This window comes from Carcharhinus amblyrhynchos, chromosome 9 (genome assembly GCF_965287045.1).
Source record: "Carcharhinus amblyrhynchos chromosome 9, sCarAmb.v2.hapA, whole genome shotgun sequence".
Taxonomy (NCBI): Eukaryota; Metazoa; Chordata; class Chondrichthyes; order Carcharhiniformes; family Carcharhinidae; genus Carcharhinus; species Carcharhinus amblyrhynchos.
The window spans coordinates 100,277,763-100,349,851 of record NC_137332.1 but is presented as its reverse complement, the minus strand read 5'-3'; the positions used below and the strand labels follow the sequence as shown (position 1 = coordinate 100,349,851).

At 43.0% G+C, this 72,089-nt stretch overlaps 2 protein-coding genes across 2 annotated transcripts; both read right to left on the bottom strand.

Annotated features, from left to right (window-relative positions):
• Positions 1 to 19,898: 19,898 nt before the first annotated feature.
• Positions 19,899 to 22,125, bottom strand: LOC145348654 (putative G-protein coupled receptor 139). Its single transcript, XM_080196820.1, has 2 exons — positions 22,062 to 22,125; positions 19,899 to 20,797 (listed from the first exon to the last, which is right to left on the bottom strand). Exons 1-2 carry the CDS (start codon positions 22,123 to 22,125, stop codon positions 19,899 to 19,901), a joined length of 963 nt encoding a protein of 320 aa, XP_080052946.1.
• Positions 22,126 to 35,755: 13,630 nt separating this feature from the next.
• On the bottom strand, positions 35,756 to 60,086 carry LOC145348653 (G-protein coupled receptor 15-like). Its single transcript, XM_080196819.1, has 3 exons — positions 59,990 to 60,086; positions 55,947 to 56,054; positions 35,756 to 36,666 (listed from the first exon to the last, which is right to left on the bottom strand). Exons 1-3 carry the CDS (start codon positions 60,084 to 60,086, stop codon positions 35,756 to 35,758), a joined length of 1,116 nt encoding a protein of 371 aa, XP_080052945.1.
• Between the last annotated feature and the right edge of the window lie 12,003 nt (positions 60,087 to 72,089).

Sequence of the window (72,089 nt, the reverse complement as noted above, 5' to 3'; positions counted from 1 at the left end):
CAGTGAATGCCAGGAGCCTGACACTGCGCTCTGGCCAGCAGCGTCGGGAAAATATGTACAACCTTCTTCGAGCAGCAAGGCTGAGTGAGCATCCCATTTGGAACCCCGCACATCCTTAGCAAGGATCTCAAACTCTGCTTAGACACCTGAAGGACATGCAACAAGTTACCCTTCCGCCAGGAACAGAACCTAACCCCTTCTCCTCACCCCTCAACGAGCAACCCTCAGTGGTGACAGTTTTCTCCGAAACTGCAAGCACAGTTCCCGAGGCACAGGCACACATTGCGCACCGGGCACTGTGATATGTTAATGCTTGCTTATGTTCCCAGAGGAAAAGAACACTCACAATGCATGTGAGACTACACAGAGTGGCGGTGATGTGCCTGACCTGCAGCAGCTGACCAGCAGCGAGGAGTGTGCCATGGAGTTGGCATGGGGTGGTGTGCCTTCCCGATTGGTCACCGACAGCCAGGTCGGTGTCCAGCATGCAAGGTGGCAGAAGCGTGCCCTCAACCTAGGTCCTCCTCGAACAACGTGCGATGCTGCACAGAATGCTTTACCTCCCTTCCCCTAATGTGTGTTCTTTATTGCAGCTCTGCACCCAGAGGAAGCTGACCCTACAGGTTTTGACACCACCTCTGTTGCTCTGGACCAAACTGCCCACAATCCCTGGATGACACCTAAGAGGGAAGCACTGAGGAATCCTCCGAGGGCAGCACCACTGAAATGGCGCCAGCACATGCCACACAACCCACCAAACACAGAGACTATCACCACGATGGGTACCCTCAGTGTTGAGGCTTCTGGGTCATGAACTGGTGAGCACATCACAGACACTGATGCACATTGGGTGGAGGTGGGCACATCGCAGGCTCGGGCACACAAGCCAACTACTGGGTCTCTGGGTGTGTTCATCCAACGGCTGATAGAGATGCATCAGGAAACCCAGGGAGTTGGCTGTCAGCAACCATGCTGCGAATGCAAGGTTGTTTAGGGGAGTCCAACAATGCGCTGTTGTAGGAGGTGGTGCCGACATAGTGTGTGAACCAGGCCAACACTGCAAGCGTGGTGACCACAGTGAAAAGTCAGAGTCAGGGGTTTGTCTCATGGCTGACAGGGTCCAGCCCAATCCCTGAGACACAATGGGCCACACGCAATTGTGTTTCTGTCTTCCAGGAGGCACAGCGTTCAATGGCCATGGCTGTTGGGGGCATGTGGGAGATACTGCTGGACATGGCTGGCATTCTCGCTGCCTGTGAGCCTTGACAACTTAACCCCGGCTCAGAAGACTTCTGATGAGGGGTTCCAGAACCTGGCTCGCTCTCAGAATGCTGTAGCGGAGGGCCTCCAGAGCTTGGCCCAGTCTCAGAGAGTCAAAGCTGAGGGTATTACAGATCAAGGGACAGATGCATCTAGGCCTCCAGGGCCGACAGAGCCAGGTGACGCTGGGGCTTCTGGAGCTCAGCCCAGCTAACCTGGTGTACCATGGAGTGTCCTCAGGCCTCTGGGCAGCCCCAAGGAGGAGGAAGGGCCTGAGTCCATGCCGGGGCCTTCCACTCAAGAGATTCCAGTCGTCCTGAGACCTTCCAACTCCCCCCTTCCTCACATCGGGGCATCTCAGGGCCAGCAAGAAGAACAGGGTAACATTGAAACAGTGCCATCCGCAAGTCAGCCTGGGCCCTCCAAGTCCCGGTCATCCAGGGGATCTCCACCAAAGGCATCACAGTCAACAGGACGTGCATTATAGCTGGACACCTCCATCTCCGATGTGCATCCTTGGGTAGCACCTAGAAAAAGCAGCAGACTGCACAAAGTAAGAAGGTCACCAGTAGTTAGTGTTTATTAATCAATAACATTAAGAACACAATTAACTGTAAATTACACCTCAAAGATGTGACCAATGTGTCTTTGATTCTCCCCTTCCCCCATAGGGCTGAGTGGACCCGATTCTCAAGCTTCGAGGTGCTGTCTGTTGTGCCTTGTGTAACTCAGCCACGTGTTACAGAGTGCCTGCCCTACCTTCCCCAACATCCACCAGACCCACCAATGCCCCTCTCACCCACAACCATCGGCCAAAAAGCATGGTGTCCCCAACCCTTACAGCTACCTGGGCCAGGGTGGCAGCGTGCATTCGGAGTATCGGTAGGAGTTAGACTTGAGTGACACCAGGGGCAGGTCACAGTGTGATTGCAACCCCCTCATGCACAGCACCAGCTTGGCGAAACAGGCTGCAATCAAGGTGTCCCTCCCTATCCTTCCCTGCCGTCGCCACCCGTCCTCAGACACCCACCTCGCTCCTTCATTGCTCCTTCTCCTCCTCCTCATGCTCCAGCTGGTCTCCCCACTGCTGGGCAATGTTGTGCAGAGCGCAGCAAACAATAGTGACGCGTGAAGCATACACAGGGTCATATTGGAGCCCTCACCACCTCCCCCTCTCCCCTCCCCTACCCCAGAGCAGCCCAAGCAGAGGAACCACATCTTTTGATGGACCAAATGGCTGTATGGGCCTTGTTTTAGTGGGTCTCCATCTCGGTCTCGGGCCTGTGCACAGGCATCATCAGCCATGACCTTAACAGGTATCCTTTTTCACCCAGTAGCCTTCCGTGCAGCTTCTCAGGAGCCTATTCTCCCACTTCCTGGTCCTCAGCTGCAGCCCCCTGCCCTCCTCCATGTGGGACTTGTAGTGGCTGTTCCTGCAGAGGTCTCTCCACACTTGTCACGTCCTGGGCCACCTCTTCCTCCTGCTCTGCCTCTGCTGCCACCATAATGCCCAGTGCCTAGTTGAGCAGACCGACATCCATCTACACACTGGGGTTTAGAAAGAGCATAGAATGATGGATTATTGTCACTGGCTGCATAGACCCAGCAGCACCCCAATCCCTCACTTGGGCCAATACTCCCCCTTAAGGTAACACAATCCATGATGTGAGACAATTACTTTACATTGAGTAGCTTCCCTTTCAACAACATTGCTTAGAGCATAATTTCTGACTGCTGTTCTACTCTTTCCCCTTTTTTTTCTCTTTATTGTTTCCTGTATATTTAAAGCTATATATTTGTTCATGGGATTTGGCAAAGGCTGTTTAAACCATCTTGGCCATCACTAATTGTCATCGAATTGTCATCGCTCTGGCCATTTCAGAGGACAGTTAAGGGTCAATCACGTTGGCGTAAACCTGGATTCATGTCTCAGATATAAGGATGGCACATTCCCTCACCTAAAAGGGCATTAGTGAATCTGATGGGTTTTTGTGACAACTCATGACAGTTCAATAGGCAGTATTACTCATACAAGCTTCCAATTCCAGATTTTGTAATTAATTGAATTCTATTTCCACCAGCAGTCGTGGTTGGACTTCAGTAGATTTCACCAGAGCTGTTGAATTCATAGGCCATTAGGTCACCATCTCCTCCCATATTTTCCGTTCTAACTGTTTCGCCTGAGCTCTCTCTCCCACTTGCTGCTTTAGTCTCCTTGTAACGACCTTATTTACCCTTTCTACTCCCAATCCCATTCAAGTGGATACTCTTTAATGGTGCAGTCCCCGGCTGTAAAAATCTGAATGCCTTTTCCCCATGAAATAATCATTTCCCAAACTATTCCTTCAGTGGCACTTTTGCCTGGATGACCTACTGATCACTTTGATATGTTTCACGAGACTCGACTAATAATCAAGATATAATAACTCTTGACCTCCTGTTTTGATTTAGCTCCTACCTTGTTATAGTCTTCAAACAGCATCGTTCTCCAATACTTTTTCTTGATGGAACAAAGAAAATCCACTTTGTTCTCCAGCCATGATGGAACCCTCTGAAACCCAACAAGCCTTCTGCTCCCAACTGCATTTGCTGAAATTGATTAGTTTTAGTGGCTCTATTAATTTGTTGGTTTGTGTTAGTTTGTGGGATTGTATTAGTTTGAGGGTCTGTATTAGTTTGAGCATCTATATTACTGCATTAATTTGCGGGACTGTTTTGGTTTGAGGATATTTATTCATTTGATGTTCTTTATTAGTTTTCAATACTGTAGTAACAGAGGGACTGCATTTGTTTGAAGGGTTATATTTATTTGAGGACCTTTATTAGTTTCAGGGATTGTATCAGATTGAGGATTTGTGTTGGTTTGAGGAGGTATATCAGATTGAAGGTTTGTCTCAGTTTGTTGGACTGCATTGGTTGAAAGGTTGTCCTGATTTGATGGGCATGTGTAATCGTGGGGTGTTGTATAATTTGAGTTGCAGCATCAGTTAGCACTGTTCGGTTAATGTGAAGCAATATTAGCTGGAGTTGCTGCATTACATTCAACTACTGTGCTAGTGAATCTCTGAGAACCAACAACTAAAATTCACACTCTAAATCTAGAATTTATTAGCTGAATGAGCACGTCAGAATGGAATAAATCGCAGGAACAATATAAATTTTAGATATGGGATTGATGGACTTTGATGATATGCAATCACTTTCAAATTGCAGCGTCCATTTACTTTAGCCAGTTAATGTTACCAAAATTCTCTGGATTATGTGATTCTCCAAAGGGATCTCAGTAATAAATACATTCAGCTATAACAGAAGTGTGACTCAGCTGATAAATCTGCTCTTTTCTGTCACTTAAAAACAAATGAAAACAACTTGCAGAATGTTGTAATATTATTCATCCCGTGGGGATGCCATGGGGGTATAAATGAAAGGTTCCGAGGATGTATCACGCATTGTTTAATTGAAAGGATAGATCACATCATCATAAAGAATGGGAACATTTGAGATTATCAGGAAAATATACTACATGATTATTGCTGTCATCGGTGTCCCAGGTAAGTGAGTGTGACATTTGAAGTTGTGTTTCTCCATGTGCATCAGTTCATCTCGGGTTTTAAGCTGATTTACTGGTCACCAGTATACAAGCACAAAGTCATTGCTATTTTAAATCAAGTGTCCTGAACTATCTCTCTGGTTTTATTATTTTACCTCTATTGAAAGTAAGACATCAAGTCATTTCTTATAGTGGAAAAGTTTGTACAACACAATAGTTATTAGCATCATGAACTAGCAACAAGGAGTATCTGTACTGAGTGTGGCTCTTAACCAAAATGGACCACTTGATCCCCAGTGGTCATGAATTACTGGGTATCTTTCACAATCAAATTGTACTGAGTGTTGAGCACTAATTGGTGTGGAACACACGATTCCAATGATTATGTATTACTGGGGTGTCTGTCACTGAAGAATTGTAATGCGTAGGATCAGTAACTAGACTGTAACACCTGCTCCCAACCATGTATTACTGTGAGTTTCTGTCTCAGTGTGTGGGCCTTAACTGGAATGGAATATTGACCCCAGTGACCATGTAATGTTGGGAGTATCTTTCACTGTGGAAGTGTAGTGAGTGTGAGTCTCTAACTGGATTGGAACTCCTGATGACAGAGACCATGCATTTGTGGGGGCATTTGTCATTGTGGAATTGTACTGACTGGGTTACCAATCTGAGGGGAACTAGCTGGTTCCTCTTCTGCAACTGCTGTTTCAGGTGAATAATCTTTCCAATCCAAAGAGCTGTTCCTGTGATTCACAAATGTAATTGATGGCATCAGAGGGAACCTTCACAGATGGGTGATATTTTCTAATATTTGTATAAAATAGAGCAAATTGATATTGCTGAAAGAAGAGACATATGGAGTGTTTTTGTTTTGCAGTCCTCAGGACACTTTGCATCAACATCCTGATCAGGACTATGTCCTGATGTCTGTGAGAAAAAAAGCATCATCATCTGACTTTGTGGAAGATCACTTTAGTTCTGTACTGTCAGATGACGATGTATATTTGTGCTGCTCTGTTCCATTCATGGACAGAAGCTCATGGTTATTGTTTATTGACAGGTACACAGCAGGGCACCACTGCGCAATTCCCTTTCCTGATGATTTTAATGAGCAGACTTTTGAGCATCGAAATGAAATGTTGTATAGAGACATTTAGAAACATCAAAGATATGAGGAGGAGGAGCCAATTTGGACTTTCCATCCTGCTCTGCCATTCATTGGCATCATGTCTGATCATGCAACTCAATAGCCTCATCCTGCTTTTTCCCCATAACATTTGATCCCATTCGCCCCAAGTGTGATATCCAGCCACCTCCTGAATACCTTCTCGTTATCAGCTTATCAAATATTTCCTCCTATTACCAAGATCTAATTATTATTAAGAATTTTCCTTCAATAAATTCAATATTGTTTAACATTATATTGGAGAAGTTCATAAATTTCAATTTTCCTTCCATGTCATCTCTGACTACATGTGTTCACTACCAACTTTCAAAGGATTGCTACCCACCCTTCAGCCTGCCCCATTAGTGAGGGGAAAAGGATGTTTTTGTGATACAAGACCTGGCAAGCATTCCAATCAAGGCAGATCAGGTACAACCATTGTGACGAACACATTGGCGGCTGGCAGGGGATGCAATTGCAAAGTACAGGCTTCCCAAATGTATCACTAACCCAGGAAGGTGGGATTATTGTCAGGGTGTTCCACTGCAAGGCCTGGAAAAATTAACAGTTACCCCCACAGACGTTGAAGTTACATTAGACCCCACAGTCTTGCCCCGACCCACTCCAATCACGGATGATGTTCACTCAGGGGGCACTGAGTACAACTTAATATTAAAATTGTCAGATCTTGGGTGATCCAATTGTGCTCACAGGCCATGAAGGAATCCAATCGCAATGAGGATTAACTGCGCTACGACAGTGGAGGCATGGGGGTCATAATTCAGAAGATCTGATTGGCATCTTACCCCAGATTTGGAGGAGTTCAAACTTAAAGGTCCGGGGATTGCTGAGGTTGGTTTATTCAAGGAGAATCGAAGAGGTGAAAATGCGCCTGGTGAGAGAAGCATTTGTAAACCACACTAACTCCGACACTTCCCTCATCCTTAAATACAGTGCTTTATAATTATCACAGTGCTTTATAATTAACAATTATCACATTATACCGCTATAATGTGATAATTGGGGTCTATGAAGTGTTATCACGAGAAAAGTGGGATTGCACTATTCGAAGTTCAAGAAAATCAGCGTTCAAACTGAGCCAATGTTGACCTAACATCTTAAAACACCCCTATTATCACCCTATTTGACCCACTTTTTGCACGTTTACCATCTGGCAAGTAAATTACCTTTCAATTTAATAATTCCACAAATAACTCTTTGTTGTTACAGTAGAAATTAAAACACAAATTAATTTTGAGACAAGCTTTTTAATAAACTAAACAAAACAACTAGTTTATTTCTTAAAAAAAGTGATCGAGTATTCCTTGTTGAATGTAACATTTTGCTGACTGCAAGCAAAATTTGGAATCTTCTGAGTTCTAAGAAAACACAAAATTAACTCACCAAAAACTTTTCAGTTCCCCGGAAAGAGCAGAAAAAAGGGTCCAATGATTCATCGCGTTATATCTGAATTCGTGCTAAATTGGGGTGAGTAAAATCGGGGGTTCACTGTAATTAAAATTTCAACTCGTCTCCAGCTAGTGGCTGTTTGTCCTTTCTTTCTAACCCAATCTCCTTGAAGATGAGATTCAGATTTCTTAAACATTATCACCTGAGTACCATGCACTCTTACACATACATACACACACACTCACACGTGCACACACACATACACACACACTCACACGTGCACACACACATACACACACACTCACATGTACACACACACACACACACACAAATAATTTACTTTTGAGTTGTGAAATGGTGCACTCACTGAATGAGTTCATACACAAAGAATGTTTCATTTATAATTTCTTACCTATTTCACATTACATCTCTTGCAGTCAATTTACTGACAACTGTGGTCCTGTCCTGGAGAATGTGTGGCCTCTCCATCTGCACCACCCGTTACTTGGTTGCCATGGCATTGTCGGATCTAATATTCACTTTCATTCAGGTGGTACTGTATCGGATCAGTTCTTGTTATTTCCCAGGATCTTTTCTGGACATCACTCCTGTGTGTACTATTATATTTATTGTGCTTTATGCAGCTGCAAACTGCTCAACCTGGTTTACTGTCATGTTCTCCTTTGATCGCTTTATGGCCATTTGTTGTCAGAAACTGAAAATAAAATATTGCACCGAGAAAACTGCCACCGTGGTTCTGTCAATAATCTGTATCCTGAACTGTTTAAAATACATTCCCATTTACTTTACATTTCAACCTGGTGCGATAATTGACAATGTTCCAATGTTCTGTAATACTAATCCAAACTATTATACTGATCCTGCTTGGGTGGCATTTGACTGGTTTGATAGGATTTCAACCCCTTTTCTCCCATATATTTTAATTCTGTTGTTCAATGCTCTGACAGTCAGATACATTTTAGTGACCAGTCGAGTCCGTAAAGGGCTGATGGCTCAAAACAATGGAGAGAAACACTGTGACCCAGAGATGGAGAGCAGAAGGAAGTCTATGATTTTACTCTTCACCATTTCTGGCAGCTTCATACTTCTGTGGCTGTTATATATTATACACTTCTTATATTATACAATTGGAGGAATTAGTCCTGAAGACTATAATGAATCTTTATATATCTTGAAAGAAGTTGGAAATATGCTGGTGGAATTAAACTGCTGCACTAACACATTTATTTATGGAGTCACTCAGTCCAAGTTCAGGGAGCAGTTCCAGAGTTTAGTGAAACATCCAGTTAAATCAATTATTCAATTTATGAATAAACAAAGCAAAGGAGAGAAGCCCCTCCAGACTTCAATCAATTGAATGGTACCAAGAATCATTTTGAAACAAAAAGTGCCCCGAGTAACAGTTGTGGGCTATGGGAACCAGACAACTTAATTCAGTTTGAAGCCATATGGTAAAGTATGGAACTAGATGATATTCTTTCAATCAATAGTACAGTTGTTGACAAAATGGAACGTTACATTTCTGTATGTCCTCTTTAATAAACAACCAATGTCCAAAACATCTCTCTTTATGTAATTTATATTAACTAAACTAATTGACTTATGAACTACCCCTCAAAGAGGAAATATTTCTTTGTAATCTTTTGAGTTGAGCAATTAAACAAGAAAACTGATAGGCAAATCAAGCAATGTCAGGAAATTGTGATAGTATGAAAATCAAGGCAATGTAATAATTGCAAATATGGTCTGTAAGTCTTTACCTCTTTTGAAATGGAAATTGTGCAGTTGTAGAGGTGACTATATTGATGGAACCAGTGTTTCTGAAATGTCGATAAGTCGAACAATACACCTATTTCCAGAGAACTTGGAGAATAGAAAGCCAATGTGTGAGTTAACCCTGTAGAAGATTAAAAGGACGAGATGAGGTTTAAACTTCACAATTGCATTCTACATGATGAACTCATGACATGAAGTTAATTAGGAGTGAATTTTGAGGAGGTTAGTTCAGATAATGGGTGATCAAAATGGGAAACAGTATTCTGGGACCTATGCAATTTGTCTGTCGGGAAAACTCAGTCCACAAGAGGAAAAGCTGTGTGAACTCCCATCAAAATCATTCTGCAGGAAAGCCTGTTTGGCAAATTGTTTCTTCTGCCCTGCTTCAGGGAAACTCCCAAAAATTATAACTGCCTGGTGTGGGAACTATAACTGTATTTTGCCAACAGAAATAGCTCTGAAGTTAAGGAAAATAGAACAATTTGGAAGTAGGCACACTTAAAAATTCTGTGCATCGCTACTAAGCTAGTTAAGTGAGTTTCCAGTGTAGTTTTTTTTGTGTGTTGTGTTGTTAAGTGCACAGTCATTTTATTTCATTTAAAATCACCACAAAGCCTTTAAAGGACAGCCTTCTTTGATTTTCACATCCTTCCTCACATTATACCAAATATCAAAATATGGTTTGGAGCAGGAATTTGAAGCTGCCAATCTGGAATTTGGAGTATCACTAGTGTCTAAAATCAGCTGTGCCATAAAAATGAACTAATTAACAAATTATCTAAAAACCAGCTCTCAGCCTTTGTGGCGAACCACAACAAAACAACTGTAAGTAACATATATAAAAGTAATATTCCTGACTCTGATGATGCACTTATAGTCTCTGTTAGGGTCATAAGCAGAAATCCCAGGGTATATTATGAAGTTAGACTAGACTCAAAGTATTTGATATTTTGACATAAATGTGAGGATAAGATGGTTTCTCACCAGGTCTGCTTCCATTGATGCTAAGAAGCTATGATCAAAACAACCTTTATTTAGCAAATGAATCAGTTGTCATTTCACATTTAAGCAATACTTAAACATGGCAGGATAGACTGTATACTCGTTCCAATTCATGAAAGTTTATTAGTCACAAGGAAGGCTTACATTAACATTGCAATGAAGTTACTGCAAAAATCCCCTCGTCGTCACACGCTGGTGCCTATTCGAGTAAATGCACCAAAACAGCATGTTTTTCAGGCTGTGGAAGGGAACCAGGGAACCCGGAGGCAACCCAGACAGACAAGGGGAGAACGTGCAATTTTCCTACAGACATTGACCCAAACCGGGAATTGAACTCTGAATCCTCGCACTGTGAGACAGCAATGCTAACCACTGTGCCACTGTGCTGCAATATTCCTCTTACAGATGTAAAATCACCATTACACTCAATTAACAAGCAAAATACACAGAAATACGTTAGTAGCCTGAGAGCTTTTGGGACACCTTTGGAGAGAAAGAGAGATACATAATTTCAGATAGAGAGAGAGAGAGAGAGGCTTCTGAGATTTGGTCATCAATTTATCTCAATGTTTTGTAAAAACAAGTAAAACACTGGCTTTGCAGCAAGCATAGCTCCTCTTATTAATTACATGACTGCCAATAAACGGAATCAAAACCCTGCTCTGAAACTCCAAGTGAATTCTAAGTAAACAAAAATACATTAACTTTATTTAGACAAAACATAACACCAGCTAAAATTTGTCATTATCCTACATCGGGCCTCTTAGGGACAAAGGAGGGAAACTGCATCGAGCCTGAGGGAATGGGGGAGATCCTGAATGAATACTTTGCGTCGGTCTTCACGAAGGAGCGGGGCTTGGTGTCTTGTAATGTCTTGGAGGGAGCTGTAGACCAGTTGAAGGGAATATCCATTACGAGGGAGGAAGTGTTAGGGTTTTTAGGCAGCATAAAAACTGATAAAGCTCCGGGGCCTGATGGCATTTATCCCAGGCTGCTTAGGGAGGTGAAAGATGAAATTGCTGGGCCTCTGACGCAAATCTTTGTCTCTTCTTTGGACATAGGTGAGGTCCCAGAGGACTGGAGGATAGTTAATGTGGTACCGCTGTTTAAAAAGGGCAGTAGGGATAACCCTGGTAATTATAGACCAGTGGGTTTGACGTCAGTGGTAGGAAGGTTGTAGGAAAAAATTCTTAGGGATAGGATGTATAAGCATTTGGAGCGTTGCGATCTGATTAGGGATACGCAACATGGCTTTGTTCAGGGGAGGTCTTGCCTTACGAATCTGGTAGAATTTTTTGAGGAGGTGACAAAAACGGTTGACGAAGGATGAGCCGTTGATGTCATCTATACGGATTTCAGTAAGGCATTTGACAAAGTCCCTCACGGTAGGCTGGTAGAAAAGGTTAAGGCTCATGGGATACAGGGACAGGTATCTAGATGGATTGAAAACTGGCTAGGCAACAGGAGACAGAGGGTAGTAGTGGAAGGTCCTTTTCTAGCTGTAGGTCAGTCACCAGTGGTGTGCTGCTGGGCTCAGTACTGGGACCTCTTCTATTCGTAACATATATAAATGACTTGGAAGAGGGCGCACGTGGTGTGATCAGCAAGTTTGCAGATGACACAAAGATGGCAGGATTGGCGGATAGTGAGGAAGAGTGTCAGGTGACACAGCAGGGTATAGATAGGCTGGTATATTGGGCAGATAAATGGCAGATGGAATTTAATCCTGATAAATGCGAGGTGATGCATTTTGGAAGGAATAATGTAGGGAGGAGTTACATGATAAAGGGGAGACCTAATTATAGAGACCTATTTATATGCAGAGGGACCTGGGAGTGCAAGTGCACAAGTCTCTGAAGGTGGCAACTCAGGTGGAGAAGGTTGCAAAGAAAGCTTACAGTATGCTAGCCTTTATAGGAAGGGATATAGAGTATAAGAGCTGGCGTCTAATGCTACAGTTGTACAGAACGTTGGTTAGACCGCATTTAGAGTACTGCATCCAGTTCTGGTCACCTTACTATCGGAAGGACGTGGAGACCCTGGAGAGAGTGCAGAGGAGGTTTACCAGGATGCTGCCTGGTATGGAAGGACTGGGTTATGAGGAAAGATTGGGTAAACTGGGGCTCTTTTCCTTAGAACGACGGAGATTAAGGGGGGATCTGATAGAGGTGTATAAAATAATGTAGGGTATAGATAGAGTAAACAGTGGCAGGCTTTTTCTTAGATTGGAGACAAGTATCACGAGGGGACACGAGCTTGGGGTGAGGGGGGAGTGGTATAATTTGGATGCTAGAGGGAGGTTTTTCACACAGAGGTTCATGGGGCTATGGAATGCGCTACCAAGTAAGGTGGTGGAGGCAGGCATGCTGGACTTGTTTACGGTTTACTTAGATAGACACATGAGCAAAACAGGGATGGAGGGTTATAGGAGACGGTTTTAAATAAGGGTCAGAGCCTCGGGACGTTCCTAGAAATCTAATGCTACATGAGTTGATATTTTGTCTCTTTTACTCCGCAGGTGTGTTGGTCCACCTTGTTGTCTAACGAGGGGCATGCACACGGTGGGTCGTGCGTGGGCTGCTCTTGGATGTTTCAAGAGTGGCCTAGTACTTCGCGTTGTTTGAGTACGCTTAAAACTGGACCTGCAGATGGGCACCACAACAGCTCAGTGAATATCACTGTTTGCTGTGCAAATGCATGGATTTGGGCCAGTGTCTGTGGGAGTTTGCGCATTCTCCCTGTGGTTGCGTGGGTTTCCTCCGGGTGCTCTGGTTTCCTCCCACACCCCAAAGATGTGCTCTTAGACTGATTGGTGTAACAAATTGTCCCTAAATTATTCACCCCTGAATCTGGTTTCCAATGGGGGTACCATACGCATAGACGTGGATCAAGGGTAGAGGAGGAAAACACATTGTTAAGATGGTGGCGCGGGCTCGTTGGGCCGAAGGGCCTGTTTCCCGTGCTGTGTTGTTCTTTGTTCTTTGTACATTTTCAACACTTAAGCTGCCTGTTGCCCAGAGAATTTGACAGTGTATAAAAAGACTGAACTTTTAAACATAGTTTCAAGAAACATGATGAAACTGAAATTCTTAAAGATTCAGTATCATCAAACCTTCCTCTTTAAAAATATGAAATATGAAAATATGTCTTCATTTTGCAAAACCTATAGTTTTTACACTGATTGTACTCTATGGATGGAGAAAGAATGACCAGGGTGCTGTTAAAAATAATAATGGCAATATTGGATTTAGAGAGCAACCGTGCGTAAGAGTTAACCATGCTAGGATTTTTGTGAAGCTATAATCAAACAGATGCAAGCTGTAACACTGTCGTTGCTGTGGTCTGGTCTATGAGCTATGCCCTGACGCCTCCTGTGTTGACCAAATATGGGGAATGTTTGGATTAGGCTAGACTCTGGTGCCCATATATGGATTATGGCAATGTGACCTACATGACATTTGAACTAAGCACTGTGGCGTGTTTTGTGAGCAACTCCATTGGCCCAGTCGAGAAAGGTGATCGGTTTCTGCGTGCAACATTGGCTGAGTGCCACAGAACTTAGTGGAAGGTTAGGGCAGTTTAAGGATAAAGACATATGTTTAGCCCTTTGTCTCCAGCGATAACTCACATCAACTGTCACAATGGGCGTTGAAGAGCATCTCCAGCGAAGATCCACAGGGACAGATTCTATACTGGGAATGGACCTGGCCATTCTGATCTAAACTGTGTAGTATCTGCTTTATGTAAAATGATTAGAGTACTTATTTTCAGTTAAAGAATTAATGTTCAATTAAGTGTGAACATTCAATAAAATAATTCAAGTGTTGAAACCATTGGAAGTTTGAGTATGATATCCAAAACATTAAATAAACGGACATTTGCTTCAGAGAATCTGAGATGACTCCTGTCTTTGGTTTATGACTCCCTCCTACCTCTGCAGAACTCCTTTTCCATCCCCCATCAAAGATCCAAGCCCACTCTGGCTGCAACCCCACTCAGGCCCAATCACATTGGCACTGCCCCTCATACAGTTATGGTGCCCATTGGGCAACAGCATGGTGCCTGGTGGGCAACGTCATGGTGCCTGGTGGGACTATCAGAGCACCTGCTAGGCACTACCAGGGGATGTATGAGGGTGCCAGCTGGGCAGTGCCAAGCTGGTACTGGCCATCTATGACTCTTAGCAGCTGGTGTTTCCATATTCTCTCATCCCCCCAGGCAAGGCTATCACATCTCGTCTCCCACCGCCTGTGATCCTTGTCAGTGAGAATTTCAACCAACAAGCAGGTAAGGTCAATTGAGCTTGGACAAAATCTCTTGTGCTTTTTAAATCAGTGGAACAGCCGCATTAATATTATTCAGCACGAATTGCTTGTAGAAGCCTGATGAAGGAGCACTGAGCCGAAAACTCATCATTCCAAACAAACCTCTTGGACTTTAACCTGGTGTTGTCAGACTTCTTACTGTCCCCACCCCAATCCAATGCTGGCATCTCCACATCACAAATAAAATTCTACAAGTTGAACAATAATAAAAGTGAAAGGAAACAACTTATCTTACTAATGTCTTTGAATTCCAAAGAAGCAACATTCCTTTTAGAATCAAAAGCTACTTTACATATAGTTAGCAACCATAAATGTACTTGACATAATGAGTGTAGACAGTGTGGAAGCTTTTGACAGGGAGAACATGTTTCAGCAGCTTGTAGAAAACCTATGTCTTGAAGCAAATTTCAGCCAGAACTGGAAAGTTGTTTGCCTGCTACAGACTTATCTCCTTCCACGAACTACAACATCACACGACCCTGCACACCAAAACTCTCTTTGCATTCCTTTAATCAAAACCCCAGGGAAAATCACCACTTATCAACAAAATTCTATTAACTCTCTCCTGCATGACTAAAATGAACAATTGTCTTACTTCCCCAGAATCTGAGCTAAATGTTTTCCAGCTACACTGGCTGCCTTCAGAATAGAGCTGAACCTGTAAGTAGTTCCCTTAAACATTCAAAATAAAACAATCAATATTGGAGTCCAGAGTCAGGGTGAAAATAGCAATAGTCAAATTAGGACAGGCTGGAATCAGGGTGGGAATGGGTAAAGTCAGGTTAAGTGAGGCAGAATTCAGGGTAATAACTCTAATTAGTTGTTGCCTGTAGTAATGTAACAACCTCTTTAAACTCAATTCATACAAGTTTGTTGAACTAACCGTGGGTGGGAAGGGTGGGCTGCAGGGAGGAGGGTTGCCTTTGCTAAATCCCAGAATAGGAGTGGAAAAGGAATTACCTGAAACATTTCCCAAACCAGCTTGGGCAGGTATAGCTGCTGAGTTCCCATATGGTGTTATCTTCTCCGCTCCCAACTGCTGGGAAAATACTGGCAAAGCAGATTGAGTCCCTTAGGTGATCATTAAATAGTGACTTAAGGAAATAAACGTCCCAAAAGAAGGCAGAATTTCTGGAAGTCTCACCAAAACCCTTCCCCAAACAGGACCAGGATTGAAAAATAGGCTCCACAGTGAAATGTTCGGAAGGTTTCGGAGAAGTGATGGTTTAATGAAAGTGATTTTTTTTAAATTCAGGGGCATAGTGACAGCTCGAACATTTTTGTCTCAACCTTGATCAATTGGGCCAGTGGGCTGACGAATGGCAGATGGAGTTTAATTTAGACAAATGCAAGGTAATGCATTTTAGTAGACTGAGCCAGGGGAGGACTTACTCAGTTAATGATTGGGCGTTGGGGAGAATTACAGGACAAAGCGATCTAAGGGTACATGTTCATAGCTCCTTGAAAGTGGGATCACAGGTGGACAGAGTGGTGAAGAAGGCATTCGGCATGCTTGGTTTCTCAGGTCAGAACATTGAATACAGGAGATGGAATGTCTTGTTGAAGTTGTACAAAACATTGGTGAGACCACCCTTGGAATACTGTGTGCAATTCTGGTGATCCTATTATAGAAAGGGTATTATTAAACTGAAAAAAGTGCAGAAAAGGTCTAGTAGGATTCTACTGGAACTTAATGGTTTAGGTTATAAGGAGAGGCTGGATAGACTGGGAATTATTTTGTCTGGAGTACAGGAGGCTGAGAGGTGATCTTATAGAGGTCTACAAAATAATGAGGGGCACAGATCAGCTAGATAGTCAATATCTTTTTCCAAAGGTAGGGGAGGTTAAACCTAGAGGGCATAGGTTTAAGGTGAGAAGGGAGAGATACAAAAGTGTCCACAAGGGCATTTTTTTCATACAGTGGTGGTGAGTGTCTGGAACGAGCTGCCAGAGGTAGTAGTAGAGGAAGGTACAATTTTAAAAAACATTTTGATAGTTACGTGGATAAGATGGGTTTAGAGGGATATGGGCCAAATTGGTTAGGGGGTTTAAAAAAAAGCTTAGGGGTTTTAAAAAAAGGGTGGAATGGACAAGTTGGGACGAAGGGCCTGTTTCCACGCTATAAACCTCTATGACTCTTACTTCCAAACCTCCATCTCCCCTGTTCTCTCCATGTTGCTCCATCACTGGAGTATAACCCTGATGGAGCTGATCGGTGCCCCTGGGGCAATAGCAGCCTCTGTGTGCATGGGGCCCCCACCCGCCTGAGTAACGATTTGGAAAGTGTTTTTTTAAATTCATTCAAAGGACATGAACTGGCTAGCAACTATTGCCCATCCATGGTGGGCCTTGAGTACAGTTGAGGATCGACCACATCACTGTGGGTCTGCAGTCTCATGTAGGCCTGACCAGGTAAGGAAGACAGATTTCCTTCCCTGAATGACACTCGTGAGCCAGATGGGTTTTTCTGACAATGGACAATGGTTTCATAGTGGACTTAATTCCAGGTTTTCTTTTATTGAATTCAAATTCCTCTAGCCGCCGAACTCGGTTCCCAGAACTTTATCTGAGTCTCTGGATTAGTAGTCTCGTGATAATATCACTAGGCCATCCTCTCCCCAAAAGGAAATGCACAGGAAGAAGACTGGAGATTCTCCAGAGGAAAGGGGAAGAACAAGGGAAGTGGCAGGGGAAATGGAGGAGCTGGAGGACAGAAAAAATAGGAAAGGAGAAGGGGAAGACAGAATTGGGAAAGTAGAGAGTGCTGACTGTGGTGTGGGGAATAGGAGAACTAGTTGGGAATGGAGTAAGAGAAGTGGAATCATATTTGTTCACAGGCAGTTCTGACAACTACTGACTGGGATTTATAATTCGATGTGTGAGAGATTGTAGCAACGCTGAAAGTTATTGTTCACTCCCAGTGTCATTTAGAAAGGTCATGGTGTGTGATCAAATTCCTAATATGAATGACACTGACAAAGGAGGCAATTATTGCCCATCTCTCGTTTGCCCAGATATGTTCCTGTTAAAAAATCTACTCGGTGAGCATATATTGAAAACAGACTGCAAATACACACCTTTACAAATCTATGACCTTTCTATTCTAACAGGAAGCAGAGAGTTGGAATAAATGGGTACTTTTCTGGTTGGCAGTTGGTGACTAGTGGCGTGCCGCAGGGATCGGTGCTGGGGCCTCAACTGTTTACCATATACATAGGTGATCTGAAGAAGGGGCTGAGTATAGGGTAACAAACTTTGCTGATAACGTGAAGATGAGTGGAAAAGCAAAGTGCGTGGAGGGTGCGGAAAATCTGCAGAGAGATCTAGATAGACTGAGTGAGTGGGCGAGGACCTGGCAGATGGAGTATAATGTTACCAAATGTGAGGTTATCCACTTTGGAAGAAATAATAGTAGGATGGAATATTATTTAAATGGTGAAAAGTTGCAGCATGCTACGGTGCAGTGGGACCTGGGGGTCCTTGTGCACGAATCGCAAAAACCCAGTCTGCAGGTGTAGCAGGTGATCAAGAAGGCGAATGGAATGTTGGCTTTTATAGCGAGGGGGATAGAATATAAAAGTAGGGAGGTCACACTGCAACTGTACAGGGCACTGGTGAGGCAACAACTGGAGTACTGTGTGCAATTTTGGTCCCCTACTTGCAAAAAGATATATTGGCCTTGGAGGGAGTACAGAGAAAATTCACCAGGCTGATACCGGAGATGAGGGGGTTAGCTTATGAGGAGAGATTGAATAGACTGGGCCTGTACTCATTGGAATTTAGAAGGCTGAGGGGGAATCTTATAGAGACTTACAAGATAATGAAGGGGCTAGATAGGGTAGAGGGAGAGAGATACTTTCCACTTAGAAAGGAAACCAGAACCAGAGGGCATAGCCTCAAAATAAGGGGAGGAGGGGTGCAGTTTAGAACAGAGTTGAGGAGGAACTTCTTCTCTCAGAGGGTGGTGAATCTCTGGAATTCTCTGCCCATTGAAGTGGTGCAGGCCACCTTGTTAAATATGTTTAAGTCACAGATAGATAGATTTCTGATCGATAAGGGAATTAAGGGTTATGGGGAGCAGGCGGGTAAGTGGAACTGAACCACTATCAGATCAGCCATGAGCTTATTGAATGGCGGGGCAGGCTTGAAGGGCTAGTTGGCCTACTCCTGCTCCTATTTCTTATGCTCCTGATCCCTGGAATTTTGTGCGGCTGCACACATCTCCAGATAAATGGAACCTCCTGCAGCTCCAAACCTCCTCCCCACTCTGTGCACTCCTTCAGCCCGTCGATTCCTCCTCATTTCCCAATCTTTCTCCACTGACTACTTCTTGCTACTCCTATAGACTCCTTTAGCACTACATATCATCCCTATCTCTGTCAGGCCCTTTGGTTTGACACCCCGTCATATGCCTATAACGTCTTCCAGCCATGGTACGCTGCAGGTGGGGTGTTCAACGTGACCATTACTGCCAAATTTAAGACAGTACATGTCTTACAAAGCCATTGTCTCTGCATTAATGATGTAACTTCATTTAAATTAGCAGCCACCACGAGTTCATCAAAGGGCTAAGTAGCTCTGACGAAGAGCATCAAAACTTCTCCAGTGAATCTAATGCATACCATCAAAAACAGATCAATTATAGTTTGTTCTTATCAATTTTTCCTGCTTTTTAATAACTTTAAAATAATCATCTTCAAGAAAGATAAATCACCAATAAATACCTGACAAATGCTTTAGTGAATTGTATTCCACTCCTCAGCGTAAAGTTACTTTATTAGTCCATGAAATCCAGAAGCTAGCTCCTCTTTTGGCTGACTGCACACCCTGGTTGCCAAGTAGCCTAATATGCTTAGCCCAAACTTCAAATACACGTTCTCACGGGCTCTCTTAAGAGTCATTGTCTGTCCAGGCTAACTCATGACATCACGTTCTGGCACCAGTTCATCTTGTTCAGACAGTGAATAAACCCTATTCATGAAACATGATTAAGTGTTCTAAGCGTACTTTCCAACCCAAACTTTCACTGGTAAAACTTGTATATTTCCAAGGTCCAATTATTACCTCCAAATATGGCTTCATACTAATATATTTTTACTATTGTGCCTAGTAAAAAACAGCTTTTGGCTAAAGCGAACAATATTCTTTAAAATCAATAATAATAATTGAAAATATCAGCATATGCATCTAACAATCAGAATCACCCGTTCGAATCAACTACTGCATCTCATCGCTGTAAACTGATTCTTGTTACCTAAAAACTTATTTTAAAGTCATTTAACTGAATGCTGCTAGTTTTGTCAGTGACTTCATGTCTACTGATTTAAAAATCTTACCACCTCATGAAGGGTTCCACTTGCAAACTCCTCACCTTTTTTCAGTTTCATTAATTTAGTAACTGAAGAATTGATGCAACCATATTTGTGATCAAATTCTTGAACTGCTCCCTGAATTTTGACTGAGTTACCCCATAAATGAAAGCATTTGTGCAACAGTTTAAACTCAGCAACATAACTGCGACTTCTGAAAAGATATATAAAGAATCATTGTAATATTCAGGACTAATTCCTGTCAAGTTATAATATATGAAATCGATAACATATAAAAGCCACAGAAAAATGAAGCTTCCGGATATGGTGAAGAGTAAAACCATAGACTTCCTTCTGCTTTCCATCTCTGGATCATTGTGATTCTCTCCATTGTTTTTACATCTCAGCTCCTTACGGACTCGACTGGTTACTAAAATGTATCTGACTGTCAGAGCATTGCAAAGCAGAATTAAAGCATATGGTAGCAATGGTGTTAAAATCTTATCAAACCAGTCAAATCCAACCCATGCAGGATCTGTATGATAGCTTGGTTTTGCAACACAGAACCAAGGGATGTTATCAATTATCTCTCCAGGTTCAGATGTAAAGTAGAAAGGAACATCTTTTAAACAGAGAAGAATGCAAGTTGTTGCCAGGACGATAGTCGCAGTCCTCTTAGTACAGTATTTAGCTTTCAGCTTCTGGCAACATATGGCCACAAATCGGTCAAAGGAGAAAGCGACGGTGAACCAGACGGAACATTCAGTTGCTGCATAAAAGAGGACAATACTAACACTACACACAGGCGTGATGCTTAGGAAAGACACTGGGAAATAATATGAACTTATCCGCCACATTATGATCCCAGTGATAATGACCAGTAGATCCGCCGTTGCCATGGATACCAGGTATCGCGTTGTGCACATGGAGAGGCCACACTTACCCCGGGACAGGATCACAATCACGACTAAATTAACTGTAATGAGGGAAAAAGAGACCAGGAATTAATGAATGAAGAATTTTCATGTCGGGTCACGGGTTAAAAATATTTAAAAAAATTTACCAGGGTGGCACAGTGCTGCCTCACAGTGCCAGGGACTGGAGTTCAATTACAGCTTCGGGTCACTGACTAGGTGGAAGTTGCACTGGCCCCTAATTTGTGTGGGTTTCCTCTGCAAGCTCTGGTTTCGTCCCACGGTCCAAACATGTGTGGGTTAGATTAGTTTCGGGGGATTAGCAGGGTAAATATGAGGGATAACGAGAACAGAGCTTGGATGGAATTGTGTTTGGCACAGGCTCGATGGGACGAATGGCCTCCTTCTACATTATTGGGATTTTATGATCTCACCCCCACCAGCAACCACCACTTTGTCCGTAGGTGAGTTTTGTCAGTGGGCAATCAGCCCATCTGCTTCAGTATTAGAATGGATTTGTCAGCCTCTGGATTGTTCTGTTGCACAGTTTAAGTTTACTGGTCACAGGGTTTGAGAGTGAGGAGAAACATGGGGAACAATATAAGTAGACATCTGGTAAATTCCATAGACAGTCACCCAAGCCCAGAACTCAATCCAGGTCCTATTGCTCTGAAGCATGAGTGGTAACTGTTGCGCCACTGTGCCATAGTAGATTGAGAATCCACTGATGTAAAATGCTCATCTGAATTATTTAATGAGATGGCCACAGTTAAAGGGAGTATCTAGTACTCTGAAATGCAGTGGAAAAGAGTGAGGATAGTTCCAGTTTGGTATTTAATTGTAAAATAAATGTGCACATCAATGTGAACTGTTCATTGAAATAGAATGAAGTCTGGGGATGGACCAATGGGGTCCCATGATCTGTGTGAATACAGGTTCCACTTCCCCACCACGGTCCAAAGATATACAGGTTAGGTGTCTTGTCCAAACTAGACTGTCGCTCGGTGTCCAAAGATGTGAAGGTAAGGGATGTTAGCACTGTTAACACGCGGGGATAGGGCCTAGGTGAGATGCTCTTCCACAGACTTGAGGCAGGCTCAATGGGCCAAATGTCCTCCTTCTGTCCAGTAGGGGTAGGGATTTTATTATAATTGAGGGGAGACAGCGTGCAAAAGGAAGGTATAATTTCAGCAGGTCATTCAAGGCATTTGACTTAAAGTAATATCAGTGATCTGTGGGATGGTAACAAATAGATTAGTATATAACACTGAATCAGAAACCAGGGCACACACAAAGATTTACATCAATTCAGTGATTGTCACTTACCAGGAACACCAACAACAGCAAGAATCATGTAGTATATTTTCCTGATGCTGTGAAATGTTTCCATGCTTTCGCGTCTGTAGTGATCTGCTCCTCTGTGTGTCAGTAATTGCACTGTATAAAACACTTAAGAACTGATGACACTTAAAGGATCTTTACTTTCTACCCAGTGGGATTAAATTGATGTTGCAACAATGTTAAAGTAGATTCTTGAAAAACAAACAGGTGACACGTCATGAAAGCTGAGTTACGTCCCTGTTTTGGTAGGACATATTTACCATTGAGATCGGATTAGACAATTAAAACCAGTTTTGCTCACATTAATTAAGGACAAATGGAACCTGTATTCACACAGAACATGGGACCCCATTGGTCCATCTCCAGACCTCATTCTATTTCAATGAACAGTTCACATTGCTGTGCACATTTATTTTACTATTAAATACCAAACTGGAACTATCCTCACTCTTTTCCACTGCATTTGAGAATTTTAGATACTCCCTTTTACTGTGGCCATCTCATTAAATAATTCAAGTGAGCATTTTACATCAGTGGACTCTCAATCTACTATGGCATGATAACATAACAGTTACCACTCGTGCTTCAGAGCAATAGGACCTGGATTCAGTTCCGGCCTTGGGTGACTGTCTATGGAATTTACAAATTCTGCCCATGTCTGCGTGGATTTTCTCCGAGCGCTCGGTTTTCTCCCACAGTCCAACATTGCTGCGCAGGTTAGGTGGAATGGCCATGCTAAGTCACCCCTTAGTGTCCTCGGATATGTAGGTTAGGCGGCTTGGCAGGATAAATGCATGGGGTTACCGGCTTGAGGGATAATGGGGGATGGATTGACCTGGTGAGGTGTTCTTTGTGCAAGTCCATGCTGACTCATTGGGCCAAATGGCCCCCTGCTGCACTGTAGGGATTCTATGATTGAATAGTGCCCTCAAACTAATTTGAACCACAGACGGGACTTTGAGTATTTACTGATTTCAGCTGTACACAATGTTCAATTGAAAGGGAGTAATGCGGCCAATTTATGATAACTCGGCCTAATATGACATTATGCTGAGAAATTGTGACATCATCCCGAAGTCATACAGTCCTGAATGTAAATGTAAGGCAGGAAAGGCAGCTCATCAGTTCTGGTTTTGAGTTTGAGACTAGATGGAAAGTGTCATTAGGAAGCATGTGGGGTCGCAAAATTGATTGAAGAAAGAATTGTATCAGTGAGGATGGGATGACGTGCTAAAGGGGTCATCGATCCAAACCATGTGGGTTGAGGTGAGGAATGAAAAGGACACCATTTCACTGTTAGGATTGCACATTAGATTCAACAAACAGAGAGATAGAAGGACAAATATGAAGACACATCTCTGGGAAGCACAGTAAAAACAATTTGGCAGTAATATCATTTTAAGCACCATAATCACAATGCATTAAAATTAGTGTGAAAGGGAGAAATGGAGTAGAATTCTTAAAACACACTCAGGACAACATACACATATACTTGCACAGCCAGTACAAGATGTGACAGTTATAGACAATGAGATGTATCCAGCACATTTAAGAAAGAGAACCAGGTGTTATGGCCGAGCTAGTGGGACTGTGTCAATCTGGGACCTTGTCACTGCCAGACTGGCATTCTGACACTGCCGATCCGGTGCCTACTGTTGATATTAAACTGACTGCTATGTAATTGTTTGGCTTATCCTTACAATCTATTTTGAGCAGTGGCATAATTTTAACAGTGTTACAGTCTTTGGGGCATTTCCTCTGAGTCAAGGGAAGACTGAACAATTATGGCCAGTAACCTTATAATTTCTGCTTTCTCTTTCTTAAATGTGCTGGATACATCTCATTCAGTTCGTTGTCTTGTCAATTGTTATTACCGACAGTTGACATGCAATAACTCCCCATTATATTTGAAGATTGTGAAACACAAACCAAGCCCGCTCTCTCAGGTCTATATAAACACTGTAGTATCCTGTATCAAAGAGTTCTCCGCGGTGACCTGGTCAGACAAAGAACAACACACAAGAATGGTATGATTAGAAGAAAACTCTGAGTGCTGTGAGATAACCTCTAGAATATTCACTCCCTGCTTCCAGTCTAGAAAGACAAGTTATTCATGGCGATTGGCGTTCATCAGTCAGCTGATGGTCAAGTGTAATGCTGTATGAAGTGCTTCTGAAGAATAGACTGTGTTGGAATGAGAGCTTTCTAATCAGCAGCATTGCCTCAAAAAACGCTTAGGCAGGCTTCTTTAATAGCAGTACCAGACCACGCACCTTCACCAAATGTAAGGACAGGGGGAACGGATGCATGACAACAGCATCACCCCCAAGTTCAGTTCACCACGTCCCCCAGCCCCAGCTCCCCAACGCCACAAGTCGCACAAGCTCCTGCTCGGAAATATATATATTGCTTCAACTGTTACTGGGTCACACTCCTGGAACTCATTCCCAAATGGTGCTGTGAGTGGATCAATAGTGCACAGGCTGCAGCGGTTGAAGGAGAAGGCACGGGGATGTCTTCTCAGAGTAACTAGAGCTGGGAATAAATGAATGAAATAAAAACCAGTTTGCAGCCAGTTCATCCAGCTGCCAGTTTCAGAGAACATACAGCGTTCCATTCTGACAATCCAAAATTGGACATTGTGGGCACAATGCTGTTTGCCAAAGTATTACTAAGCCTAGCTTCCCAAATCCATTCTGATGAAGAGGAACAGAGATTATTATATGTCTTGATGAGTTGCATTTAGATATACATTTAGTTAAATTGATATTGAAATTAGTTTACTTGCTGCTGCATTTGTGGTGACAAAAATAGCATGGGATTAATGAAAAAAAAGGGCCCAAGACTCTTCACAAGAACATGCACACATTTCAACACCAAGCCCCTTAGAGAGATTTGAGGACAGGTGGTCAGAAACTTGCTCAAAAACTTTGAAGAAACTGATAAAGGAGAAGGGAGATGTCGAGATTTTGAGAGGTTTAGGATGGGAATGTTGAAGCTTTGGGCTTAAGCAGCTGAAAGCGCAACCACCAATGGAGTGATTAAGAATCTGGGCTGTGCAATGGAACAGGGTCTAGAGAAATACATAGATCTTAGAGGAGTGTATGTTTGCATGAGTTATGGAAGGAGGGTGGGGTCGTACGTAGGGAAAGTGGAGAACATAAGAACATAAGAACATAAGAAATAGGAGCAGAAGTAGGCCATCTAGCCCTTCAAGCTTGCCCCGCCATTCAATAAGATCATGGCGGATCTGAAGTGGCTCAGTTCCACTTTCCCACCTTCTCCCCATAACCCTTAATCCCCTTGCCTATCAAAAACCTATCTACCCGCGTCTTAAATATATTTAGCGAGGCAGCCTCCACCACTTCACCGGGCAGAGAATTCCAGAGGTTCACCACCCTTTGAGTGAAGAAGTTCCGTCTCAGCTCTGTTCTAAACTGCCCCCCCCTTATCTTGAGGCTGTGCCCTCTAGTCCTACTGTCCTTTCTGAGCGGGAAGAGCCTCTCCACCTATATCCTATCCATCCCATTCATCATCTTATACGTCTCAATGAGATCTCCCCTCATTCTTCTAATCTCTAACGAGTACAAGCCTAGTTTATTCAGCCTCTCCTCATAGCTCAACCCCCTCAGCTCCGGTATCAGCCTAGTAAACCTCCTCTGCACTCCCTCCAAGGCGAAAATATCCTTGCGTAAGTGCAGCGACCAAAACTGCACACAGTACTCCAGCTGCGGCCTCACCAGTGCCCTGTGCAGTTGCAGCAAGATCTCCCAACTTTTATATTCAATCCCCCTTGCTATGAAGGCCAGCATCCCATTCGCCTTCCTGACCACCTGCTGCACCTGTAGGCTGGGTTTTTGTGACCATGCACAAGGACCCTGAGGTCCCTCTGCACTGCCGCCTGCTGCAGTTTTTCACCATGTAAGTAATAGTCCTTCCTACCATTATTCCTACCAAAGTGGACAACTTCACACTTGCCAACATTAAATTTGATTTGCCAGTTCCTGGCCCATTTGCCCAGCCTATCTAGATCCTTCTGCAGACTTTCCACACCCTCCGCACAATTTGCCGTTCCACCAATCTTGGAGAAGTTGAGTGCCATATGATTTTATTTGTTATTGTCACATGCATTAGGATAAAATGGAAAATATTGTTTCTTGCATGCTATACAGACAAAACACACTGCTGATAGAGCACATAGAGGATATAAGACACATCTTGATAAGTACATATGGGGAGTGAATAAAGGGATATGGGCCGAGCAAGTGCAGAATGTTTTATCGCAGTTTATTTCGGGCATCATGATTGGGACTGGCTTGGAGTAGTGAAGGTCCAGTTCCTGTGCTGTACTTTTCTTTGTTCTTTGCACATAGGGCAGAAGGAAATGAGCGGGTGCAGAATATAAAATTACAGTCACAGCTAGCGTGTGGAGAAATACCAACTTAATATAAGGTAGGTCCATTCATAAGCCTGATGGTAGCAGTCGGTTAGTGTGTGATCTCAGACTTTTGTAATTTTTTCCCGACGGGAGTAGGTGGAAGAGAGTATGCCTGGGGTGTGTGTGGTCTGCGAGAATGCTGGGGGGGTTGAGGTGGAGCCCGACATCATCAGTATACTTGTGACAAGGAATGCTGTGCCTTCAGATGATGTCTCTAAGTGGCAATGATGTAGATGAGAAATGGGAGGAACCAAGGATAAATTTTAGTGCGAGAAAGGGTTGCAGGGCTGATGGGGGCGGGGGGGGGGGGGGGGGGGTTGGATTTGGGTACCCTCAGGTAAGGATGCGGAATTGGAAAGAGAAAACTGCTGCTGATTCCCTGGCTAGAATTAGACAAAAATGCAATGAAATTGGTGAAATCCCATCCTACTGGATGGCAATGGGAGGGTTATTTGAGGGGAATCGCCATCCTTGTGTTGGACTCTCACCCACCAGGAGTGGACCCTCTGTATATGCATAGGAGCACCCAGGGGAGGTTGTATTGTCATGATACCTTCATGAGATTACTAACCTGAGACCCATGTTAATCCTCCAACAAACCGGCGTAAATTTCCAACAATGGTGAAACTTGAATTCCATAAAGAAATCTGGAGTTAAAAGTCTAACGATGACCATAATACCATTGCCGATTGTTGTAAATGGCATCCGATTGAGTAGTTTCCCTTTAGGGAAGGAAATCTGCCACTCTCACCCAATTTGGCCTACATTTGTCTCTGGGCCACAGCAATGCAGTTGGCTCTGAAATGCTCCCTTGAAGTGGCTGAGCAAGACATTCAGTTCAATGTTAATCAGGGGTGCATGAGAAATACTGGCTGAGCCAGCGACATCTCATGAGTGATTTCTTGAAAACTTGCAGGATGGCAGCATGCCCATATCCCACGATCAGAGATTCTCTGGGAATTGGGCCATCTGCACCCCGGGATCAGACAATATCTCTGCAACTCAGCCTATACCCGGAACAAATACTCTGTCCAGAACGGGACTCCTGGATTGCCCAGATCCAAAGCTGCTTTATAAGGAGAATATGACAGACCTGTTTTGGGAAAGCTCTCACGTCTTCCTCCTCTGTGTAGAAGCCAAACCTGTTAATCAATGCGATTGTAGGGTTGAAACGGTCCAGAGTCCAGAATCAGACTGCTTAGTGGACGATTGTGAAGCAATTGGGAGATCGGTTGACATGCAGCCCCCCAATGTGATGCCTCACAATTGTGGGCTCCGACACCCCCTGGATATCAACAGCCTGACCCCCTTCCCCGCATCAACCCCCACCTCCAAATTCTGAATTCCTCTTTTGTCCCCATCTACTTTCTCCCAGCCTGTTATGAGCCCTGGGGTCCCCAGCCCCGAGAGTTCTCCTCTTGACACTGCCCAGTTCATGGTTGGCACTGACAGTGTGCCAAATTGGAAGTGCCAGGGTGCCCCTTGGGTAGTGCCATTTTGCCAGGCAGTGCCAGAGTACCCCTGGGCACTCCCAGTTTTTCAGACTGGCACCGCCAAGGTAGCTGGCTGGCCCTGCCCAAGGTGCACTGCCCCCCCCCGCCCCCCCCCCCCCCATTCCCAGCCTCTTCGGGGGGGGGGGGGGGGGGGAGGGGCTTCAATGGCCTGAAGTCCCACGAATGAGGCCAGGCCCACATTGCTGGGGACAATCTGTGATCCCCGATTGTGTGGACCTCCACTAGCGAGGTCGGAATCATAAATGAACCTGGTCAACATTGTCACGGGCTTGCTAAATAGTTTAAATTAGGATATAAATATTTGAATCAGCCTCCTCCCATTCCTGGCACAAGGCTAATTATGTCAGAAAAAAAACATCGCCTGGAAGATTAGGACCGGCGTTCAATTTTTGGCCTCCTGCTGAAATTTCAGGTCCTTGGAGTTGCAGAGTTGATGGAGATGAACTTAATAGTTGCAATGCACTCAAGTCCGTCGTGGAGAAAAGGGAGGGAGATGGAACGGTAATTTACAAAGGCAATAGGGTTAGGGCCAGATTTAAAGATGAGGGAGTGGTTAGAGCAGAGTCCAATGAGTGAGGGAGGGAGCCTTAAGAGAGAGAACAGTTAACAATTTCAGCCACCGTGGGAAACCAAGGCGGGAGTTGCCACTGTTTACCTGAGCAGCCACCCATGTGCGAAGCTATCGAATTCTGTCCCAGTTCGGATCCCTCGCCCCGGCTGCGAGTCACCCACCACAGCATCTGGGCTGGATACATCCAGACACATACAATCCCCACCAATGTTGAAGCGAAAGAGAGAGAAATAGCAATCAAAAACACACGGAAAATATATGACTCAATAAAATGTATCCAACCAAAATAAAAATCAATTCACAGAAATAAAAATTTGCAACCACTTGAAAATGTATGATTAGTGATTCCAAATATTCTACCGCACGTTTATTGGTGTCAGACTTCAACTTCCTATTGTTTCCCACTCTTCAATTTAAATTTAAATGCCCTACTTTGAGCTGTTGCAGTCTTCCTCAGTATTGACGATTTCCCTCACACTCTCAGCCATCCCCGTTTCGAAGCCCACCCTATCCATATGGGAGAGTTGGTTGCACATAAACGGGAACATTTTCTGTTATTTTCGTCATGCTAGGAACTCAACAATTTGAGTAAAGTGAAAAGTAACCATTAACTTAGACAGCTGGAAACAAAATAAAAGGCTGATCTTGACTGCAGCGGAAATATCGATGGGCTCAGTCCTGATTTGACAGTCCGAGAATGAATGGGAAACCGTTACATATAATCCCTACACTACAGAAGAAAGCTATTCAGTCCATCAAGTCTGCACCGACAATCCCACTTGGCCTTGTCCCCGTAACCCCACATATATACCCCGTTAATCCCTCTAATCGTTGCATCCTGGGATACAATGGATCAATTTAGCATGACCGATGTACGTAATCTCCACACACCTTTGGACTGTGGGAGGAAACCGGAGCATTCAGAGGAAGCCCACACAGACGCAGGGAGAATGTGCAAACTCCACACAGATAGTGACCTAAGCCGGGAATCGAACCCAGGTCCCTGCAACTGTGAGGCAGCAGTGCTGATCACTTGTGCCACCGTGTCAGCTTACAGTGATGTAAGCCCTCCCTAATTTTGAGGAAAGAGACGCAGAGATATTTTCAGTTTCTTTTAGTGAGACGGGTATTAGCAGGTGGGTTGGTAGAAAGCAAACTGGACATTGCTTATCCAAAGCAGATTGATGGCAAATCTCCACTTAAGTCTTGTTTTCTGAATTGACGGATGTGTGATGGCGGAAAAGGCTACTTGTGCGAACCACTGCTAATTTGCACACTCTGCACGTAGCCAGGGCTGAGCTTACATTGAACTTGAGAAGGTAAAGCAAAGTAAGTTAGATTGTTGGATACGGGCACTGAGACTTTTTGGCAGAAATTGATCCAGTTCTTCTCTTGATATGGTTTACCCATCGATGTCCCACTCGGATCAATGCTCCAACTTCATGTCTGACATTTCCCAGGGAGTTAATAGTTTTGTTATAAAGCTGTTGAAACCCTCAGCATATCGCCCACTCGCTCAGGGAGCATTGGAAGGACACCGCCAGGCTCGATAAACCATGACTAGGGCCATACTGTCAAGACAGGACTAGAGAACCCCTACAGTGCAGAGCAAGGCTATTTGGCCCATTCGGTCTGCACCCATTCATTGAAAGCGCACCATGCACTGCCCACTCCACCCATCCCCTCAAACCCGTGCTAAGCCGCAAAACCTGCATATTTTTGGAATGATGGAGGAAACAGGAGCACTCAGCGTAAACCCAGGCAGACATGGGGGGATTTGCAAACTCCACGCAGTCACTCAGGACTGGAATTTAACCCGGGTTGCTGGCATTGTGAGGCAGCAGTGCTGAAGACTGTGCCACCGTGTCACCATCTCAGATGCATCTGCACCTGGGGGTGTAAGTCCATTTTTGCTTGAGAATGCACATGAGGTGGGAGCTGTTCTGAAACTACTCAAGGTATTTAAAACCTAGGGATAAATAGTGCATTGTAGAATTTTAATCTAGATGAAGGAGTGGCTCACAATGCCTGCATTGTCCCTCTACAATGCCGTAAAGCTTCCAAAATGACCATGAAGAAATGGTCAGACAAGGAAGCCAAGACTCAAACCTTTCAGATAGGGAGTTATGTGTTAATAGTGCTTTGATCTCAGTTCAGTGGTCCATATAAAGTCGTCATACTAATTAAAAAATATATTCTTGGGATGCAGGCGCCGCTGGCTGGGCCAGCATATATTACCCACCCCTAATTGCCTTGAGGAAATAGTGCCTTTCTGAATTCCTGCGATATATTTCTCTTCGTAGAGGGATCAATAACGTGGGGGGGGGGGGGGGGGGAGCTGTAAGGTGAGGGATGGGAGATTTAGAGGGCATTTGTGGACTTTTTTTTACACTGATGGTGATGGTACATTGGAAGTCACAGCCTGTCCGTGTGGCAGAGGACAGAGCCCTCACAACGTTGAAGAAGCATTTAGATGGGTACTTGAAAATCCACAGCATACATGGCCAAGGATCAAGTGCTGGAAAATTGGATGGCCTCCTAATGGACAGCGCAGACACGATGGACCGATGGACCTCTTGCTGTGGTGTAAAACACTGTGACCAGACAGTATAAGCTCATCCACAGTGACAGGGCTGAGTTTGGGAGGTAACTATTTGATTAACACCCCTGATCGCAGGGAATAAAATCGGCAAGGCCATAGCAGACTCTTGATGCAATATCAGCATGTGGGAGAAAGATAAGCAAATAATGGTATGTAAGGCCAACAGGACAGTGGAGGACAAAGGACACAGTGAGGATGAGGCAGAAATCTGGTTAGCTAACACAGAACTATTAGGGGGATTGGATCATGCTTTTGCATTGAAATGCAGAAAACAAGATCTAACGCAGTTTCTCAGAGAATTGCAAGGAGTGTATCGTTTTATTTCTGGGACCTTCATCATGCGTGATGTGGATGCAGCAAAATTCTCTCCTATAAAACAATATATTTACCGTTTGATAAACCGGCTGTGGTGAAAGCAGAGCTCAAGTGCATGCTGAAAAATCACCGCATTGAATCCAGCCAAACAGCTTGAGATCCCCAGTCGTGTTAATGCTTAAACCAGATTGTTGGGCCAGATTCTGGATCGGCTACCAATGAGCCAGTGCAGTGACAAAGGCAGATACCTAGTTCCTCGCTTGGAAGTTTGCATTGGCCAAGAGGAGGTGTCAGGGGTAAGTTTTTCACTCAGAGGGTGGTGAGTGAGTGGGATCGGCTGCCGTCGGTGGTGGTAGAGGCGAACTCGCTGGGGTCTTTTAAGAGACTTCTGGATGAGTACATGGGATTCAATGGGATTGAGAGTTATAGATAGGCCTAGTAGGTAGGGATATGATTGGCGCAACTTGTGGCCGAAGGGCCTGTTTGTGCTGGAGTGTTCTATGTTCTATATTCTATGTTCCATGGAGCTCCAACGAAGGGCCATCCAGACTCAAAGCATTGGCTCTATTCTCTCTCCATTGATGCTCTGAAATTTTCCAGAATTTTCTATTGTTGTGGACGTGCATTTGTGTCTTACTAAAACAAACGTGCTGAAAGAATATTGACATATTCCTTTTACACCCAGATACCAAGAATAATTCAGCCTTCCTCACTGCAGGCGGTCTTTTCCAAGGCCCAATGACTCCATTCACGCTAAAATAAATACCCCAACAGCTTTTCACATTGCAATGAACCACGTACCAGCCAGTGTGTCCTAACTGTGTGACTTACTCTGATGATATATTAATATACAGTGACACTTGGAAAGGTCACTTGCAGCAGCTACAAGTCCTGTTCGCAAAACTACGGCCAACTGAAATGGAAAAGAACACTTACCGAATGCGAATTTTTAGCAGGGCTGGCAACGTGCCTAAGGGATATATAATCCCAACAAATGGATTAAGAGGCTGGCCATTCCGTTCATCAAGTCCGCACTTACTCTCGAGACAGTATTGAACCCCGGTTCCTCACACTATGAGGCAGAAGTGATCATCGAGGTGCCACTGCGCTCCCATCAATGGGGACTCGTTTGGGGTTTTAACAGATCTCTCTTGCACATTCGCTCATTGCAACACCCAAAGTAAGAATCATGCCCCCGGACCAACCAATCTTCCTTGATGGAGAAGTTAGGACAAGTACTGCCAATAACAACAAGATTACCGACAGTGGTGGTGGTCCATAACGCTAACCGAGGGAGCGTGGGGATTCTATAGATTAGTGGAGATTTGTAGCAAATTCCAGCACCACAGCCACTCAGTTGAAGGCCTTGTTACAAAAGAAATGCAAAGCATTGTGAACCTGACAGTTCTTAGTATCTTCTGAAAGGACACAAGCACAGTTAACCAGTGTTCAAATTTCGCTAAACCCTTCAACTTAACAACTGATGTTGGTAACCAGAGAGTAGATGCATTTCTGTTGCAAAAAAAATAGGCGCAGAATAGCCAGGGGGGACACTTTTCAAAAAGTTAAATCAACACCAAGACAGATACTAAGTTAAGGAGGAGGAAGCCTTGGGCATACTATTCCCTCTTGAACATGTTGAAGTGTATGCTTGCATGGATGCAGGGAGACACTGATACATACTGATCCCAACCCAGGGGTGTTTGTAGAACAATAGAAACCAGAATGCCAGACTATTATGATAAATTTATTATAGTCTCATCACTTAAAACGTGTCTCCATTACCGAAAAATTACAATATAATTGACGATTCTGTAATTTAACTTTGCTTCGTATTGTCTAAAAGGCAAACTGATATAAGGAATGACTATCAGTTTTGCATTAAAACGTGAATGAATATATGTGCTTTAGTATTTTTGTCAGCGTACACTGCAGTGAAACACAAAATATTATAGTGTATCATTTCTCCAGGAAAGTTAGCGTCAAGAATGCATGCATCACAGAAAATAGATAATCTTCAAAGTCTAAGAACATTTTGGAAGTAGTTGTGTTTTCAAAAATACACCACTTCTTAAACCATTAACACAAGGACATCGGTTACTGTAGTTGTGGAAAGTCAGCATTTAAAAGGAGAGACAATTGAACAGTTTTAAATAAGCCGGAAACCTCTCGGCTGTGGAAAATGTCTTACAGAAGTGATGGTTAAGGTTTTGAAAACCATAAAGAAATGCATAGAACGCTAATCCCTCTGACCTACGATTCAAAGGGGCAATTTTTTTTAGCATGGCCAGTCAACCTAACTGGCACATCTTTGGGCTGTAGGAAGGAACGGAGCACCCAGAGGAAACCCACACAGACACGAGGAGAATGTGCAAACTCCACACAGAGAGTGAAAGAGGAAAGGGAATGAGAGACAGGGGAACGGAATGGGGGAACGGAGGTGGTTAATGATAACGTAGAATGGGGGGAGAAAGAAGGGAGGAAGTAGCTAATGTAGGATGGGAGGGGAATTCAGCCCTGGAAAATATGAAGAAAGTGGAGGAATGGCTCTTAGAGGGAGGGGTAGGGAATTGAAAGGATATCCAGGAGAAAAATGGGGGAGAGGACATTGGGAGAAATGGCATTAGGGAGGTAGAACTTGAAGAAGAGATGGGGAAGATCAAACAAAGCAGTGTTATGATACAGCTATTAAGCGTTAGATAATGGATTTGTTTCTTATATTTATTTACTTCAATTTACAAAGGAAGTTCAAACAGATTTACTGGGATTTGTAATCCAGTTTGTACCCCCACTCCAGCACCCACTCTCTGGGAAATTAACCAACTTTTTCCTTCTTAAGAAAATAGGAACATGAAGACAAGAGTAGCCCGTTTCACTCGTCAATTAGTTCGGTCATGCCTGATCTTGTCACTGCAATGAATTTATAAACACTATGCCCAGAAAGCATTCCCTTATTCTTAATCAGAAATTTATCAATCTCTGTTTTGAACATGCACAGTTACTGACCTCCAATAGCCCGAAGAATGCTATCCCTCAGTGTCAAGAAATTGAACTTAGAAAAGTTCCATCTCCCTTATTTTTAAATTATGTCCCCTGGTTTTAGTCTCCCCAATCCAGGTGAAATGCACTCTCTGCATCAATCCAGTCAAATTTAATTGTTTTGTATATTTTAATGAGATCACATCTTAATTTTCTTGTTCTCAGAAGAGAACAAGGGTGAGAGAGGGGGAGATCGAGAGATGGACGGGTGGAGTGAGAGCTACAGCTGGAATGGAAAGACAAAGACCCGTATTGGAACAAATCAGAGGGATTTTTTCCCGGTGACCCAGTTAATAATTCACCTCAATTAACATCACCCCGAGCAAAATCTCTGCGATCTGCTCGTTCCCCCTTTGTTGCTTTTGGTAACTTCATGACAATATTTAAATATCCAACTCTATACCAGGGCAGGAGCTGGATTCCAAAATCTGGGTTCCATTCAAGGGGAAGTTAGATAAACTGATGAGGGAGAAGGGGATATATGGATATGCTGACAGGATAAGGTGTAGAAGAATGGGAGGCTCTCTGCAACATTACCCTCTTCAGGGGTGTTTCACGCTGACTGGTGTGATTCTGTGCTGTTAGTTCTAATGTAAAACACGTTAAGGCAGCCTGAAATTGTAAAAGGCTTCACAAGTGAAAAGAAATTTCCTTCAGCCCCCTCAGAGTGTTGATAGATTTAGCCTTGTGGGCTCCAATCTCTGGAACTCCCTGCCTAAATCTCCCTATTTGTGTGAGGGCGGATTTTTAGTGTCCTGTCGCGGGTGTGGGCGGGGCCCACGATTGCGGCGAGACACTCAAATGCTCATTGTCACTGGCGGAACTGGAAGATCCCACCGGCTGGCGTGCAGATAAGATTGCACCGGAAGTTTATCGAGACAGGAAAATATCATCATTTGGCGGATTTGGCTTTTTATTTTTCATTCTGACTTAATGTGAGAAGATAAGGGTTGAATTGGCAGAGATGGCAGACAGATGGTGACAAATTGGCAGAGATGGCAGACAGATGGTGACAACCGTTTTCCTTTCCTGTGCTTAAGAACTCTGATGAACTCTGATTCTGCCCTTTATCCTCTGCGTTTCCCCCCATGTCTGTTGCTACTGGGGTAATTTTAGAAACTTGGCAATTTCAGTTGAAGGAATTTGGGAATCAATTTTACATTCATGGAGTAGAGACATTGGCCCTTCCCTGGTTTGTTCTCAGTTGCTGTCCTTATTAATTAACTTGATAATTTTTGCAATAGGACATTCCACTGCATGCTTTAACTGTTCCCTGAAATTGCTCTGAGTCACTGCGTAAATAAATGTGTTTGTACAACAGCTTAAGTTCACCAGCATAACTGAAACTTCTGCAAAAACATATAAAGACTCACTGTAAGATTCAGAATTGATTCCTGTAGTTGTGTAATAAAAGAAATATGTAACATATAACAGCCAGAGGAGTATGAAGCTGCCGGATATGGTGAAGAGTAACATCACAGACTTCCTTCGACTTTTCATCTCTGGGTCACTGTGATTCTCTCCCTTTCTCTGCCTCCTCAGTCTCTTACGGGCTCGACTGGCCACTAAAATATATCTGACAGTCAGACTGTTGAGCGACAGAATTGAAAAATATGGGAGAAATGGGTTTAAAATCTTATCAAACCAGTCAAATGCCACCCATCTTGGATCAGTATAATAGCTTGGCTTTTCCTGACAAAACCAGGGAATATTATTGATTATCTGTCCCGGTTCAAACCTAAAGTAGAAGGGAACATTCTTTAAACAGAGCAGAATGCCGGTTGCTGCTAGAACCACAGCCGCAGTTCTTTCAGTGCAATATTTTGTTTTCAGCTTCTGGCAACAAATGGCCACAAATCGATCAAAGGAGAAAGTGACGGTGAACCAGACAGAACACTCTGCAGTTGCACAAAGCAGTACAAAGGTAACAGAACACACAGGAGTGATTTCCAGGAAAGATAAAGGGAAGTAATAAGGACCTATTCGATAGAGAAAGACTGAACAGATAAAGAACAGTAGATCTGCTGTCGCCATGGCCACCAGGTAACGAGAGCTGCAAGCGGAGAGGCCGCACTTGCCTCGGGACAGGATTAGTATCGCAGGTAAATTAACTGTAAGAGAGGACAAAGAATGGAAATTATGTTTCAGAGATTCTGTATGTCAACAAAGTTCTGGGGTGGGACTTGTCCCAAAAACATAAAATCCCACCCTATGTCAATACAACTATCTGCTTTCCACTCCTCACCAGCTCCGATTCTTATGGTGGACAGGGCAGTAAAATTCCATTTCTGGCATTCATGAAACCATTGTTCATTCCCATGAAACCCAGTTCTTTTTCATTTTATTCATTGATGGGATATAGCTGGCCAACATTTAATCCCCGTCGCTAGTTTGCCTTTAAAAGGTGGTGGTGAGCTGCCTTCTTGAAACGCTGCTGTCCACACCTGTGGGTTGAACCCACAATGCCATAGATTCACTCATACCCTTTAGGGAATGGAATCTGTATGTGACTCCAGCGCCACTGTTGAATTTTGACTTCTACCTGCCCTCAGAAATAAGATGTTGTGTACCGGCAATATGGGATGGGTAATAAGTGCTGGACCAAGCAGAGATAACTACACCCCATGGATGAAAAAACAAACTCCTTTGATAGCGAATGTACCTATCCTTAGGTAAAAGGAGAGAAACTATTCAAAATAATACAGGTTCAGTATTAACAATGTGCCATCCAAATGTGGAAAGACAGATGTACTCCTGCACTCAAATATTCAAGAAGTAAAAATATATCAATGCACAGAGAGAGAGAGAAAGAGAGTAATTTCTAATAGGTAGAATCAAACTGGTAAATAGTGAATGGAAAACAAAAATCAGCAACTTTAGGAAATTGTAATTATAAACAGGGAGACAATGAGTGATGCAACCAAAGCAGTAAGGAGTTCCAGATCCACAAATTATTTAAATTAAAGCATGCATTAAAAAAAGTCAAACAAATCAGCGAGTTCCATTTTGAGTGGAAAAGAATTGAAAATAAAAGAGGTTATAGTAAACTTATATAGAACATTGGTTCTCCATAATGAACGCATGGTGCACAGTCTGTACGCCAGAGTACAACAAGGATCTGAATACCCAGCAGAAGGTTCAAAATCTTTGAGATGAATAATATCAGAACTGAGAGATTTTAATTATCCAGAAAGAAGGAACAGGTTGAGGTCTTTCCTTTGAAAAGTTAATGCTGACCGCAGTTAGACAGGTGCTGGAAAATGAGGAATGTGTTCGATAAAGTGGCCATGGAGACCACGTCTACAATTGATGGGTGGTCTGAGATAAAATATCATTAAAATACTATAGTCATTAATAAAGCCAAAAATGTATTCAAGGGGAACATATCTACTGAAAGAATGGTCAGAATGTGGATTTCGTGACAACTTGGAGCTGCTAATGTGAAGAGTATGGATCAAGTTCAAGGGAAATTCAGGAAACAAGACAGGCAGTACAGAATAGTAGAAAGCTGTGCTGATCAGGTTATCTGGAGAGCGATGAGGGAAGGTTTATGTATAGTACAGCAAAAAACAGATTGTTTATCCCGAAGCTACATATTTGATGTGACCCTATTAATTAATTAATCAATATTCTTCAGTCATAACTATTCTCTCTTGATGTGATACAGTTCACTGAGCTAAATGCAGGATCGATTTAAGTTATGTGCGTCGAAACTCATGATCTGGATTGTTACTGGTCTGTTAAACGTTAAACAATTGGGAAATTCATTGACCATTGGCCTAAATTCACCCACTGTGATTGCCATTCATAAAAAAAAAATCCATGACCCACAGATTCAAAAGGCTGTGTTGAGAGAAGGAGATTAATCAACAATAAAACAAATAATGTGTTTTCAGTAACTATACTGTGTGCGAGAGTAAGCCGTCATCTACAGGCTTTGAATGCAGTAACTGTGTGGTCCCAATGTTTAACTGTTTGCAGTTAACATTTCTGTCTTTTGTAGCAGTTCTAATAGAGACTGAACAGTATCAATATATTTCATTGGGTGCATTTATTCACAAACATTTTGAGCCAACAGAACAACAAAAATATTCTGCTTGGTCACCAGTGACATTCAGAAACACATAAACAGATCCATGAGGTGGACAGATTCATCAGCGCAAACTTGCACATAGAAAAAAACAATTTTTTCTGGGTGGTGACCCACATCCAGTACAATTGTATCGTAAGATAAACATCCAGGAAGATCTTTCCTCTCAGAATTGCCTGTACTGATATCCGATTCAGCTGTACCCTTAACCAAATGATCTCATTGATCAGGTTTCTGTATAACATTCACCAGTAGATAAGTGAATTATCAATAACAGAGTAAAACAGAAACCAACTCACACAGACTTACACAACTTCAGTGTTCACAGTCACTTACCAGGTACACCAACGATAGCAAGAATAGTGTAGTATATTTTTTGAATCCTTTGAAATGATTCCATTTTTTTCTGTACGTTGTGATCTGACCTTGGTGATACAAACGATCTCTTTGAATTCAATACATGTGTGATATATTTGCTGTTTTTATACACTGTGACATCTCCATGGGGACATTGAAGTTACAACATCTTTCAAATGTGTTTCTGAAAAAAAACAAGTCAGCATTTTGCAACAGCTGAGTTCACTGCCTGTTGTGAAAGACCATGTTTAGATCTGAGATCACATTGGGATAAACTAAAGACTGATCAGTTTTAATCACACTAATTCACCAAGTAATAATTGGAAGTTCTATTCTCCGAGCAATGGTGTTGATAATTCTCATAGCATCATGTCCTTCCCCAGATCTCACAATATTACAATGACCATTTTCTCTGCCGTGTCTATTTAGCAATTACCATTTCACATATGAGGTGTCTTCTCAGGACTGTGTGGCTGCACTCTGAGATGTGGCCGCCTTATTTCACCTGTCTGTTCAAAAATACAGGTGACGACTTTCTCTGAAAAGAAAACAGTCCCTCAAACTGATTCAGCCCCTCAAGATGAAACATATTCTCTCAAATTGGTACAAATCCTAACTGGTGCTGTCCCTTAAACTAATAAAGTCCCCAAACTGGTACCATCCATCCAACAATACATTCTCTCAAACTGGTACAATCCGTCAACTGTTATAATCCCTCAAACTAATACAGTCCCTCAAATGAATATATTCCCTCAACCTAATATATTCTCTCAAGCTATTCCAATCCCACAACTGTAGCGGCCCCACCAGCAGATACAGTCCCACAAACTGAAACATGCCCTCAAACTAAGGTATTCTCTCAACTGCTACATCCCCTCAATTCTTACATTGTTTGCCGATGGTGGGGCCTGCCTCCGCAGTGCGGAGGGGGAGAGGGGTTCTACCTACTGGAATAGTTTAGGTTAGAGGATCATTAGATTGGTTCCACTGGTCGGCGAAACATCGAGGGCCGGAGGGCCTGTACTGCGCTGTAATGTTCTATGCCATTCTGTGAGGCGATCAGCCCGGGGTGGGGCGGGTACTGTGATGAGGGAGGTGGGGGGGTTGCCAGTGCTGGGGGTGTAGGCTGTGCATCGTCACGCTCCAGGAAGGGATGGCCAAGGCTGGCTCAGGAATTGCTGTGAGATCCGTGTTTGGGATGTGGGGAGTGGCGGGGGTGTGGGAGGCGGAGCGGGGTGGAACAAAGAACAAAGAATAAAGAACAAAATCAACCCGGGAAACAGGCCCTTCGGCCCAACGAGCCCACGCCGCCATCTCAACACCACCAGTCCACCTCTCCACCCACGACCCCTGTCTAATGTTTTATGGCCATCCAGATTGAGGGAATCTGATTTAGGGACAATTTATTCCTGCCAATCAGCCTAACAGCACATCTTTGGGGCGTGGGAGGAAACTGGAGCACCCGGAGGAAACCCACGCAAGCACGGGGAGAATGCGCAAACTCCCACAGACACCGGCCCAAATCCATGTGTCTGCACAGCAATCAGCGATAGTCACTGAGCTGCCGTCTTGCACAGTATCTTGTCCAGTTTAGGCACACACTAACGACATGAAGCACTAGGCCAATCTCGAACAACCAAGAGCAGCCCCAGTACGACCCATCACGTGTATGCCCCTCGTTGGACATGAGGCAGAGAGGGGAGGGTGCGTTGGGGGGTGGGGGCAGAGGCGCGGGGGGGTTGGGGAGCCGGCCAGAAAATGGGGCGACTAACAGATCGGGCCACAGTGCATGTGTGGAGCTCCAGAATTGTCAGACTCCAGCTCCCTGGCTTCTGAATGATATTCAGAACTGGGACCTCTGCAGTGCACAGAGTGTGGAGATTCGGGTGAGAAACTGAACTGAGAAAACAGTCGGGATCTAGAACTGTTTTCCTGCCAATTTGGGAGAAAACTCAGCTGCAAAGCTATTCAGTGCTGAGCAGGTTTGAGTGCGCCGGGCTGTTTGACACAGAAGGAAGGAAAGACAGCAGCAGTCATCCCTGCAAAGATTGCAGGTAACTGACTCGCACACTCACTCACTCTCTGATTACTCGAAACAATTCACCCATGCCCGAGCTGAAAAAGAAGCAGAAAGTTCCTCTCAGACAGGCAGGAGAGGGAATGTGGCTATCTGAAATATGCCAACTATCAGCTGCCATCCAGCAGACACTGAGCTAGAAAAAGCTGCGACGTGGCACCAGTGTTTCAAAAGGTCTGGGACAGAAATGGCTTAATGTTAGGCCACAATTGCATCATATATTTTGGATCATATTTGAAGTATTGATTAAGTTCTGACCACATGTGAAGAAGACTATACTTCTGCAGAGGAACCCTGTTCCATATTTACTGGAATGATTGGGGGGTTAAATGAATGGGAACATGTTATGTAGACTGAAGTGGTATTTGTTCCAGTGAGATTAAAGTCGATTTTGTTGTGATTAAATAGACCCAAAGATAATAAGAGGCAAAATATTCTTGTTGGGCTCAAGTGTTTGAAGGAAGTTACACACAGAGACACAGCCTGGTGAATGAGCCTACATAGGAATATCAAACTTCCAATGAGTAATTCATTTTATTTCCAGCCTGACTGCCCTTCCTCAACACCCGACATTCCTCAACCGAGCCAAACTTTAACACGACTACCTACTCGCACACCGACAAGATCAGCTCGCCAATCTACCAACCTACCGCCTCACCAAACTAACCAACTACTCATGTATCCAACCTGACCTCCAACCGTACTCACAAACCCGGCCACCTACACAAACTACCAACGCAAACGCAAGTAACCAATGACCCATTTACCCATCCTACCTCCTTTACATGGCTACCCAGCTGCTCATTTAATTCAGGGCCGTGAATTGGATTATAGTGTCTCCTTAGCCCAGCCAGGAAGTGTTCATATCAGCGATGGACATAATCTAACTGTTTTAATAGAAAACATATGTTCTCAGAGACAAAATGAAAGCATGACTGGACTGCCGGTCCATCTGCCCGAGCCAACTATCCATCTGCTCCCTCACTCATTCACTCACTCACCTATTCATCCACTCACTCACCTATTTGCTCGTCCATTGACCAATATTAAGACAAGACATTTGAACACATCATACGGCAGCCAGTCGAATAAAAAATGGATGTTCCCTCTTTTTCTCCAACTCTAATCTGTGGCATTTCTGTGATGGCCAGCATCGCAAGACCCCAGAAGAATTGTGCAGCAGGTAAATGTTGGAAAAGAAATCTCATTTCAGGAGAAACTTCTACAATCCGTTTCTGATCTGGCCTACATGAATCCTCAGGTCCACAGAAACGCGATTGACTTTTAAAATGCCCTCAGAAATGCATGCAGTTTAGGACCAATTAGGGATGGGCAATAAATGCTTAATAAATCCGTATTCTCAACGTATGCTCAGGAGGCAGAATAGCTGTGAAACACTGCCATGCTGATGAGACAACGGAACAATGGCATCTACATTCACACCAAGTACAGGAAACTTCAGAAACTCGGCATCACCACCATCAGCAACTAAGCCTCCCCTGGTACCATAGCAGAAGGCAGCACCACTGCAGGAAAGTCCAGTGTCGACTTGTTTTCAGCCAAAGGCTCAATTTTTGTCCCACCACCTAAATGAACCTCATCAGTCTCTGAATGATCTCGCAGTGGAACCTCCGGGGCATTTCTCTCTTCTGACCATCTAGGCTGAATGGACCCTCAGTTTCCCTTTTCACTCAGGCTCCAACAGGATCATTACAAGCTTTGAAATCACAGATTCAACAAAATATTTTCTTTTGCCGGAGATGGACACTGCTGGGCAGTTGTGTACTAAGAATATCACTTGCCTCTTTTCATGCTGCATGCTGCTAATGTTTTGCTGCAGATGGAAGCGGACTTGTTCATTTCCAGAGTTGCTGCAAACGGTGCTTAACATTGTGCAGTTAACAAAGAACATCCCCACTTCTTTTGCAAATCAGTTGGAGATGGTTGGGCCTTGAACACTAATCAACGAACATCAGGAGAGGTGTGGTGGGTCTGAGATGATTGGCCTCCAAGGACAACAACCATCTTCAATTGTGCCAGGTTTGAGTCCAACAAACGGATGGTTTTTTTCCCTTGATTCTGATTACTCCAGTTCTGCTAGTGCTCTTTGATATCTCACTCAGTCTAATGTTGCCTTGACGTTAAGAGCAATCACTCTCTTCTCACCCATTAATGTGGATCTTGTGTCTGTTTGCATGGGGTCAGTGATGAGATCAGGACCTGAATGGTCCTGGCAGCACCCAAGCGTGCATCATTGAGCAAGGTTGTTCACCTGTAAGTGCTCGCTTGATAAGGCTGTTTGTGACACCTTCTATCACATTTCTGATGATAGAGAATATGCCAAGGAGTTCATTATATTCAACCTGTCCTGCTTTCCATGGACTGGACCCACCTAGTCAATTTCCCAGCGTTTAGCTGCAATGGATCAAGTTGGCTGGGACAAGCAGTTCGTTCTGGAGCAGCATTCTTCATTCAACTGCTGAGATATAGCAGGGCGCAAAGACTTTGTATCACCCAGTACCCTCAGCATCTTTGCTGATATTCTTTCTGTGAATGAATTGGCCAAAGGGTCACATGTACAAGTTCAGTTTTCATAGATGATGGATTGTCTACAAGGCAGATCTGGGTGAAGATGGTTGCAAATGCTTCATCATTATTCTTTGTGCCGATGTATTGCGCTCACCCCGTCATGAGGAATAGGATGGCCTTGAACCTGTTTGATGGTCAGACCCTTGCAATACCCAAAACATGTGCTATAGGATCTGAGTGTCCCCACCCCCCCTCCAAGTTTTGCAATGTTAGAATGTAACTGGTACTATATCTGCTGTTCTGTGACCCATCATAACAAGCCGTAAGGGCCAGCTGACACCTTCTACAAACCAATAAACCATGTAGTCAAGGACAGAATGATGTGATGATCAGCTGACCAGTGGACTCAATATGAATAAGAACCTGTTGGGAGTTGTCAGATGGCTTGGAATGGCTTAGGGTGGGGCCTTAGGTATTGGAGTAATGATATTTCCTCATTAAACCTTTTCTTTGATTTATAAATTGGAGTCAGTATCATTATATTTTTATTGTCCAAATGGGAAGAGTTCCTTCTGGATCAACACCAGAGAGCTGCACATGAAATGCCCAGTACTTCAAACTCTCGTTCAACCATTAGCCTGGAACCATCCCAGTCTCCATTTTGAATTGGAGTCTTCATGTGGTTCAGATTTTATTAGCAGAATAGTCAGCCAGGAAATGTTAGACAAATCACTACCACTTCCAATTCTTCATAGCAACGGTGATCCGATTACCCCACCTCCCAACCTGTGACAATCCGATTCCTATTCCCACCTACAATCCCACCTCTCCCTCTGCATGACACCCTGACCATCTGACTTCCAGGATATCCCACCTCCCTGCACCCTCTGCCTCCTCACGCCCCTGAACACACAACCTCCTAAGTTGTAAGGCTAGCCTCCAACAACCCAGTCCCCCCAGTCAACCAACTCATTCCACTTGCTTATCTTACATAATCAAATTCTTATTTGTCAAAGAGGGTGGGAGTTACAGATTTACAGTAGATGATGCCATAAATAGGGAATATCGATCCACAGCTCTGAAGATTCTGTTCCATATGGGAGAAGCGTCCGGAGAGTGGAGCGCAGCAACTGTTCAGTGTTTAAAATCCAGCGCAGTGCTGATTCAGGCCTAGTCTCCCTCGGAACTCTAGTCCCTGCAGCAGCTATGATGCAGATCGAGGGATTTCAAGGAAGCAGGGATGAACCACGAAGTGATTAACTTATCTACAATAACAGGTATCAGCTGACATTGAAGCAAGGAAGGGATTAGTTCCTGCCCAGTAATCAGCCACTAGGTTGTGATGCCATAATTGGCAGATGCTATGACGCCAATCCCAGTAGCTCACCCAAGCTCTCCTCTCCATGTTTGGTCCACTCAGCAGGGCCATAGGCAGACAGAAACCCACCCTTCCATCCCCAATGTAATGATGGGAAAAGAAGGAGAGAATTAGAGATAAAAGATAGAGTGTGGGATGGGCGGGGTGGAGGGATGGGGGGTGGAAGGGGCGTGGATACAGGTTAAATCAAATATCTTCAAAAACCTAATACTCAGGGTAATATATATAATAAAATGGTTGGCATTCGCAGCAGCCAGTCTTTTAAGCAAATATTGTTTCTATCTGAGCAGGTATGAGTAGCTGAGTGGAGGTGGAGAAAATTAAGTCACGGCAATTCCTTTAACTGCCTATTTACATTGCCGGGACTGGAAGATCTCACCAGTGTCAAGGGCTCGAATATCTAGCCCTATGGCTTCTGTTCCCCATCATGTCCTGTAGGGGACCTTGTAATGGTCGTCCTCCCCCCCGTCCATGTCCAAATGCCGATCTCTTCCTCTCCACCATCACCAATACCACGCCACGACTGCAGGTATTTTTATATCCTCAGTGATTCCTGATATCATTCAGTTGATTGAAAACTCAGGATAAATGTTCCAATCATGAAATGCAAGCTCTAGTACTCGCCTCTGGTCTGCTGACTGTAGTTTTGTTGATTAAGTCATTGAATAATGGATGTAAATGGATATTTCAACACACTCTTGAACTGCTCCCTTATCTTGTGATGAATCACCCCATAAATAAACGCATTTGGACAACAATATAAATTCAGAAGCATAACTCCAACATCTGCAAAGAAATATGTAAGATTACTGGAACACACATGGTTGATTCCTGTGATAATATACTATAGGAAATGTATAACACACAATAACCACAAAGTGGAAAGCTGCCAGAAATGCTGAAGAGCAATATCATAGACTTCCTTCTGCTTTCCATCTGTCCCTGACTGTCAGAGCGCCATATTAGGAAGCAGTTTAAGCGTCAACATCATTGCTGCGATGCTGGAGTTATATGTAGGACCAACAAAGTAAAGATAGCAGATTTCTTCTGGTAAAGGTCATTAGTGAACCAGATGTAGTTCTAACCACAATCTTTTCATGGTTATCATTATACTTTTAATTACAGCTGTTCCTTGAATTCAGATTTCATCATCTGTGATGGCCGGATTTAAACTCAGGTCCCCTTTGTGTCTGGTCCAGTGACAACATCACAACTTTATAATCTCATCACCAAAGTAACATAAAGTGACTGCATAAATATATAAATGAAAGTGATATCTTAAAATTACTCCTCGGGCCAATCAGCATGTGTGGATATAAAAATAGACTTAATATTTCAGATTGATTATCTTTCATCAGTTATTAGAAATAGCAGGGTTTTCAAGCAATGAATGAGCCGGAGAAATATGAAGTATAGGGAGGGTAGAACAAAGAGGACACAGTGGCACAGTTGTTAGCACTGCTGCCACATAGTATCAGGGATTGGGGCTCAATTTTGGCCTTGCATAACTGTGTGGTGTTTTCACATTCTCCCCCCTCCCCGTCTGCGTGTGTTTCCTCTGGGTGCTCTGGTTTCCTCCCATACACCAATGATGTGTGGATGAGTTTGATTGGCCGTGGTGAAATGACTCTTAGTGTCAGGAGGATTGGCAGGGTAAGTATGTGGGATTATGGGTATAGGTCCTTTGTGGGATTATTGCCAGTACAGGCTTGATGGGACGAATGGTCTCCTTCCGCATTGTGGGGATTTTACAATACCATGTTTCCATGACCTTTGATGGACTGGAGGCTAGTGATTGAATGACAAAGGAATAATGGTGTAATGTGAATTGCCCAATGGAAATGACTGAAGATGGTTTGAAAGAAGGTGTAAATGCTTGTGTAGGAACAGCAAAGGGTGGTGAAGACGTCTCTAACAGACAGAGAATATGATGGAAAAGTTATGCATTTCTTTTCAGCCTGCATTCCATGTGCAGTGAGTGAGTCCCTATCCTGAGCATCAATCCAGCCCTCCTTCACTATTTTGGGCAATTTTCTCTGTTCAATATTACATCTCAGTAATAGATGTGGAATATGAATAGATTTTCAGAGGGTCTCAGTGAGGATGACCAAGAAACTACAACTGAACATTGTAGAAATGCATCTACTTCATTAATATCCTTTATGGTATGGATACAGCCATCCTTACTTGGTCTGGTCCTTATGTTCTTCGTTTGTGGTGCAACACACAAAAAAGCTTTCTTTCCAGATGCATCACAGCTTGGTCTGGCTCCTTCTCTGATCAATACCGCAAGGAACTACAAAAGGTCATGAAATTAACCCAATACATCACGCAAACTAATGTCCCATCCATTGATTGTGGCTACACTTCCCGCTGTCTCGGCAAAGCAGCCTTGAATTCAGTTCTTTTATCCAAGCGGCATTAGATGTTAAAGTTTATTTATGAGTCACAAGTAAGACTTACATTAACACACAATGAAGTTACTGTGAAATTCCCCGAATTGCCAGAGTGTATCGCCTGTTTGGGTCAATGCACTTAACCTACACGTCTTTCAGAATGTAGCCGGAATCTAGAGCACCGGGAGGAAACCCATGCAGAGACAGGGAGAATGTGCGCTCTCTACACAGACAGTGAACAAAGCCAGGATTCGAACCTGGGTCCCCAGCGCTCTGAAGCAGCTGTGCTAACCATTGTGCTACTGCACTGCCCCTAATTAAGTCAGGAGCCAAGCATTTCCAGCAGAGCACAGCTTGAGCAGCAGTGAGCAAGAAAATGCTGCGTAAGTCCTGATTGATAGCGTTGTCAGAAGCATCTTCGATCATTGCTGTGGAGGCTGATTAGTTCACCGGATTGAATGACTCCTGTCCTTTGTGACCGGGAACATTGGATTTCAGGGATAGAGCATGCAGGCCCTGGAGCCTGCTCTACCATTCAATTAGATCATAATGGGATCTAATCTCCACTTTGCCATCTGCCCACTCCCCACTTCTTCCTATAACCCTCGGCTCAAAAGTCTGTCAAAGATATGACCAACTCAGTTTGAAGAAACTCGACTCGACTTTCATACATCATTCCCCTTACAATAAACATCAATATTTTATTTGTCTTCCTAATCACTTGCCGATCCTGCAGGCTATCTTTTCTTGATTCACATAGCGGGACACCCAGATCCCTCTGCATCACCGAGGTATGCCAACTTTCTCCATTTAAATTGTATCTGCCACGTGGGCAATTATCATTTCTCACATTGTATTCTGGCCATTTTATGCTTGCTCACTTAACCTGCCTGATAGCTCATGTTCGTAACGTTCTTTGTGCTATTGGCAAATATAACTCCCATACATTTGGTCCTTTAATCCAAACCATTGTTATAAATTGTAAATAGTTGAAAAGCACTGGCCCTTGAGGCACTCCAGTACCCACCCACCGAAAATACCCATTCATGCCTATTAGTTTACCAATCCTTTATCCATACTTGTATGTTACACACTGTAAACCATGCAGCAATATTCTGTGATGTTCCACCTTACACATTCTCAAATTTAAGTACCCTTTATCTACTGAATATCCCTTATCCCCGCCACTTGTTCATTCCTAAATAAAACCTAATAAATTATTTAACTGCAATTTCCATTCAACAAAACCACTCTGCCTAGTCAAATAATTGTCTTTTAAATATCTGGCTCTGGTCTCCATCAAAATTGATCTTTTTTTTTACAGGACAGGTCTTGGAAATTTTTAGTAAAGTTCACTCTGCCCTCATGTCTGTGATCTGAAAATGAAAACCCTTTGAAGACCACAACACCCTGTGAGTCATGAGTTGAAAAATCCAATGAGCTTAACCCATTCTCAGTTTGACCTCAACCACTAGTGCGTAGCCAGCACTGCATTCAGAGCTCCTGGTGGCTTTTTTATGAATAAAATTTGAGGAAGTGTGTGAAATTCAATTTGAAATCAACTGCAAGCTTTTTGTAGCCTCTCATTCCCCCTGATTTAACTGCCTCCCCCTCCCCTCGTGACTGCCTTTATACAGCACCAGGAACCTGGAATTGACTTCAGATTTGGGTCACTAGCTGGAGTTTACACATTCTCCCCGTATCTGCATGGGTTTCCTCTGAGCGCCCCACATTACTCCCACAGTTTAAAGATGTGCAGTTTACTTGCATTGGCCATGCTAAATTGTCCCTTAGTGTTCAATGATGTGTAGGTTCAATAGGTTAGCCATGGTAAATGTGTGGGGATACAGGGTTAGGGAGAGGAAAGAACTTGGGGAAGGTACTAGAATCCTACAATACAGAAGGAGGTCATTCGGCCCATCGAGTCTACATTGATCACAATCCCACCCAGGACCTATCCCTGCAACCGCAAGCATTTACAGTAGCTGTCCCCTGTCAGTAAGGGACAATTTAGCATGGCCGATCGACCTAAGCTGCATGTCTGTGGGCTGTGGGAGGAAGCCCAAATACCCAGAGGAAACCCATGCAGAGACAGGGAGAATGTGCAAATGCCACACAGATCGTGAACCAAGCCAGGAATTGAACCCTGGTCTCCGGCACTGTGATGAAGCAGTTCTAAACATTGTACCACCGTGCTGCCCATTACAAACACCTTGCCTCACTGGGAATTGAACCTGAGGCTGAGAAAATGCCGAATCCTAACCACTGCACTATCACAGAGTACATTATCTGTCAGAGAGAGAGTCATTGCAGACTCGATGGGCAAAATAACCTCCTCCGGCACTGAAGAGATTCTTTGAAATACTGTTACTGTCTGCTTTGTCACCATTTAGAGTGCTTTGCATCATCCCGGTCATCAAGAATTGCGCCTTTTTTCACTTTTGTGTGCATATTTTTATTTCTACATTGTCTCTTACTTCTTTATCCTCCCTAGTTTCAGGCCATAAGCTTGTTCTGAATCATGTTAAATTCATTGTTTCAAACCTGCCAATTTTATAAAATCATTTTAAACATTATCAGATTTGATACTTCACGTTTACAGTCTTTGAGAGTCGACATCCTCCTTATCTGAGCCTAGGATCTCAATGTCTGTTTTGTCATCTCCTGCCCTCTGCCACCACTTCCTTCCAAACATTCCATTAATTGAATCTTAATCACAGACAATGAATGGGATTCACATGGTAGGAGTTAAACCTTGCACAAAGCAAGCTGTTTCTGATGGTCAGATGTCAACCACCTCAGTTCCAGGCCGTCTCTGCAGGAGTTATTCAGAGTGAAGTTTTAGGCCCAACCATATTCAGTTGCTCCATCAGTCACGTTCGTTCCATTAACTAAACATGTTTACTGATGACTGCACAATGTTCAGCATCATCCAGGACGCTGCAGGTTCTGAAGCTTTTACTGTCTAAATGTAGCAAGACCTGGATAACAGCCAGACTTCGGCTGACACCTTAATGAACTCTCCAATCCATGGAGTCTTCCCTGTTATTCACAAATGTAATAATTGGCAAGAGAGGAAATCTTTCCTGTTGGTGAAATTTTCTGCTACTTGTATAAAATAGAATGCATTGGTATTGTTGAAATAAGAGACACACGGAGTGTTTTTGTTTTGTATTCCTGAGAAGACTTTGCATCAGGAATACGGCCTGATGTCTACAAGGCAAAAAGCTTCATCATCTTACTTTTTTCACCAGCACTTTAGTTCTGTACTGCCAGCTGACTATTTATATTGGCACTGCTCTGTTCCATTCCGAACTGCATCGACAGAAGCTCATGGTAACTGTTTAATGAGAGGTTCACAGCAGGACAGCGCCGGCACGATTCACTATCCTGATGATTATTGATGAACAGATATTTGAACCTCAAACTGAGGTTTCAGCTTCTCGTTGTCAGTTTATCAAATCTTTCCTCCCTTATCAACATTGAATTATTATTAAGATTTTTCCTCCAGTGTGTTCACATTGAATTGGAGAAGATCATCAATTTCAATTTTTCATTCCCTGACTGCATGAGTTCACTACCAACATTCAAAGGATTGTTACCCACCCTTCTCCCTGCTGAATAATGGGGCAAAGACGTTGTTTGCTGATCCAAGACCTGGCATGCATTCCGACCCGCGCAGTTCAGGTACAACCGTTTCTCCAAACCTGTGGTTGAGAGGCAGGGGGTGCAGTGGCAAAGGATTTGAAGACAGGCTTCCCAAATTCACGACTAACCCAGGGGTGTGAGATTCTTCCAAGGGTGTTCCAGTGCAATGCCCGGAAAAATCAACCAGTCAGGCATCCTCGCAAACCGGCAAGTAGTATTAGACCCCACAGTTTCAACACAACCCCATTCCAACTGCAGATGAGGGTCAGGCTTGGGGCTCCAATTACCACTTAATACTGCAATTGTAAGACCTTCAGTGATCCAATAATTCACCCAGGCCATGAAGGGATCCAAGCACAGCAATTAACTGCCCAACTGAAGTGGAGGTGTGGCGGGGGGGGGGGGGTGGGGTGGGAATTACAATGGATCTGAAGCACATTTTACTCCAGAGTTGGAGTAAACCAATGTCAAGGGTCCCTGGATTGCTTTGCTTTAGATGGGACTATCCAAGTGGAATCAAACAGGGAAAACGGCTCCTGGACAGGGTAACGTTTGTGAACCACATTAAATCAAACACTTCCAATCATCATTAAATAGTTAAAATTCCAGCTCGTCTCAAGGGAGTGGCTCTTTTTCCCTTCTCTCCAAGCCAATCTCTTTTTATGTGGCAGTCCACGGCTTGACAATAGGATTCTTCAGAGCAACTACACCACTAAAGCTTCTATCTATGACCACCTCTGCCTCCCGAATGATCTGAAATTCATCCAGCTCCAGCCCCAGTTCCCTAATGTGGATTTTGAGGAGCTGGAGATGGGTGTACTTCCCATAGGTGAAATCAGCAGGGACACTGACGGCGTCCCTCAGCTCCAACATTCTGCAGGAGGAACTTTGCACTGCCTTCCTTGCCATCCCCTCTAGATAACTTGCAAATAAACCAAGAAAAAGGAAGAAAAAGCTTATCTGATATTTTCTCACCCACTATAGGTTAGAGGAGGTGGAAGGGTGGGGGGCACTGCAAGTGTAGTGTCTCGGGTATAGGAACTGTCCAAATTATATACAGGTAGAAATAAAACACTGAACCAGCAACCACTGCGACCCGCACTATGAAAGCAAATGACAAACCTTCCAAGAATTCCCCATGGCCGACTTCCAGTTTTTGCTGCAAGTTACACTCAACTCCGCCTTCCAACCGTTCCCTGCAGACTAGGCCCTTTGAATCCAGAGGAACAGACTGTGGTGAAAGCAGAGCTCCAGTACATGGTGGAAAATCACCTCATTGAATCCAGCCAAAGAAGTTGGAGTTCCCCAGTCATGTTAAACCTCAAGGCAGATGGGTCGATCAGATCCCTGATGGGCTACCGACGGGTCAATGCAGTGACAAAGTCGGATTCTAAAATTATTCCTCTCTTCAAAGAAAATAGATAATCTTCAAAGTCTAAGAACATTTTGAAAGCAGATGTGTTTTGAAAAAAAAAACACCATCTCTTAACACAGGGGCTCTGTTTATTGTGGTTCATGGAAAAGTCAGCATTCACAAGAAGAGGTAATGAAGCAGTTTTGAAGAAGCTGGAAACCTCTACTTTCACAGAAAATACTTCACAAAAATGACGGTTATGGTTTTGAAAAGTAAAACCAAAATGCATAGAAAGCTGCTTCTTTTCCCAAAGCTGGGAGGCTGGTTACGTTCCACAGAGAAAGTAAGAAGATTAGTGAGTTAGTACTTAGAAGGACTAATTATTCCTTCTTTTGTAGTACACATTGTATGATAATATGCTTTACCTTTTGACTTGAACATTCTGTGTTTTATGAAAAAAATAACTAATGGATTTGTTGTTTATTGAAGCAAGCTGCTTATTGAGTTGTCATTCTGAGAGTCATATGTAAGGCAGATGTGTCACTAGCTGGATAAATCATCTTTGCAACTCAGTCATAACAACATCACCTTCAGGACACACATCCCATCTCCTTTTGTGACAACAGCAAATTTGGAAATACAACATCTGGTACCTAACTCCATTGATATGTAAATTGTGAAATACGTGGCCCAGCACTGATTCTTGTGTTAGGCCAGTAGTGACAGCCTGTCACACTGGGAATGACACATTTATTACCAATCACTATTTTTTTGTCTCAGTCCATACCAGTCTCTTACCCCCAATCCTTTATGCTCTGACCTTGTTTGCTAACCTCTTGCATGGGACCTCATCAAAAGGCCTTTGAAAATCCAAATACACCACGGTCATGCGTTCTTCTTGTTCTACGATTATCTTTGCGACAGAGCGTCAGTGCGACTGAGGATGGGGTGTAGTCAGGGGATGGGAGATAGGAAGAGGATAAGAGGAAAGGGCATGGGAGAGAGGGGATCTGAATGGGGGAATGAGGGTGATTAATGAGAATACCAAATGGTTGGAGAGAAAAAGGAGGAACTGTCTAATGTGGGATGGGAGGCTAATTCGGATCTGGAACCTATGAAGATAAAGGAGGAAGTGTTCTGAGGAGGAAGGGATAGTGAATTGAAAGGAGCACGGATTATCCAGGAGAAAAATGGGGAGGGGAATTGGGAACAAGGGCATTGGGGAGATGGAATTGGAAGTGGTGATGGGGAAGATCAAACAAAGTTGTGTTATGATATAGCTATTAATTGTGAGGTAATGGGCTTGTTAATTACACTGTCCATTTCAGTTTACAAAGGGGATTCAAGCAGATTCATTGGGATTTGTGCTCCATATTGTATCCCCCGTCCAATACCCAGTATATCTGGAACATTCTCCAATCTTCTCCTTCCACATAAGAAAAAATGAACACAGAGATAGGAGTAGCCCATTTTGTTTGTCAATCTTGCCCCGCCATTTAGCATGGCCGTGGCCAATCTCAATCATTTCCATTACTTTATAAACACTAACCCCGTAAACAATTACCTTATTCTTAATCAGAAATGTATCAAACCTCTACTTTAAATATGCACAATTACTGAATCCAAAAGCCCGAAGAATGCTACGCTGAGTATCAAGAAATGTCTCTTCATCTCTGTTCTAAGTTGCATCGACCTTGGTTTGTAATTATGTTCCCTGGTTCTAGTCTCCCCAGTCAAGGGGAAATATATTCTCTGAATCTACCCAAGACTGGGCAAGACGACAGCTCAGTGATTATCGCTGATTGCTGTGCAGACACATGGATTTGGGCCGGTGTCTGTGGGAGTTTGCGCATTCTCCCCGTGCTTGCATGGGTTTCCTCCGGGTGTTCCGGTTTCCTCCCACACCCCAAAGATGTGCTGCTAGGCTGATTGGCAGGAATAAATTGTCCCTAAATCAGTTTTCCCTCAATCTGGATGGCCATAAAACATTAGATAGGGGTCATGGGTAGAGAGGTGGTGTTGAGATGGCAGCGTGGGCTTGTTGGGCCGAAGGGCCTGTTTCCTGGGCTGGTTTTGTTCTTTGTTGTGCTTTGTTTGTACCCTGTCGTTAATTTACTTGTTTTGCACATTTCAGTGAGATCACATCTCATTGTTCTCATTTTCAGAGAGAGAACGAAAATGAGAGAGGGAAAGTTTGAGGGATGGGTGGGCGGAGGGAACACCTGGAATAGGAATGGAAGGACATGGACCTGGAACGGGAATGGAAGGATATGGACCTGGAACGGGAATGGAAGGACACAGACCTGTTTTGGAGTGAAGCAGAGGGACTTTCCTACCCGGTGACCTGGCTAACACTACACCTCAGTTAACATCAGCTCAACAAAATCTCAGCTGACCTGATCATTTCCCCTTTGTTGTTTTTTGTAACTTCACATCAATGTTTAAACGTTCAATTCTCCACTGGGGAGAGAGCTGGATTCCATAATCTTGGCTCCATTCAAGGGAAAGTTGGATAAACTGATGAGGGAGAAAATAACATGAGGAAATGCTTACAGGATATGATGCAGAGGGTTGGGAAGATATCTGCAACATTATTCCCTTCAGGGGAGTTTCAGGCTGACTGATGTGTTTCTTTGCTATAAATTCCAAAGTTAGACACTTGAGCACGATCTAAAATGTAAAAGGCTCTGCAAGAGAAAAACAATTTCCTTCAGCTCCCTCTGAGAATTGGTAGGTTTAGCTTGTGGGCCCCAATCTCTGGAACTCCCTGCCTAAATCTCTCCATTTGTCTGAGGGCAGAATTTTATTGTCCCGTCGAGGGTGGGGACACTGAAACGTTCATTGCCATTGGCTGGACTGGATGATTCCACTGGCTGGCGCGTAGATAAAATTCCACCCAAAAGTTTATCGACGCAAAGACATATAAAGAATCACTGTAAGATTCAGAATTGATTCCTGTAGTTGTATAATAAAAGAAATGTGTAACATATAACAGCCAGAGAAGTATGAAACTGCCGGATATGGTGAACAGTAAAATCACAGACTTCCTTCGGCTTTCCATCTCTGGGACACTGTGATTCTCTCCCTTGCTCTGACCCCTCAGTCGTTTACAGGCTCGACTGGTCATTAAGATGCATCTGACTGTCAGTGTTGAGCAACAGAATTGAAAAACATGGGACAAATGGGCTTAAAATCTTATCAAACCAGTCAAATGCCACCCATCTTGGATCAATATAATAGCTTGGCTTTTCCTGACAAAACCAGGGAACATTATCAATTATCTCTCGTGGTTCAAATCTAAAGTAGTAGGGAATATTCTTTAAACATAGCAGAAAGGCAGTTGCTGCAAGAACCACAGCCGCAGTTCTCTCAGTGCAATATTTTGTTTTCAGCTTCTGGCAACAAATGGCCACAAATCGATCAAAGGAGAAAGTGACAGTGAACCAGACAGAACACTCTGTGGTCACAAAAAGCAGTACGAAGGTCACACAACATACAGGAGTGATTTCTAGGAAAGATAAAGGGAAATAATAAGGACCTATTCGATAGAGAAAGACTGAACAGATAATGAACAGTAGATCCGCTGTTGACATGGCCACCAGGTAACGAGAGGCGCAGGTGGAGAGGCCGCACTTGCCTCGGGAGAGGATTAATATCGCAGCTAAATTAACTGTAAGAGAGAACAAAGAATGGAAATTATGTTTCAGAGATTTTTTGCCAACAAATATCTGGGGTGGGATTTTACGGCCTCACTTGTCTTGAAACCATAAAATCCCATGCCAGATCAACAGACTTTTCCACTGTCTACTCCTGACCAGTTCCGAGTCCCATGGCAGACGGGACAGTAAAATCCCATTCCTGGCACCCATGAAAGCATTGTCGATTCCCATGAATCCTCATCTTGTTTTTTTTTATTCATTGGTGCGAGATGGCTGACCAGCATTCAATGCGCATCCCAAATTTGCCTTGAAAATGTGTTGGTGAGCTTTCTTCTTGAAACACTACAGTCCACGTGTTGTGGGTTGACCCACAATAACACAGATTCACTCATACTGTTTCAGGAATCTGCATGTGAGCCCAGAGCCAAGTTGAATCTTGACTTTTACCTGCCCTCTGAAATAGCATGCCGTGTACTGGCAATATGGGATGGGCAGTAAATGCTGGCCCAAGCAGAGACAACTACAATCCATAGATGAATGAAAAAATAAATTCCTTCTCCAGTGAATGTATTGATCTTTTGGAAGTGAAACTGCACAAAATGATCCTGGTTCAGCATCAACAATGTGCTGTGCAAGTGTGGAAAGGCATATCTACTCCTGCAATCAAATACTCTACAGGTAAAAATAAATCAATACACAGAGAGGGAGAAAGAAAGTAATTTATAATGGGCAGAATCAAACTGGCAAATAATGATGAGAAAAAGAATAGACAATTTTGGGAAACTGTAATTATTAACAAGGAGACAGTGAATGATATAATCAAAACAGTCAAGAGCTCCATAGAGTCATAGAATCCCTACAGGGCAGAAGGAGGCCATTTGGCCCATCGAGTCTGCACTGGCCACAATCTCACCCGGGCCCCATCCCCATAACCCATGCATTTACCGTAGCTAGTCCCCCTGATAACAAGGGACAATTTAGTCTGGCCAATCCACCAAAGCTGCACATCTTTGAACTGTGGAAGGAAACCGCAGCACCCAGGAGAAACCCATGCCAACATGGGGAAAATGTGCAAACTCCACACAGATGGTGACCCAAGTCGGGAATCGAACCCAAGTCCCTGGAGCTGTGAGGCAGCAGTGCTCACCACTGTGCCACCGTGCTGCCCCAATTGTAAGTGTAATTGTAAATTATGGGGACAATCTAAATGAACTCTTATGCTGTCCATAAAGGAACTGGGAGGGGGAGGGGTGGTGTCTGACCCCTTTCAGGGGCAATCTTCTGAAACGGTCACATGACCAGGGCTGAACAATCGGGAACCGAGTTGGGGCTTCACTCCAACTTGTCTCGGCTTGTCCCAGCAGTTAGAGCCTAAAGTCATGTCTGGAAGCATAAATGTGCATCAGTCTGTAAATAGTTGCTGTTCATTAATAAACGTCTGGAGGTTGCTCTTAATTGGTCAAGTCATGTTACTACATATGTAATATAAAAAAAAGGTCAAGATAAAGAAGAAAGGCCTCCAGATGCACATATCATTTAAATTCACCACACGAGTTAAAAAAATCAAACAAATCACCAAGTTCCCTTGAGAGTGGGAAAGAATTGAAAATAAAAGAGGTTATAAAACATTGGTTCTTGATAATGAATGCATTGTGCGCAGTCTGGTTGCCAGAGTACAACAAGGATCTGAATGCACAGAAAACGGTACAAAATCTTTGAGATGGGTAATATCAGAATTGACAGATTTTAACTCTCTGGAAAGAAGGAACAGGTTGAGGTCTTTCTTTGGAAAATGAGGAATGTGTACGATAAAGTGACCACAGAGACAACATCTACAATTGATGGGTGGTATCAGAATAAATCTCATTAGAATAGTATCATCATTAATAAATTCAAAAGTGTATTCGGGGGAACAGATCCTCTCAAAGAACGGTCAGAATGTGTAATTCACTGCAACATGGAGACTTTAATGTGAACAGCATGGATTAATTTAAAGGGAAATTTTAAAAAAAAGACAGTGGTACAGAATAGGAGAAGCTTGCTGAACAGATTATATGGACAGTGATGGAAGAACGTTTCTGTGCAGTCCAACAAAAGCCATGTGATATGTCCTGAGCTACATATTCAATATGGCTCTATAAATATATTAATTAATTAATCACAATTAGCAATCCTTTGATAACTTTGCACAAGTGACCTTTTAATTGAGGTGCACACTATTTATTTCATTACTAGCAAAGTAATAAATTTCACATTTACCGCCTCCAAACTGATTTCTACATTCCAAATGCAACATCAATGTTCTTCAGTCGTAACTGTCCTTTCTCGAGGGGATATGCCTCACTCAGCTAAAAGCGGAGATCAGTGTCAGCTTTGTGTGTTGAGACTCATGATCTGGATTCTTACTGGTCTGTTAAACATTGAACAGTTGGGAAATTAATTGCCATAGCCCAAAATTCACCCACTGTGAATGCCAATAATAAAAAACGAAACATCCATGACCCACATATTCTCAAGGCTGTGTTGAGGAAAACAGATTAATCAGCAGTGAAGCAAAAACAGTGTTTTCAGCAACTATGCTGTGTGTGAGAGTACGTTATTGTCTACAGGGTTTGAATGCAGTAACTGTGTGGTCCCAGTGTTTAACTACTTTTCACATTTCTGTCTTCTGTAATATTCTAGTAGAGACTGAACAGTATCAATATATTTCTTTGGATACAGTTATTCATAAACATTTTGAGCCAATAACAAAAAATATTCGGCTTGGTCACTGGTGACATTCAGAAACACAGAAACAGATCCATGAGGTGGAGAGACTCATCAGCACAAACCTGTACGTAACAAAAGAAAGAAATTGTTCTGGGTGGTGACCCACATGTATTATAACTGTACCGTAACATTTCCATCCAGGAAGATCTCTCCTCTCAGAGTTGCATATACTGATGTGTGATTCAGATACACCCTTAACCAAATGATCTCATTGATCGAGTTTATGTATAACAGTCACCAGTAGATCAGTGTATAACATTCTCAATCACAGAGTAAAACAGAAAACAACTCACACAGATTTACACAACTTCAGTGTTCACACTCAATTACCAGGTACACCAATGATAGCAAGAATTGTGTAGTATATTTTTAGAATCCCTTGAAACGGTTCCATATTTTTCTGTACGGTGTGATCTGTCCTTGGTGGGACAGGCAGTCTCTCTGAATTCAACACGTGAATGATATATTCTCTGTTTTTGTACACTGTGACATCTCCATGGGGACATTGAAGTTACAACATGCTTCAAATGTGTTTCTGAAAAGAAAACAAGTCAGCATTTTGCAACATCTGAGTTCACTGCCTGTTGTGAAAGACCATGTTTAGATCTGAGATCACATTGGGATAAACTAAAGACCGATCAGTTTTAATCACACTAATTCACCAAGTAATAATTGGAAGTTCTATTCTCCGAGCAATGGTGTTGATAAGTCTCACAGCATCATGTCCTTCCCCAGATCTCACAATATTACAATGACCATTTTCTCTGCTGTCTCTATTCAGCAATTACCATTTCAAATATGAACTGTCTTCTCAGGACTGTGCGGCTGCACTCTGAGATGTGGCTGCCTTCTTTAACACGTAAGAAGTCTCACAGCACCAGGTTAAAATCCAACAAGTTTATTTGATAGTAAAAAGTATCATTTTTACTATCAAATAAACTTGTTGGACTTTAACCTAGTGTTGTGAGACTTCTTACTGCGTTTACCCCAGCCCAACGCCGGCATCTCCACATCATTCTATAACACGTACCAGTCCACACAATAAATCAGATGAGGACTTTCTCTGAAAAGAAAACAATTCCTCAAATTGATACATTCCCTCAAATTGATACAGTCCCTCAAATTGATACAGCTCCTCAAGACGAACACATTCTCTCAAATTGGTACAAACCCTAACTGGTGCTGTCCATTAAATTAATGCAGCCCCCAAACTGGTACCATTCCATCCAACGATACAACTTCTCAAACTGGTACAATACATCAGCTGTTATCATCACTCAAACTAATACAGTCCCTCAAATGAATGCATTCTCTTAACTTAATATATTCTCTCAAACTGTTACAATCCCAAAACTGCTGCAGTACCACAAGCAGATGCAATCTCACAAACTGAAACAGTCCCTCAAACTAAGGTATTCTCTCAAACTGGTACGTTCCCTCAACTCTTAAATTCTCTCAAACTAATACAGTCCCTCAAACAACCGCATCCTCTCGAACTAATACAGACACTCAAATTGATACTGTTCTCAAACTGATACAGTCCATTAACTAAATGCAGTCCCTCAGAGTAATTCCAACCTCAAATTAACATTGTGACCCAAATTATTGCCTCTTTTAATTGTTTCATGTAATGGGGGAGACGTTGGTTTTCTTGAAATGCTGCATCGGGTTTCGATGTCCCCCCACACTACTGTCTGGGAGGGAGAGTGCCATGATTTTGACACAATCACCATGAAGGCACAGTGATATGTTCCCAAATCACAAAGTTGTATGACTTGGAGTGGAACCTGCAGATGGTGCCGTTTCCTGCACCGACAGTTTTGTCCTTCCAGGTGGTAGATGTCATAAATTTGGAAAGTGCTGTCAAAGGAGGTTTGAAGTGTAGCTGCATTACATCTTGTGTATGGTACACAATACAGCCACAGTGCACTGGTGGTGGAGGGAGTGAGTATGTAAGGTAGGTGAACGTTATGCCGTCCTGGATGGTTTGCATCTTCTTGAGTGTTGGTTCAGTATCATTCGGTCAGGCAAGTGTTGAGAATCCCATCACACTCCTGGCTTGCTCCTTGTAAATAGTAGGTAGGCTATGTGATGGGGAGTTACTCATTGCATGGTACCCGTCCTCTGACAGCAGCTTGTCACTGCAGTACTCATTTAACTTGTCCAGCTAGTTTCTGGTCAATGTTAACTGCTGCATCACCCACATTCACGGCAAGGTGTTGGTGCTGACTATTAGGCTGTGGTAATGTCAGTGGAAGTCGAGAGAAGATGGCTGGGTTTTCTCTTGTTGGAGATGGTCAATGAATGGCTCTCTCATGACACAGATGGTCAGGATACAGATCAAAACCTTAAGTTACGAATAAACATATCAAACTTTTAATTAAGACTTGTGTTTTTCAACAATGACATCTATGTCAAAGATGAGCGAAGATGGAAATTCTTCGAATATTGTTTCAGGAGCTGTCTGGGAAATTTATGTCCCACAGTCACAAAAGAATTTGGAATACCACATTATTTTTCCAGAAAGAGTCATACCAAACACACAAAGCAATATATTTAGGAACTGTACTCTCTTGTGGAGATTATAGAAGCTGATTATCATTTCAGTACAAATCACATCCTGCAAGTTACGGCCTCCGGTTGTGGGGTCTCTCCTTTATAAGCATGCACAAGACACGGGGATACTCAGCTGCAAAGCTATTCAGTGCAGACTAGGTTCGAGTGCGCCAAAGTGTTTGGCAGAGAAGGAAGGGAAAACAGCAGCAATCACCCCTGCAGAGATCGTAGGTAACTGACTTGTCCACTCGCTCTCTGATTATTGGAAGGGAGCCAAGTCACCAATGTCAGAGCTGAAAATGAAGCAAAAAGTTCCTCTCAGCTAAACTGACAGGCAGCAGAGGCAATGAGGCTGTTTCAAATATGTCAATTAGAGTAATCGAGTCAGAGAGGTTTATAGGGTGGAAATAGGTCCTTGTCGGGTGGGAGCAAACCTAATCAAGAGAGTTGGGGACGTCAGTAAGTAGTAAAGATTGGTGAACAGCCATTCCCCTGAAATGGGGATGGATAAGTCGGGAAGCAAATGAGATGAATCATGTGAATCTGGGCCTCTGCATTGAAGATATTCTATAATCTACTAATCAGGTTAGATTAGGAGTGATTCGGAGCCATTCAGCCCATCTTGTGGAGCATAGATATTGACAGAAAGCAATTTGACAGTTTCAGTGCTGTAAATGCAATGTTGTTCTAAGTAGCTGAATTTTTATTTAAGAAGTCAACAGTTCTTTCATAACTTTGCAGATATTAAAATGCCTTATTTATGAAGAAGTGCACTACCATTCATCTAATTATTAACAGTGTAATATTGGTAATGCTTATTGTCCTCAGACTGACATCTGTATTCTGACAGCCTATATGTACACTTGTTTTGAGAGAAAATGCCTCAAAGGGTGGAGATTGATGTCGGTTGCATGTCTTAAAGAGATGATTACTGGTGTGTCAAATTAATCCATTACAGGAATGGATACCCACTGCCACATTCAAAGTACAGAAAATAAAATACAACACTTGTAACCACAGTACATTGTTGCAAAATATAATCAGCACTATAATGATTAGCATACAATGTTTGCAGCAGCTGTACTTATTAGAACCACAGAATCCCTCCAGTGCAGAAGAAGTCAATTCGACCCGTCGGGTCTGTACAGACTCTCTGATGGAATATCTTCTAGTCCTCATCCTCTGCCCTTTTCCCTTAACCCCATTAAGAATGTCTAATCTATCTAATCTGCACATCTTTGGACACAAAGGTCAATTAAGCAGCACCAACCCCCATAATCAGACTTTTGAATGGACCTACCACATGTTAAGCTAATCTTTCTCTACACTGTGCTGTTACTCTAAGACTATATTTCCTTTCCCGCCACTATGCACCCGATGAATGGTATACTTTGTCTGTACACCGTGCAAGAAACAACACTTTATATCCCAAAATATTTGACATAAATAAATCAAATCAGATGAAAACTGGAGCAAGGGTTTCGAAGCTTCCCTGTCTCTGTCCCTTCACACTGTTTGACAATCTCTGGGAATTAAATTCTGAGTTGATGCAGTTCAGGGCATTAAACCGATATAATGTGGGATTTCCACTGAGACCATGAAGTTACAAACAGATGAAAACATCGGAGTTCGATCACTGTTGTGGGAGACTTATTTGGGAAATCCTAAAAATAGACCAACTTTGATTGCATTTACTAATTGATGAAAATTCGAAGCTCAATGATTTCGAAATAGAGTTGAATATGTAAAGATCTCAAGTTCCACCTCTAAGTCACATATATGGGAAGATTTGAGCAGGGAAAGGCCAATGAGCCCGTCATGCCTGATCTGTCAATCGGCCCATCAAACCTGGTCCACCAGTAAACTAGATAATGGCTGATCTTCCATCTTACTGCATTACACTCAGATTGCTTGATGTCATTTCGGCCTAGTAATCTATGGACATCTGCTTTGAACATACTCAACCACTGAGCCTTCACAGCCTCGTTGGAGGTCGTGAACACAAAAAAGTCACCACCTTCTTTCCGAAGACTCTCTTCCTCACTCCATTGACAATCGGCATACCTGTTGTTGTGAGACTATGATCCTAGTTCTAACCATCCGCTCTGTACTCCCCTTCCTAAAACCCCGCCACACCGAACACATGCACACCCTCATCTTTATCAAAATCACCTTGGAGGATCATAGTAGGAATACCTACAGTGCAGAAGGGGGCCATTCGGCCCATCGAGTCTGCAAAATCCCACCAGGCTCCTAAGCCCATAGTCCCACATATTTATCCTGCTATTGCCTCTGACACGAAGTGGCCATTTTACACGACCAATCAACTTATCCCGCACATCTTTGGACTGTGGGAGGAAACCGGAGCACCCGGGAGAAACCCATACAGACCCGAGGGGAAAGTACAAACTCTACACATATGGTGGATCAAGCCAGAAATCGAACCCGCATCTCTGGTGCTGTGAGGCAGCAGTGCTAACCACTGTGCTACCCTGCCACCCCTTCACTTCATTGCACCTCACTCTGCTGCCGGCAGTCACAAATTGAATTCTGAAGTTGAGATTTCCTCTCTGGGTGGCAGTAAGGTGGCCCTAGGTGCAGCTGCCCTCTTCGACTGTTGCAATTTGTTAAATAATTCAAGTGGGGAAATTGATTCAATGTATTTTCAAACTGATTCGACAACTTCAGACAATATTGAGAATAATACAGAACCTCAAACTAAACATCACTTCGCACTGTAACAGGCCCATTAATTATTGCCCAATAGAAGGAGAGATTGAGCCATACTTTGAAACTGTTGCAGTCTAACTGGCTGTGAGGCAGGGAGTATCAGGATGCTAATGCGGTGACCATAAGAACAGTGAAATAGGTCCCAATCCATATGGTGTGTCGTTTGGAGATGTATGAAAGGTGATTATTTTCCATGCAGTTTCTGGCTTCTCATTCCAGATGGTAAAGGCGCAGGTTTGGAAAGAGAGATGAAAGTTCTTCCAGTGCACCTTGTACATGTACACACCATGGTGTAACCGTGCACTGGTGAGGACAGGTTGAATGGGTCACTTTTTGTGTTCTGTAGAACTCCTTGGGCATTGGCGGAATCACTTTCATCCGGGCAAATGGAGATTGTTCAATCAGATTCCTGACTTGTGCCTTGCAGATGGTGGACAGTGTCTGAAGAGTCAGACTGTAACCATCAGGTCCATCAGGTCAGCCAGTTAGAATGTAACAGTTTCAAAGTATGGTTCAATCTCTCCTTCTATTGGGCAATGATTAATCGGCCTGTTACAGTGCGAAGTGATGTTTAGTTTGAGGTTCTGTATTATTCTCAATATTGTCTGAAGTTGTCGAATCAGTTTGAAAATACATTGAATCAATTTCCCCACTTGAATTATGTAACAAATTGCAACAGTCGAAGAGGGCAGCTGCACCTAGGGCCACATTACTGCCACCCAGAGGGGAAATCTCAACTTCAGAATTCAATTTGTGACTGCCGGCAGCAGAGTGAGGTGCAATGAAGTGAAGGGGTGGCAGGGTAGCACAGTGGTTAGCACTGCTGCCTCACAGCACCAGAGATCCAGGTTCTTCTCAGTATCTCAGTATACTTCTCAGTATCTCTGGGTACTCAGGGGAGATTTCTGGGCCTAAAAACACTCAGCTGCCTTCAGATGTCACCTTCCTTCCATCAAACTGGGATTATTCGCTGATGACCGCACAGTGCTCAGCACCATTAAGGTCTCTGCAGATACTGAAGAGATTAATGCCTAAATGTAGCAAGACCTGAACAATATCCAGGCTTCAGCCGACAGCTGGTAAGTAAGATTCGGCTGTTATTAGTTCTAGGCAATGACTATTGCGAACAAGAGTTAATCTAAACATCGGCCCTTATATTCAGTGTATTATCATCCCTGAATCCCCCACTAGTAACATACTGGAGTTACCATTGATGAGATTGAGCCATAGAAATACTGTTGCAAAAAGAGCAGGTCTGAGGTTATGTATCTTGCAATGAGTAATCAACCTCTGGAATCCCCAAAGCCTGTCCACCACCTATAGGACACAAATCAGATGTGTGATGGCATACTGTCACAAGGTGAGTGCAGTTTCAGTGACACTGAAGTAATTTGGCCTCATCCAAGACAAAGCAGGTGTTTGATTAATATCACTTCCACGAATATTCACTCTCTCCACCACGGATATGCAGTTTTAGCTGTGTGTAACATCTTCAAGATGCACTGCAGGGATTCACCCAGCCTTCTTAGGCAGCACCTTCCAAACCCATGACCACCACTATCCAGGAAGACACGAGAAACAGATACCTGGGACATCACCAAATGCAGGTTCTCCTCCAAGCCAATTAACATCAAAATTTTGAAATATATCGTGGTTGTTTCATGGACAAATGTCCTGGAACTCCATCCCTAACAGCACTACTGGTGTACCTAGATGTTAGAGACTGCAGCGGTAAGAAGGCAGAACATCACCATCTTCACAAGGGCAAGTATGGTGTCAGAGTGAATAATGCGCACATCCCATAATTGATTTAAATGCCCTCCGGTTTATGCACGTGCCTGTATTTAATGTTTTTTCTCATTCTCCTAGGATTTTCATAAAGAAGGAATATTTGGACCAAAAAGCCTAACTTGTCCTTCTAATGTCAAGTTTCATTCGTACATTTCCTATTCTCTCCCCGGGTCAATTATGAATGGTTTCCTTTTTAACAGTATTGTTCAGAACGTACTTTCTAACTCTTATTTTACTCTGATCCTTTTTGTTCTTTCTTGTACAACCCTTTTTCTCTTTACTGTTTCCTGTATAATTGGAAATGTATATTTGTTCATAGGATGCAGCATGGCTGGTTAGACAATTATTGCCGATTTCTAATTGCCGTCAAATGGATTTATGTGTTCCAGTCAGAAGACAGTTAATTATCAATCTTACTGTTGTGAATCTGGATTCACACACAAACAGATCGTGTAAGGATGACAGATTTCTTCGCCCTCACCAAAAAGACGTTAGTGAACCAAAAGGTTTTTTGTGATAACTGATGATAGTTCAGTATTTACCATTACTTAGACAAGTTTTCAATTCCAGATTTAGTAATGAATTGAATTTTATTTCCACCAGTTGCCGTGGTTGGACTTCAGTAGATATGACCACAGCATTATCAGAGGCAGTTGGATTGCTCGGTCATTGGGTCACTAACTGCTCCCATATTCCCTGTTCTAATATTCTCTGTTCTATATTTATTTCCTGGGCTCTCTCTGTCACTTTACTGGTTAATCTCCTTGTAACCACCTTATTTATCCTTTCTACAAGGACACAAATCCCAGTCCCATTCATGTGCAGACCCTTGAAGGGTGCAGCCCCAGCCTGTCCATTATTTGTGCCTGTGCCTTATCAAATGTGATAAAACTTTCCCAAACCATTCCTTCAGCCACACTTACGCCTGGATAACCTATTCATCGTAAGAAGTCTAAAAACACCAGGTTAAAGTCCAACAGGTTTAGTTGGTAGCAAACACCTTTGTCAGGCGAGTGGGGAGTTCTGATCACAAACAGGGCATATAAAGGCACACACTCAGTTTACAGAATACTGATCCGAATGTGAGTGTTTACAGCTAATCAAGTCTTAAAGGTGCAGAAATTCTGAGTGGAGATAGCATTAAGCACAGGTTAAAGAGATGTGTATTGTCTCCAGACAGGACAGTGAGTGATATTTTGCAAGCCCAGGCAAGTCATGGGAATTACAAATAATGTGACATGAACCCAAGATGAGACGCTATGACAACGGATGAGTGAACACCGCTTGAGTGGCAAGACTGCTCTCTTCCTGTTAGTGAACTCTTCAGCAATCATGGACATTTGGCCTCTGATCTTTGGGTAGGTGGTCTCCAAGGTGGCCTTCACAACACACGACAGTGCAGAGTTGCTGAGCCAGGTTCCACACACATGAGGACGGCCCCAATCGGGATATCCCAGTCCAATGCCGGCATCTCCACATCATACCATATTCATCACTCTGATAATTTTCATGTGACTCGGCTAACAATCGAGACATTATAACTCTTGAGGTCTTGTTTTGATTTAGCTCCTGCTTTGTTGTCCACAGAGAGGATCTTCCTCCTATTCTTTTCTTTTCTCTTGATGTATCACGGTGAAAGGAAGTTCCTTCAGAAAATCCACTTTGTTCTCCAGCCATGATGGAACTTTTCGATACCCAACACTGGTGAGGGAATGCAAGCCTTCCTGCTCCCAATTACAGTTGCTGAATTGAACTGGATTCATGGCTACATTCCTTTGAGGATCTGTATTTGTTTGAGTGTCTTATTACTTTGTGGGACTCTATTAGTTGGAGGGACTATTTTGGCCTGAGGGTCTTTATTCATTTGATGTCCTTTATCAGTTTTAAGGACTGCAGTATTTGAGGGACTGTAGTTGTTTGAGGATCTTAATTTTTTTGTGGATCTTAATTAGTTTGAGGGATTGTATCAGATTGAGGGTCTGTGCTGGCTTGAGGGACTATATGAAGTTGAGTAGATGTCCCTGTTTGAGAGACTGCATTAATTGAAAGATTATCCTGATTTGATAGACCATGTAAGATTATGGAGTTGTATTCTTTGAACTGCTTTCTCAGTTTGAGCTGCTCAGTTAATTTGAAACAATATTGGCTGGAGTTGCTGCCTTCGATTGAAGTCCTGTCTTTGAGTACTGTATTTGTTAAATTCAGAAATCCAATGACTCAATTTCACACTCAAAATTGTGGAATGTTTTTGACTGAATGAGCACACCAGAATAAAGGAAATCAGTGAAACAATATGAATTCTAGATACATGACTGATAGAGTTTGAAAACATGTACAATGTGCATTGAACTTGCAGTGTCCATTTCCTTTCGCAAGTTAATGTTATCAATATTATCTGGATTTTGGGATTTTCCAAGCAGACCTCAGTAATAAATACATTTTGCCAGAACAAAAGCGTGACCCAGCTGTCCAAGATCGTTTTTTTTTCTGCTACTTAAAAACAAATGAAAACAATTTTGTAGAATGTTGTAACCTTATTCTCCCTGTGGAGAATTCACGGGGGTTTAAAATGAAAGGCTCCCAGCATATATCACTCAGAGTTTGACTCAAAAGATAGATCACTTCACAGGAAGGTATGGAAACATTTGAGATGATCAGGAAAATATACTACATGATTCTTGCTGTCATCGGTGTCCCTGGTAAGTGAGTATGATCTTTGAAGTCGTGTTTATCTATCAGTATGAGCTCGTCTCTGGTTTTAAGCAGATTTGGTGGTCACTAGTTTACAGGCACGAAATCGATGATACTTTAAGTCAAATCTCCCGAATTACCACTCTGGTTTTATTATTTTACCTCAACTGAAAGGAAGACAAAGAGTAATTGCTCATAGTGGAACACTTTGTATAACACAATAGATTTGAGTACCGTGAACTAGCAAAATGAAGCAAATGCAGGGAATAACTGTCACTGTAATATTGCACTGACGATCTTAAACAGAATGGACCACTTGACCCCCCAATGTTCATGTATTTTTGGTGTCTTTTCACTGAGGAATTGCATGTATTGGGTGGGTCACTAAATTAAGTGGAACATATGATCCCAGTGATTATGTCGTGCTGGTCGTATCTGTCACTGAATAATTTTACTCCATATGGATCACCTGATCTCAACCATGTATTACCGGAGTAACTGTCTCAGGTTGTGGGTCTCAACTGTAATGGAATACTAACCCTGGTGACAATGTATTACAGGGAAATGTGTAATGAGAGAATTGAACAGTGTGGGACACTAGTTGGAGTGGAACTCCTGATCTCAGTGTTTATGTGTTACTGGAAGTATTTGTCAGCATGGAATTGTGCTGAGTGGGTTACCTATCTGAATGTAACCAACTGGTCTCTCCCTTGGACCTGCTGTTTCAGGTGAATGATCTCTCGAATCCATCGAGCTGTCCCTGTGATTGTACAAATGAAATCAATGGTAACAGAGGAAATCTTTGCCATTGAGTGATCATTCCGAATACTTGATAAATAGAATATATTGGAATTGCTGAAACAGGAGACATGTGGAGTGTTTGGCACTCCTCAGATACTTTGCATCAATATCCATGTCAGGACCATGCCCTGATGTCTGTAAGACACGAAGCTTCCTCATCTCACCTTTTTCAACAACACTTTAGTTCTGTCCTGCCAGATGACTCTGTATATTGGTGTTGCTCTGTTATGTTCTGTTTGACATCAACAGAAACACATGGTAACTGTTTATTGAGAGGGTCAGAGCAGGACAGAACTGCCACTATTCCCTATTCTAATGTAATTATGAACAGATATTTGAGCCTCTGACTGCGGTTTTACCTTATCCTTGTCACTTTATCAAATATGTCCTCCCTCACCAATATTTATTTATTATTATGATTTTCCTGCAATGTACTCACTAATGTTTACTGTTGAATTAGAGAAGTTCATGAATTTCATTTTTCCTCCCCGGTCTTCTCTGACCACATGAGCTTACTTTGTAGATTTAAGGATTGCGAACAACCTTTCACCCTGCCTGAATAGTGGGTGAAAAAGCTATTAGACCTCACAGTGTCACTCCAAACCCATTCCAACCCCAACAGAGGTTCAGTCATGGGGCTCCCATCAGCAATTAATATTGAAATTTTCAGACCTTGCATGATCCAATAATTCCCCACAGCATGAAGAGATCCACTCACAGTGAAGAGCTGATGAAGTGCCCAATTGCAATGGAGGCTGAGGAGGTGGGCGGGTGGGTGGTTGGGAGGGGGCAATCCCAAAGTATCTGAACAGCATGTCACCCCAGAGTTGATGGAGTCCAAATCCAAGTGTCCAGGGATTGTGAATGCTGGGATTATCAAAGTGGAATCCAACAGGGCAAAATGCATCTGGCCAGAGAAACAAATGTGAACCTCATTAAATCAGAGACTTCGATTATCATTAAATAATGAAAATTCCAGCTCTTCTAAAAGGAGTGGCTGTTTGTCCCTTCTCTCCAACACAATCTCATTCCATCTGGCAGTCGGCTGCTTGAAGATGGGTTTGAAATTTCTTAAGTATTACCCCCGGAGCACCACGTAAACACACACCCACACCCACACACACACACTCACACACACACACACACAATAATCAATTTTTGAGTTGTGAAATCATGCACTCACTGAACGAATTCATGCACAATGAAGTTTAGTTGAATGTATCTAATCTTTTTCTCTTTATCTCGCCTGCAGTCAATTTACTGACAACTGTGGTCCTGTCCCGGGGAATGTGTGGCCTCTCCACCTGCACCACCCGTTACTTGGTCGCCATGGCATTGTCAGATCTAATATTCAATTTCATTCAGGTGGTACTGAATCGAATCATTTCTCGTTATTTCCCAGGATCTTTTCTGGACATCACCCCTGTGTGTAGTGTTATTGTTATCCTACTTTTCGCAGCTGCAAACTGCTCCACCTGGTTTACTGTCATGTTCTCCTTTGATCGCTTTGTGACCATTTGTTGTCAGAAACTGAAAATAAAATATTGCACTGAGAAAACCGCAACCGTGGTTCTGTCAACAACGTGTATCCTGAACTGTTTAAAATGCATTCCCTTTTACTTTACATTTCAACCTGGTGCGATAATTGACGATGTTCCCTGGTTCTGTGATAATAATCCAAGCTATTATACTGATCCTGCTTGGGTGGCATTTGACTGGTTTGATAGGATTTCAAATCCATTTCTCCCATATATTTTAATTCTGTTGTTCAATGCTATGACAGTCAGATACATTTTAGTGAGCAGTCGAGTCCGTAAAGGACTGAAGAGTCAGAATAAGGGGGAGAGTCACAGTGACCCAGAGATGGAGAGCAGAAAGAAGTCTATGATTTTACTTTTTGCCATATCTGGCAGCTTTATACTTCTGTGGCTTATATATATATTAAACTTCTTGTATTATACAATTAGAGGTATTAATCCAGATGATTTTAATGATTCTTCATATATTTTTAAGGAAGTCGGATATATGCTGGTGGAATTAAACTGCTGCACAAACACATTTATCTATGGGGTGACTCAATCCAAGTTCAGGGAGCAGTTCAAGAGTATAATTAAATGTCCGTTTACATCAATTATTCAACTCACGAGTAAGGAAAGCAAAAGAGGGAATCTCCTCAATACTTCAACCAATTGAATGGTACCAGAATCATTTTGTATCAAAATGTACCCTCTACGAGTAGTTGTGGCTGTGGGGAAAAGGAGCCTTAATTCATTTTGAAGCCAGGTGGTAAAGTATTGAATGAGGTGATGTTCTTTCAATCAACAGTATAGTTGTTTCCATAATGGAACATTGCATTTCTGTGTGTCCTCTTTAATAAACAACTAATGTCCAAAATATCTCTTCATGTGCACTTTAGATTAACTATACTAATTGACTCATGAACTTCAAAGGAGGAATGTTTCTTCGTAATTTTTTGAATTGAGTGATTAAGCAAGATAACTAATAGGCAAATCAATTAATGTCAGGAAGTCATGATGGTATGAAAATCAAGCCAATTTGATAGTTCCAAGTGTGTTCCACTGACTGTCAGTCTGTAATATTTTCGAAATGGAAACTACAAAGTTGTAGAGATAACTATGTTGAAGGAACCAGTGCTTTTGACATGATGATTGCCTAACAACACTACAAACACAAGTTTAGCAGAGAGC

What these genes read in the sequence shown, in the direction of transcription:
- LOC145348654 (XM_080196820.1), bottom strand. Translation starts at nt 22,125, where the DNA reads ATGGAAACATTTCACAGCATCAGGAAAATATACTACATGATTCTTGCT. An exon ending in TGCTGTTGTTGGTGTTCCTG is followed by an intron (nt 20,798 to 22,061) that starts GTAAGTGACAAT and finishes CCCTCATTACAG; the next exon opens with TTAATTTAGTCGTGATTGTG.
- LOC145348653 (XM_080196819.1), bottom strand. Translation starts at nt 60,086, where the DNA reads ATGATAACAGCTGATGTATTGTACCAGTTTGAGAAGTTGTATCGTTGG. An exon ending in TAATTTAATGGACAGCACCA is followed by an intron (nt 56,055 to 59,989) that starts GTTAGGGTTTGT and finishes TCTCTCTTACAG; the next exon opens with TTAATTTAGCTGCGATATTA. An exon ending in GGATCTACTGTTCATTATCT is followed by an intron (nt 36,667 to 55,946) that starts GTTCAGTCTTTC and finishes CCTCTCTTACAG; the next exon opens with TTAATTTACCTGCGATACTA.